The sequence below is a fragment of the Arachis ipaensis genome, chromosome B7 (genome assembly GCF_059453495.1).
Source record: "Arachis ipaensis isolate K30076 ecotype BB chromosome B7, ASM5945349v1, whole genome shotgun sequence".
Lineage (NCBI taxonomy): Eukaryota > Viridiplantae > Streptophyta > Magnoliopsida > Fabales > Fabaceae > Arachis > Arachis ipaensis.
In genome coordinates, this window is record NC_142442.1 from 121,501,014 (window position 1) to 121,571,890 (window position 70,877).

Sequence of the window (70,877 nt, forward strand, 5' to 3'; positions counted from 1 at the left end):
ATCTATTTGAATTTAATTTACTTTCTCTTCCCTTCTTTAGGATGGCCGCCAAGGAAGGAAAGGAGAAAGCTACTCCCAAACCGCCGGCAAGGAAAGGAACAAAAAGAGCCCAGCTAAGAAACCACAACCCCCATCCACTTGCACATCTTAGCATGCACCGAGGACGGTGCAATCTTTAAGTGTGGGGAGGTCGATACCGATCTCCATGGGTTAGTTATTTCTTGACTCAACACCAAATTTTTATTTTATTTGTTTGTTCATTGTTGCATTTGCATGTTTGATTGCATATTTGTTTAATTTTGTGCACATTTTACCACTTGGTTGAAGTAATATTTTCTTTTTCAAGAAACCTTTTAGAGCATTTCACTAATTTGAATAAAATTTAATATTACACTTGTTTGAAGAAATATTATACTGGAACATGGTTTAGAGCTTGCACACAGAAAACTTGTGAGATTTTGAGCCTATTTAAATTGGTTGCATTTTTCAACCAATATTTTATTTTTAGTGTATTTTTCTCTCTAAAATTGTGATCTTTGTCTTGTTTAATTCTATATTTTCATGGTTTGATGTATGCATGCACTTATATGATTGAGGCCTTTGTTTCACTGAGCTTACATACCCATATGGCCTTTACCCTTCATTATCCCTTGCAAACCAATTTGAGCCTATTATACCCCTTTGTTCTTTACTTTAGCACATCATTAACTCTAAGCGGAAAATAATAATGTCCTTAATTTGAATCCTTGGTTAGCTTAGACTAGTGAGAGTGCTCATGAATTAAGTGTGGGAAAAAGTGGGTTTGGAAACAATTGGTTTAAGAATTGGGTATTATATATCTTTTGAAAACAAATGTTTAGAACATGGTTCATGCATTCAATAAATTAATCATATGCATTGAAAAAAAAAAAATATATATATATATATATATATATATAAAAGAGAGAGAAAAAGAAAAGAAAAAGAGCAAATAAGTAAAAGGAGACAAAAATGTCCCAAAATATGTGGTGAAAGCAATGCATATGAGTTGTACTTGAAATTAGAATGCATGAATATGTGAAAAACATGGTTGATGGATAGTTGGATGTTGTATTATGATTACATGGACTGTTTAAGTTAGGTGGAAAGTTTAAGTTAATTAAGGATTCAGATTTTAGTCCACTTGGCCAAATACAATCCTACCTTGACCATAATCCCATTACAACCCTTAAAAGACCTCTTGATATGTGTATCTGTGCATTAAATTTATGTTGATTGTTAGATAAAGAGCAAGCCTTAGAAAGCAAGGTTAGTAGAGAATTGAGAGATCGAACCTTAAACACCTGAGTGATTAGAGTGTATACACTACCAGTAAAGGTTCGATGCTCAATTCCTTGTTCCCTGCTTTCATAAGCTATTTTCTTCTTGCAAGTCTATTTGTGCTTCATTTTTATGATTTGAATTAGTGAAATCCAGTTCATATTTGTTCTTGAAAGATTTGTTTATTTTTAACCAAGTAAGTAGAAACATCTTAGCATGTAGTTACATTCATAGGTTGCATTTCATACTCTTTATCATTCCTCTTCATCTTTATAGTTTCTCTTGAGCTTAGCATGAGGACATGCTATTGTTTAAGTGTGGGGAAGTTGATAAACCACTATTTTATGGTTTATCTTGTGCTCAATTGAGTGGTTTTTATCTACTCTTTACCCACTTATTCATACTATTTGCATAGTTTTATATTTCCTTCCTAATTATGTGTTTTGATTGAAAACATGCTTCTTTGATCTTATATTTGCTTATTATTAATCCTCTCTTATTACCATTAGATGCCTTGATATGTGTGTTAAGTGTTTTCAGATATTATAAGGCAGGAATGGCTTGGAGGATGAGAAGAAAGCATGCAAAAGTGGAAGGAATACAAGAAGTTGGAGAAATTGCTAAGCTGCCTGACCTCTTCGTACTCAAACGGCTATAACTTTAGCTACAGAGGTCCAAATGATGCGGTTCCAGTTGCGTTGGAAAGCTAACGTCCGGGGCTTCGATTTGATATATAATATGTTATTGTTCCCTTGACGCTAGGCGACGCGACCGCGTGATCCATGCGACTGCGTCGCAGTGACGGAAATCCAGCGTGGCAAAATTCGAAACCAGCGAATTCTGGACTGATTCTGACCCAGTTTGCGGCCCAGAAAACACAGATTAGAGGCTATAAAGTGGGGGACTGCATCCATTCATGAGGGCTCTCACATTCACAATTTTAGGAGTAGATGTAATTTTTAGAGAGAGAGGTTCTCTCCTCTCTCTTAGGATTAGGATTTAGGACTTCTCTTAGTTTTAGGAGTGACTCTCAATCCCAGGTTCAATGTTCTTTTACTTTATATTTATCTCTTACTTTCAGATACTTTAATGCTTATATTAGTTATGTTGCCTATTTGGCTTATGCTACATTCATGTTATGATTTTCTTAATTAATATTATTTGAGGTATTTCAGATTTATGATTGCTTTCTTTTATTTATATAAATAATTTAGATTTTCCCCTTTTGGTCTTGGTTAAGAAATCAGTAACTCAACATTATCAAACTCAGCATAATTGATAATCGCTATCTTGCTAATTAAACTGAACTTCAATAATCCCAACTTTTTCTTAGGAAATAAATAGGATTCGAAGGTCAAACTAATTAGTCTCTTGACTTTCCTTTGGTTTAAAGGTTAACTAAGAGGAATTAAGATTCAACTTTCATTATTGTTTAGAGAGATAACCAAGCTGGACTTCCAATTTCTCATACCTTGCCAAAAGTTTATTTTACAGTTATATATTTATTTTATTTGCAATTTAAATTACTTGCTCCCTATTCTCAAAACCCCAAATTTACAATCTCCATAATCAATAATAAGAACATACTTCCCTGCAATTCCTTGAGAAGACGACCCGAGGTTTAAATACTCGGTTATCAATTTTAAAGGAGTTTGTTACTTGTGACAACCAAAACTTTTGTAAGAAAGGTTGATTGCTTGGTTTAGTAACTATACTTACAACGAGAGTTTTTATAACCTCTAAACCATCAATCTTCTGCTCTTTCAAAACTCCCATTCCACGTTAGGAGTTACGTTAATTAGATTAACGTGGCTGCTATCATGGTTCTTCCTTGCTTCCATTGTCCTGAAATCAAGCAATAGAGTGCATCAAAGTTCTAGTCCAAGTCATGGGAAATACAACATCCAATTTGTCATTAAATTCATGCAAAATCCTCATGAAATCATGTAAAGTGCACAATGTATGCTTGAATCAAGATGTAAGTGAATATCTACCCAAAACTAGCTTATTTTCTAAGGAAATGCATGAAACTCCCCTAAAAACAGTAAAGAAAAGGTCAGTGAAACTGGCCAAAATGCCCTGACATCAAAATGGCAAGCAAAAACCAAGGTAAAAAAAATACAATGTAAGCACAAATTTATGTCTTAGAATAAGACATTTTTCCTTAATACATATATATCTTATTCTAATGACTCTAATTTTGCTTTGTTTACAGCAAACCAAGGACTTGAAGTGTGCAACCCACTTGTTGAGTGAAAAATTTGGAAATATGAGCGAGAAAAAGAAAGCAATAGTTCGGGATTTAGGTTTTGGTGGACTGATGCACATCCCGCCACTAAGGGTGCATCACCAATTATTAAAGGAGTTTGCTAACTCCTTTAAACTCGGGAAAAACACACTAAAAACCGACTACGGTTCATTTAGAGTTTTACCCAGTACAATAGGGGCTGCGCTTGGGCTAAACGCATCAAGTAAATCATGAAACAAACATAGGTGTATATCAGTGATGTTGGGGTGTATATAGGGGATATTGGGGTGCATATGACTGATGTTTGAGTGATTTTCATTGTATGTTGTTTTCTTTTTTGTAGGAGATCTTTTTCCTATGAAGTCAGTTATAAGGAACTTTCTGAAGAGAACAAACAGATTTTTAGAAGATTCCAAGGGAAGACTCTAAAAAGTCTGACGGATGAGATGATGAGTATTGGTGTTGGCAATGAACAGGATCACCTCATGTTCAAGAGGATTTTCATCCTCTATATACAGATGGCGTTCCCGTTGCCAACCACAATTAACAAAATCTCTCCTGTGCACCTAGCTCCTATTTTCAAGATGGACAAAATAAAGGAGGGCAACTAGGGAGCACATGTTCTGAATTTCATCATCAAGGGCATCACTAATTACAATCTAAAAAAGAAGAAATCAATTGACGGCTGCCTATTTGTCCTGATGATAGTCTATTTCCATCTGTCAACAAAAAAGATAAGAAAGGAAAAGAAATAGTTGCACAACCATGGATTGTCAACTAGAATATAGAGCAGTTGGTTGAGAGGATGAGAGCTGAAATGGATGAACATATGGTAAGTGAACAAAATATCTTGGGTGTATTTTATTTATGTGGTTGTTGTTAACTAACGTTTCTACTGTTTCAAGGAATTGTAAAAATGGTAGAAACAAAGGAGAAAATGAAACAAATGAAGAAAAAAGAAAAAAAAAACAAAAAACCAAAAAAACAAAAAAAAGGAAGGCAAGTTCATCATCATCTGAGAGTGAAACAACTGAAAGTGAAGTCTATTCTACCTCTGAGTCTGAGACTGAAAAAGACTCAGAAGAACCAACAAGAAAACAACCCACCCAAACAGCCAAAAAGTAAGTAACATACTTGGGTGTATTTTGTGTAATCAGTTGGGTGTATTTTGTGTAATCATTTGGGTGTATTTTGTGTATTCATTTGGGTGTATTTTGTGTATTCATTTGGGTGTATTTTGTCCCTTTTAGTATGTTTTTAAATATCAATTCTTTGCCTTCCAGAATGGAATCCAAAAAAAGGAAGAAGATTCAGGAGGATTATGATTCAGAATCTGAATCAAATGATGAGTAATGTTTTGAAATTATTATTGCTTTCCTTTGGGTTTATTATCAAAATTTCATGTATTAACAGAGCGTCTCTTATTAACTTTTAGAAGCGAAGAATCATCACCAGTAGAGAAGCAAAAAACAAAGAAAAAGACTTAGAGAACACCACAAAAGTAAGCACTTATTTGGATAGTATTTTCTGATCAATTTAATTTTGTATTTCTGATTCATACTTGTTTTTTCCCCCCAGGACACAATCTAAAAAGAAAAAGGTCATTGTTGAGGATTCATCTCCTGAGCAAGCTCAATCCTATCATGGGTACAGTACTTTGTAAGCTATATTACCGTTTATCATCAAAATTATATTTGTTAACATGTTCTTTTATGCATGTACTGTCAGATCTGAAATTGGAACTAAAGAATTAGAAAAATTCTTAAGGGAAAACAATGAAAAATTTGATGCACAGGGGTATGTCTTGTTGGGGTGTATATTTCAGATTTTAAGGTGTTTTCTTTGCTAATAAATGTTTCTTGTTTGCCAGGGAGAAGGAAGCTGACCTGCGATCGACAGAAGGTCACTATGTCTCATCTGAAACGTAAGAAGCTTTATTTGATAAAATCTTGTTATCCTGATTTAACAACATGGTATTTTTTATGAATAATATCTACTCTATGTTTAGAATACCGGAGGTAAACTTAGGAAGTGATGATCCTTCGTCTCAAGGACACACAGATCAAAGTAGCGTAAACAAACCGGCGGAGAGCATGTAATTTCTCTTTCTAATAACCGTTGCTTTTATTCTTTTATTACCTTTTACTTCTAATTCTATATATATTTTTTTTAGAAAAAAAGTCCTTTAATGTTTTATTCAAGAAAAAAAAGGCAGGAAAAAAAAAGCAAAAACTGGAAGTATGTAAGTTCTCAAAAAACAAAGCCTGTCTTTCTTTTGAATGTTTTGGGTGTATGAAAAAGCGAAACTTTCGCGCGATCTAGAATTTTTGCAAATAAATTCACGTTGTAAGTATAGCTTCTAGATCGACAAGAATTCCTTCTTTACAAACGTTTTGGTTGTCACAAGTAACAAACCCCTTTAAAATTGATAACCGAAGTATTTAAACCTCGGGTCATCTTCTCAAGGAATTCAGGGAAGTATGTTCTTATTATTGGTTATGAGTTTTGTAAATTGGGTTTTTTTAAAATAAGGGACAAGTAATTTAAATGACAACTAAAATAAATTAACAATAATAAAATCTCTTGGCAAGGTATAAGAACTGGAAGTCCTATCCTAGTTATCCTTATCAATTGTGATGAGAATTGGATTTTTCTCCCACTTTGTTAACCTCTAACTATGAAGATAAGTTAAGTGGATGAATTAATTCTGATTCCTCAAGTCCTAGTCTCTCCTTAGGAAAAGTTAGAGTTATTGGATCTCGAATTAATTCTTGAAGAATTCCAATTTTCAGTCAACACCTCGAGTTTGATAACTCAAGTGTCACCAATTATTTAACCAAAGCCAAAAGGGAAAATTCTAAATTAATTTAAAAGCATTCATGTAAATAAAGCAATCATAAATCTGAAACACATCAAATTACGTCTAAACATAAATTCAAGTCATAACATGGAAAGGTTCATAAGCCAATTGGGCAACATAAATCAAATACAAATAAATGTATTAGAGTAATAAAAGTAGAAAATAAATATTGAAGGAACATAGAACCTGGAATGAAGATGAATTGAACTAAACTAATAGAAATCCTAAAATCCTAAATCCTAAGAGAGAGGAGAGAACCTCTCTCTCTAAAAACTACATCTAAATCCTAAAATTGTGTATTATGAGCTTATGATCATGAATGAATGGATTCCTCCACTTTATAGCCTCTAATCTGTGTTTTTTGGGCCAAAAATTGGGTCAAAAATAGCCCAGAAATCGCTAGAGAAGAAATCTGTCACGCTGATTTTTGTCATTGCAATGCGTCTGCATGGAGCACGCGTTCGCATCATCTAGCGTTAGGGCAACTATGGCATATATATCAAATTAAAGTCCGGGACGTTATCTTTCCAACGCAACTGGAACCGTGTCGTTTGGACCTCTGTAGCTCAAGTTATGACTGTTTTAGTGCGAAGAAGTCAGGCTGGACAGCTTTGTAATTCCTTCAACTTCTTGTATTCCTTCCACTTTTGCATGCTTCCTTTCCATCATCTGAGCCATTCCTGCCCTGTAATCTCTGAAATCACTTAACACACATATCAAGGCATCTAATGGTAATAAGAGAGGATTAAACATAGGGAACTCAAGACCAAAGAAGCATGTTTTCAATCAAAGCACATAATTAGGAAGTTAAATGTAAAACCATGCAAATAGTATGAATAAGTGGGTAAAGAGTTGATAAAAACCACTCAATTGAGCACAAGATAAATCATAAAATAGTGGTTTATCAACCTCCCCACACTTAACATTAGCATGTCCTCATGCTAAGCTCAAGAGAAGCTATAAAGGAGTGAAGATGAATGGTAAAATATATGAAATGTAATCCTATCTATATGAATGCAACTAAATGCAAAATGTTTCTACCAACTTGGTGAAAAGTAAATAAACCTTTCAAGAACAAACATGAACTGAATTTCACTAATTCAAATCATGAAAATGAAGTACAAATAGACTTGCAGAAGAAAATAGCTTATGAAAGCCGGGAACAAAGAATCGAGCATCGAACCCTCACTAGAAGTGTATACACTCTAATCACTCAAGTGTTTTAGGTTCGATTCTCTCAATTCTCTACTAACCTTGCTTTCTAAGGCTTGCTCTTCATCTAACAATCAACATAAATTTAATGCACAGATACACATATCAAGAGGTCTTTTAAGGGTTGTAATGGGGTTAGGGTCAAGGTAGGATTGTATTTGGCCAAGTGGACTAAAATCTGAATCCTTAATTAACTTAAACTTTCCACCTAACTTTAGACAATCCATGTAATCATAATACCACATCTAACTATCCATTAACTATGTTTTCCATATATTCATGCATTCTAATTTCAAGTACAGTACATATGCATTGCTTTCACCATTTACTTTGGGGCATTTTGTCCCCTTTTTCTTATTTGCTATTTTTCTTTTCTCTTTTATATATATATTTTTTTTTTCTTTTATTTTCTTTTATTTTTCTCAATGCATATGATTAAATTATTGGATGCATGAATCATGTCCTAAACATTTTTTCACATTTCAGAAAATTCTAACATACTCAATTCTCAAACCAAATATTTCCAAATTCAACTTTTCCCATACTTAATTCATGAGCACTCTCACTAGTCTAAGCTAACCAAGAATTCAAATTAAGGGCATTATTATCTTTCGCTTAGAGTTAATGATGTGCTAAAGTAAAGAACAAAGGGGTATAATAGGCTCAACATTGGTTTGCAAAGAATAATGAAAGGGTAAGGCCATATGGGTATGTAAGCTCAGTGAAACAATGGCCTCAATCATGTAAGTGTATGCATACATCAAACCATAGAAATATATAATTAAGCAAGACAAAGATCACAATTTTAGAGAGAAAAATACACACCAAAAATAAAATATTGGTTGGTAAAATGCAACCAATTCAAATAGGCTCAAAAATCTCACAGGTTTTGTGTGTTCAAGCTCTAAACCATGTTCCAGTATAATATTTCTTCAAACAAATGTAACATTAAATTTTATTCAAATTAGTGAAATTCTCTTAAAAGGTATCTTGAAAAAAAATATTACTTCAACCAAGTGGTAAAATATGCATAAAATCAAATAATCATGCAATCAAATTTGTAAATGCAACAACTAACAAGGAAAATAAACCATTGGTGTTGTGATGGAAGAGTAACTAACCCATGGAGATCAATATCGACCTCCCCACACTTAAAGATTGCACCGTCCTCGGTGCATGCTGAGATGTGCAGGTGGACGGGTTGTTCCAACTGATGCTTTTCTTCAAGGATTGTGCAGATGGACTTGTTTGACTCCCCTTATAGAAGTTTCTCCCTTTTTCCGTCTTCGGTGGCCAGCCTGAAAGAAGAGAAAAAGAAGAACAGTAACCCAGAAATAAAGATAAAATAAATATGGTTGGATTAATGCCAGATAATAAGGGTCTCAATTACATGGTAGCTACAACATGCAAATGAGAAAACAGTAGAAGTACATGGCAAATTAAGAATGCAAAAATTTGCAAAAATAGGGAAGAGAGTGTGGGTAAGGAGAGATAATATAAATTCATGTCAATGTAAAAGTAATACAGGTATAAAAGATTGGCATTGATATAAATAATATTACCTATCCAAAAGAAAACAAGTCACTAAGCACCCAAAATAATTCAAGAGAAGATGCAACAGTTAAATAAGAAAATTAACACCAAAGGTAAAATAATGAATTTAGAAAAGAAAAGAAAAATATGCAAAAAATTAAGATGCAATGAATAAAATATGCAAATAAATTAAGTAAAATAGAATGAAGGTGAAAAGGAATGAGAAGTGAAAGAAATAAAGTAAGAAAGAAAGAAGAAAAGATAGAAGAAATTAGGATTAGAAAAGAAAAGAGAAGATAATTGGCACTGATTTGGATGAGTTGTGCGGCACAGGTGACGCAGACACGGGGTCATGCGATCGCGTGGCCTAATTTGTGCGATTGGCGCGACGGCAGCCTCGCGGTCGCGCAACTCTATGTGTAAAATTCTTTTTGCCAAATTATTGGGTGACGCGATTGCGTGGTTGACGTGATCGCGTGGATGGCCATATTTGCAAAACGACGCGGACGCGTAGGGCACGCGTTCGCGTGGTAAGGCTTGTGCTTCTAGCACCGTTCCAGCCCCATTCCATCCTAACTTGCTGTCAAACACTCGTTTACGTCGATTTTACAGGGCCACGCGTTCGCGTGGGAGGAATTTTTCCCACATGACGCGGATGCGTCAGCCACGCTCTCGCGTGACTCTCTGTTCACTTTTCTTTTCTCTTAATGCACTTGTGACGCGGACGTGTCAGCGACGCTGCCGCGTTGCGTGCGTGCTTTTTTTTTAATGCAAAATGCATAATGCAGTATGCAGATGTTATGAATAATTCCAGGTTCAATAAAATAGAATAAAACTTAAAAACAAACAAAACAAAATAAAATTAAAATTGAAAAAGGAACGATCATACCATGGTGGGTTGTCTCCCACCTAGCACTTTTAGTTAAAGTCCTTAAGTTGGACATTTGGGGAGTTCTTTGTTATGGTGGCTTGTGCTTGAACTCATCCAGGAATCTCCACCAATGTTTGTGATTCCAATGGCCTCCGGGATCCCAAACTAGGCATAGAAAGCCTTCAAGCAGGTTAAAGCAAGTGACAAGGCCCCAAGAGTGTTGATTTCTAGACTGAATTCCGGGGTCCCAGACCTTGCCTTTGCACCCGTCTTCTTATTGACCATCTTTGTTCCAACCGGGTGATAAGCAATCTGAATTCTCACTAAGACATCCAAACAACTTCCTAAACCCATTCAATTGAGAATTGTACCAACCCTTGCATTGACAACTCCAACTACTAACCATCTTCCTCTTACTCTTAAAACCACAAAGAGCTCTAAGTTGACTATTCGTCTCCAGTAGCCCATATTCAAGTGGAATTAGAAAGCTAAGGGATATGAATTTTACCCACTTGAATGTTGTGAAGGATGATGGCAACTTAGGGGGAAGTATTTCTAACGAATTTGCAGGCTCCACTCCCTTGTGCTCTTCTCTGATAACTTCCACCTCTTTGCAAGTTTCTTCAATATTAACCTCTTCTTCTTGGTAGCTTTCTTTCAATTTGATCTCTTCTTCATTGCTCACCAAGGGCATGGGAGGCTGTGCTTCTTCTTCTATAATCTCCATCTCTTGACCAACTGATGCGTGAGCATCTTGTCTATCTTTTCCTAGTGAATTTGCATCTAAATTGTTGAATTTAATTAAGAATTAATTATATTTTAGCCACTATGGATGCTATTTTGAGTTTTGTACAATACCGTTTATTTTAGGTAGCATTTGGCAGAATTTGATGGAGTTTCTGCAGAGAAAGAGAAGAAGCCAAGGAGATGACCAGCGAATACCGACGCGGACGCATGGCTCACGCGACTGCGCGGAATGGAGGAAATCACAATGACGCGATCGCGTGCCTGACGCGAACGCGTGGACGACGCGGACGCGTCACATGCGCCACGTGCAGAAAATGCAGAAAAATGCTGGGGCGATTTATGGGCTATTTTAACTCAATTTTCAGCCCAGAAAACACAGATTAGAAGCTGCAGAATGGACAGAACAAGTGGTCCCCACCCATCAACTAAAGATCTGTTAATTAATTCAAATTTAAATTCAAATCTTAAATTAGAAAAAGTTATTATTTTAAGTTTAATTTTAAATATTAGATTTTAAATTTATTAGGATTAGTTATAAAAAGGAATCTGATGCCATTAGATGGTAACGCTGTACATTTTTACCTGAATCCTTATTTTCTCTTTTCCATGAGTAACTAAACCTCCACTGTTAAGGTTAGGAGATCTGTCTATTTCTATGGATTAATTTTATTGCTTTTACTATTTTAATTTATGTATGGACTTATAATTTAAGAATTGTTTTCGCTCTTTATTTTATGAATTTAGGTGGAATGGAAGTATGACCCTCTTTCTATTTGAGTTCTTATAAAACTTGGAAAAGCTCTTTACCTGAACAACAGCTTGAAAACTATTTCTCCTAAATTTTAATTATCTGAATTTAATAGGATACGTGACATATAATCCTTTTACCTCTTAGATAATTAGAGTTTTTGTGGCATATAAACTAGGAATTGATTATCACCCTCTAATTGGAATTAATTGACCAAGGAATTGGCAGTTAATGAATTTTAGAGGAGACTAGGAAGGTCTAAGGAATTAGGGTCTAGTCATATACAGTTTGCCATAAATTAAATCCTGCATAATTAAAATAGTTAGTGAGAAAAATTAATCCAGAAAAATAGATAACTCTGAAACTTTAACTATCTTCTCCATATTTTTTTTCCAAAGCATTTACTTGCCCTTCTTCAATATTTTTGATATTGTTTAATGTCTTTTATATTGCATCTCAACACCAATTTTTATTTGTCTAACTAAGCCTATCAAACACTATTGTTGCTTAGTCCATCAATCCTCGTGGGATCGACCCTTACTCACGTAAGGTATTACTTGGTACGACCCGGTGCACTTGTCGGTTAGTAAGTGTGGTTGTAAAATACCGCACCACCAACCTCTTCCAAGTCTTCAACTATGATATACCTTGGAGGTTGTACACCCTCCTCAACATCAAATGCAACCGTCTTGGAAGGAGGTTCTATGTCTTGACTTTCCCATGGAGGTTCAGCATCTCCCAAGTCTTCAACCACTTCTTCTTCTTCAATAATTCCGGCTTCCTCCACTTGTTCTAGTACAAATTCATACTCCTTACTGTCCACCGGAGTTTCTAATGTCTCCTTCATGCTACGTTCTTCATTAGATTGTCCACATGAAGCCATGGGATTTCTTGAGTGTCCGAACGTCGGGAAGCTAATTGATGTATCGCTTGCTCCAATTGATGAAGGGTTGCATGAAATTGATCCACTGTTTCCTTGAGACGATCCGTTGATTCTTGTTCCGATTGGGTATCATAAGTAGGACCATAAGGCTCTTGGATTGATGGATATGGATATGGTGCATATGGAGGTGGTGGTTCTTGGGAGTAATTGGTTTGGAATTAGGGTGGTTCTATATATGGTTCACATGGTTCATAAGGTGGTTGGTATGGTGGATGAGGGTTAGGATCATATGAGGGTGTTTGGTGGTAAGGAGCTTGTGAGTATGGTGGTCCAAAATGATGTTGAGGAGGTGGGTCATAGGTATATAATGGGGGTTCACCATATCTATCGTCTTGGTATGCACCTCAGAATGGCTCTTGACTATAGCAGTTAGGTGGGTATTGGTTGTCACGGAAGGGTCCACCATAACTGTTGTTTTGACATGCATTGTGGAATGGTCGTGGTCTATGGTATCTTGGAGGGTGTTGTTGCCTAAAGGGTTGATCAGATCCTCGTGGCTCCTTCCATCTCTGATTGTTTTGACCTTGATGCATGTTCCTGTTATAATTTCTATTCCTTGCAACAGCATTGGAACCAAACTCAAAGCGAGAGGGGTGAGAACTCATAATAGTAAATAAAAATTAAAAATGAAAATAAAAACAAATTTTAAATTAAAAGGTTATTGAAATTTAAATTTTGAATTTGAAAATTAAATTTTAAAATTTGAAAATTAAATTTTGAAATTTGAAATTTTAAATTTTTGAAATTTGAATTTTGAAAAAGTCAATAATATAAGATAAAGTTTTGAAAAAGATTTAAATTTTGAAAAGGTTTGTTTTTTAAAATTTTAATTTGAATTTTGAAAATTGAAATTTGAAATTTGAAATTTTGAGTTTTAAATTTTGAATTTTTGAATTTAGTAAGGAAAGAGAAAAACAATAAAATGACACCAAACTTAAAATTTTTAGATCAAAATGAAGAAAACAACTCAGAACAACTTAAAGATCAAGATAAACACGAAGAATAAATTTTTGAAAAATTTTTAATAACTAAATAAAAACCAATAACCTCTTAATTAAAAAAAGCAAAAAATAAAAACAAAAATAAAAACAAATAAACAAGCAAAAAGCAAATATTTACAATAACCAATAATAAGGCACACGTTTGCAATTCTTCGGCAACGGCGCCATTTTGAAAAAGTGAAACTCTCGCGCGATCTAGAATTTTTGCAAATAAATTTGCGTTGTAAGTATAGCTTCTAGACCGACAAGAATTCCTTCTTTACAAACGTTTTGGTTGTCATAAGTAACAAACCCCTTTAAAATTGATAACCGAAGTATTTAAACCTCGAGTCGTCTTCTCAAGAAATTGCAGGGAAGTATGTTCTTATTATTGGTTATGAGTTTTGTAAATTGGGGGTTTTTTAAAATAAGGGACAGGTAATTTAAATGACAACTAAAATAAATTAACAATAATAAAATCTCTTGGCAAGGTATAAGAACTAGAAGTCCTATCCTAGTTATCTTTATCAATTGTGATGAGAATTGGATTTTTCTCCCACTTTGTTAACCTCTAACTATGAAGGTAAGTTAAGTGGATGAATTAATTCTGATTCCTCAAGTCCTAGTCTCTCCTTAGGAAAAGTTAGAGTTATTGGATCTTGAATTAATTCTTGAAGTATTCCAATTTTCAGTCAACACCTCGAGTTTGATAACTCAAGCGTCACCAATTATTTAACCAAAGCCCAAAGGGAAAATTCTAAATTAATTTAAAAGCATTCATGTAAATAAAGCAATCATAAATCTGAAACACATCAAATTACGTCTAAACATAAATTCAAGTCATAACATGAAAAGGTTCGTAAGCTAATTGGGCAACATAAATCAAATACAAATAAACGTATTAGAGTAAATAAAAGTAGAAAATAAATATTGAAGGAACATAGAACCTGGAATGAAGATGAATTGAACTAAACTAATAGAAATCCTAAAATCCTAAATCCTAAGAGAGAGGAGAGAACCTCTCTCTCTAAAAACTACATCTAAATCCTAAAATTGTGTATTATGAGCTTATGATCATGAATTAATGGATTTCCCCACTTTATAGCCTCTAATCTGTGTTTTCTGGGCCGAAAATTGGGTCAAAAACAGCCCAGTAATCGCTGGAGAAGAAATCTGTCACGCTGATTTTCGTCACTGCAATGCGTCCGCGTGGAGCACGCGTTCACGTCGCCTAACGTCAGAAAAACTATGGCATATTATATATCAAATTGAAGCCCGGGACGTTAGCTTTCCAACGCAATTGGAACCGTGTCGTTTGGATCTCTGTAGCTCAAGTTATGACTGTTTTAGTGCGAAGAAGTCAGGCTGGACAGCTTTGCAGTTCCTTCAACTTCTTGTATTCCTTCCACTTTTGCATGCTTCCTTTCCATCCTCTGAGCCATTCCTGTCCTGTAATCTCTGAAATCACTTAATACACATATCAAGGCATATAATGGTAATAAGAGAGGATTAAACATAGGGAACTCAAGGCCAAGGAAGCATGTTTTCAATCAAAGCACATAATTAGGAAGGCAAATGTAAAACCATGTAAATAGTATGAATAAGTGGGTAAAAAGTTGATAAAAACCACTCAATTGAGCACAAGATAAACCATAAAATAGTGGTTTAGCAGTGTATTTTTTGACTTTCTTATGGTGTATTTCTGGTTGAGTCTCGTAGAAGAATCACCCAATGACCAAGCTGAGGAGAACATGATGGTTCTGCGGGAAGAGACACAGTCACAAACAGAAACGCTTTCTATGTGAGTTTTTCGAGTAAATTTTAACCTTATAACCATTTTATTTTCACGGGCTTTCTTAACCTTTTATTTTTGTTTTGTTTAGACTTCCAATTCAAGTTTGTCTACCTCTGTCCCAGACAATCCCAGTGCCACAAATTGAACAAACCCCTGTGACAGAAAATGAACCAACCCCTGTGCCAGAAATTGAACCAACCCATGCAAAATCTCCAAGTGAAAAAAATAATGAAGGAACTACAAAAAGGTAAGGAATAATCTTGGGGTGTATTTGGTTACAGTTTGGGTCTATATTGTCCCTGTTGGGATGTATATGATCCTTGTTGGGGTGTATATTTTCACGACTGATCTCTGACTAGTTTTTTTATAACATGATTAATTTTATGTAACCCTGCAGCACTCCAGAACCACCCCAAAAACCTGAAGAAAGCACACCCACACTTCCACCAGCTCCATCTAAAATGTAAGTTCATCAGAGTAAAATCAATGTTTCATTATCATTCATGTATTCCTATTCTTATAATACGTTATACATGATCACGCAGTAATCCAGCCCCAGTAGACGCTACTGCACTCATGATGATGGCACGGACAGCATCGTACATTCCTAAAAAAGGTCTGATGCCATCATTCAGCCTCGACTTAACTGATTCAAGCCAAGAAGAAGCAGCAACGCAGGAGGGGGCGGCAACGCAAGAGGGAGAACGGGCAAAAACTCTTGAAATGCCCAAACTACTAGAACAATTAGGGGATCTGGTGGAAAAAATTGCAAGTAGTGGGGCGAAAGCAGAAGGAAAAAGTCCACAGATTCAAAAGGAGAGTGGCGGAGAAAGTTTCGAGAAGTTTGAAACTCCTGCGAGGACGAATGAGAATACGGCTGAAATGAAAGAGAAATGCTACATCTGGGCCACACGAGTGAAGACATACGGAAATGGACTAACTAATGAGTATGACCCCATGTGCACACTCAATGCCCAAGATAGATATATTTTGTCAAAAGTCCACCTCGCATCACTCTTAGCTGATACACATATAGAAGTTGAGGTAATATTAGAATAACATTAATGTTTTTATCACCAAAATTAACTGCAATGTTGATTGATGTAAATTGATTTCGGCATCTTTTTTTAGATTGTCTCTGCCATGTGCCTCATCCTTAACCAGCAAAAGATTAAAAGGTTTCAAGAAGAAGTATACTGTCTCCCCCCTGATATTGTGGTAAGGGTTTCTTCAACAAATTTTGGGTGTATTTTCTGTATTTCTTCGGGTGTATTTTCGGTCTTAAATTGGGTGTATTTTCTGTGTTCAATTGGGTGTATTTTTTGTGTTCAATTGGGTGTAAGTTGTGTATTCATTTGGGTGTATTTTCTGTATTCATTTGAGTATATTTTCAGTATTTCATTTGTTGTTTCACAATTGTTGCAGAACATGGCCATTGGAAATCATCCAAATGGGGAATTCTTACAACCTAAAACCAATAAGCCATTCAGGGTGGAAGACTACCCAATGTTTATTCCCTTTTTGGAGCTAAAAAAATTAGCATCACATCCATATGTAAGTTTTCATTTGTAAATCTTCTTAGTACCATTCTTTACTTATATGCCAAATAAAATAAAACACTGTTCAATGTGGGCATGCTTTAGATTTTTGCACCTGTTTGCCATTTACAACATTGGTGGTTATGGGTGGCTGATACAAGAAAGCAAAAATTTTATATACTCGACCCATATCACAAGACATGTCCATCCGATGAGAGAATGGACCTAAATAAATTCATTGTAAGTTCGTTTTGTGTTCTGTATTTTAATAGTTGGGTGTATTTCTGTTCAATATAAGGTGTAAGTTTGTGCTCCTTTGGGTGTATTCCTTTATTTAATTTATTCATATATTACTGATTTGTTTTGTGTTTTAAGGGATATGTAATTTCAAGAATTAGAGTATATGCTGGGGGGAACCTCTGAAGAGAAAGGACAAGGACAAGAAAATTGAACCACCATACATTAACATCTCAGGCCAAAAGACAAGGTATAAATCTTTCACTCTGAAAATTAAACTTTTCTATATGTAATTTGTAATTTATTTTCTTGGTTTTCAGCTATGATTGTGCTATTTACATAATGAAGTGGCTTGAGATAATTCAGCCCGAAAATATTAAAAGGTTGAAGTATGAGTCGGACAATTGGACCCAGGTAAATGTGTTTAAAACTATATAACTCTGTATTACTTTACTCAATTAACATAGTTGATTAAACAGAATATTATTTTTAACTGTAGGATGAGGTGGACCACTATAGAGTAGAATATGCTTCCCAGATTCTATTCAATGAAATGAATCAAGACAAAGCTGAAGCCATTAGGGGGAGTAATGCAATAAGACCGTCCAAGCCATCCTCATTATTATTGAGTCCATATTGTCAGATATATTCTAATAATATTGACACTGAGTAATGTAACTGTTAGGTAGTCTTGTAACAAATTGAACACATGCTGCAAAAATTTGCCAATTATAAACCAGTTCTATTCAATAAAATTTTTTTCCATAGTTAGACTGTTTGTGCTGTATTCAAAAGCTCTGTATTACAGGTGGTAAAATATGAAGGAAAACATCAAACCAGATATAAAACAAAAAAAAACATTTTACACCCAAAGAAAGTTGAATATACACCCAAAGAAAGTTGAATATTACCTAAACTTTTATCCCCTGATGCTTTACCCTAAATCCTAAACCCTAAACCCCTAAACCCTAGACCCTAAACCCTAAACCCCTAAAACCCTAAACCCTAAAAACCTTAAACCATAACAAATAAAAAAATAACAATAATTTATAACATAAACAGCAGCAGCCGAATATATATATATAATGTGAAACACAAGAAAATTCAGAAATACACCCAAAAAATAGTGCTTTACACTCATATTCTGTAATTATACACCCAAAAAGTTATCCTCTGCTGCTGGTTGCCTAAACTGATAATTCATAACACGTCCTTGATATTGGCTGGAATTTGGACGCACCACTGATGCAGCATCAAAGACGTTTAACTAGAAATAATAAACTCACATATTAGCAAAACTATTAACGAGAAAATTAAACTCAATCACCACATATTTAAAGAACATCACTTTTACCTCGTTTAAAGCTTTCGTTTTCTTCTTCTTTGAGGCATTTGTAATCTGTTTGTCCAACTTTGAACCTAGCCTATTTTTTGGACGTTCTCTTGTTCGAATCCTTGGAGGGCTTTGAAGCTTGTTAATGGATTCCAAGTTGGCATCTTCGTGAGATAACGAAGATGTCCCCTTCCTTTTGGCTTTCAATGCTTCCATCTCAACCATGACGTTATCGTACGCACGGTGCAGAATGGCAGTCAGCTCCTCCGATTCTAATGTAAATTCGCAAATATTTTGTGAACGAAAAACCAATTCGTCAAACCTCTTGCTTCTTGGCTCCAACAATGGCTCATCGTGGCTGCTCTTGATGTGTGTGTGTCGCCTCTTTACCTTCTTGCTCAATCGTTCCAATATATATCTCGATGACACTTGGCTTACTCGTTCAAAGCTTAACACACTTAGTGCGTGACGGCACAATATCTCTCTTGACTTGAATAATAAGCATTGACATTTTACCTCGGCTGCAACTGAGTCGTAAGTAACTACAAACTTGTTGAATATTGAGCTGGAAACTTGTTCTCCAACTTCGTATACTGAATAGCCTAGAACAGAATTCATTAATCTAGTGATGCAATTTGTCTTTCCTCTAAATTGTGCTTGGACTTTCCTAAATTTTTTATGAGTGTACACATCTTGAAACTGAGCTTCAATGGAGGATTTGGTTGCACACGGAATGACCGTATGAAAATCTGCAGCATCTGATTCTCTCTCTGCTTGCTCCCTACTTCCGAGGCAATTATCGTATTGTTTGACAAATTGAATAAGCGAGCTGTTCCGGGTAATAAACTTGTTAAAAAATGAATGCATGCTCTCGCTCCTTTGTGTGCTTTTCATCCTTGCCCAGAAGTGATGATCCAGATAGATTGGAACCCATATATGACGGTCTTCATAAAAATCTACAGAATACACCCAAAGACATACTATAAATACACCCAAAAACATGCAATTTACACCTCTGCTATAGATTTTAAACAACATTACCTGAAAGCCACTTGTTGTCCACAAGACCAAAATTCAGCAGAAAATCATTCCAATTCCTATCAAATGAGTCTTTGCTATGAGAGTTCCAAACAACTTGGCTCATTTCTTGTTCAATTTCTGCGTGTCCCTTGTACCCATTTAATTTGCTTGGAATCTTCTTCGTGATGTGCCAAATACACCAACGGTGAATTATTGTTGGCATACAAGCCTCTATAGCCCTTTTCATTGACGCGCATTGATCGGTGAGAAACCCTTTCGGAGCATTTTCCCCCATGCAACGAAGCCAACATTGAAATAACTATTTGAATGACTCAATTTCTTCATTTTTCATCAAAGCGCATCCAAGAAGTATTGACTGACCGTGGTGATTCACCCCGACAAAAGAACCACAAACCAAATTATACCTAAACCAAATTACGACATTGCAGAATGAAAGTCATTACGTACACCCATATAATGAATTTATACACCCAAAGAACATCCAATATACACCTCTGCAGTAGATTCATAGAACAAAATTAATTTAGCAGCATAAACAAGAACAGCATATACCTGTTTGTATTGTAGGTGGTGTCAAATGAAATAACATCTCCGAAATACTCAAAGGCAGCTCTGCTCCTTGCATCGGCCCAAAAAGCAAGCTTAATCGATTGATCATCCTCGAGTTCGAGCTCAAAAAAGAAATTATGATTCTTCTCTTTCATTATCAATAAATATTTCCCGAATTCCTTTGCATCTTCTTATTCCGAAACATTTCGCACTTCTCCTGTGATGTAATTCCTCACATCCTTTTCAATAAAATTTAACTTGCGATGACCCCAGCTGCCGCAACGAATGATTGAAATGTTTTGCTTGGTCTGATACCGGTCTCCTCGTTATTCTCTATTATACGACGAACGGACATGCTTAGTTCCCTGTGCTGTTTGAGCATCTCTGCTTGAGTTGGACAGCAATGGTGTGAATGGTGCAGCACGACCTTCGAAATGATCCAAGCACCAACATCCTTCAATGTATGTATATAAATTCTTGCAGGACAATTTAAACCAACTGTAGGATTTGTCTTCTCGGTCGAAGATATTTTAGATTTCCATTTTTCCTCTTTGCTACATGTAATCAATTGATTCTTAATTTCGTTTCCCTTTTTATTTGTGCTCCGAACTCTTGTAGAAAAACCTGCAGCCTTGGCATAGTCCTTGTAAAATTTTGTAGCATCTTCAAGGGTTTTAAAAGTCATTCCAACATTGGGAACAAGGTGATCATCAACAACAAAGAGGGGCTGCAAAATACAACATGTTAAAAACAAGAAAATACTATAGAATTTCTACACCTCATAAAAAAATAACAATTGAATTAAAATACACCCAATGACTCCTGATATACACCTGAACGACAACAAGTCAACTAAAATAATAGGAAAATCCATAAACCGTAAATACACCCAAAACATCCCTAAAATACACCCAAAAAGTTCTGATCTACACCCGAGCGTCTGCTATAAATTGCAGATTATTAATCGAAACTAATACATTATATTCAATCCACAGATTATGTTCACACATTAATTTCACAGTCAATGTTCACGAATTATTCAGCTAGACAATCATAGACGAATAACTGCATCAAATTCAGAGCAATCGTAATTAGCTGAATCTAAATCAAACCTCAGGAACTTCGTTCGATTCAAATTCAAAATTCACTTCGCCATGATTCAACTGACAATTTGAGGTTGAATCATCCATTATCTTCAAAACAAGTTCAAACTTTGATTTCAGAAACCAGAAAATCCGAAAAAACGAAGCTAGAGTTACAGTGAGAGAAACTCAGCTTAATGACGAAGAACAAACCAGTGATAAAAACGCAGGTAAAAGAACGATCGAAAAGATAAGGGAAGAACGCAAGAAGGAGAACGAAGAAACTTGGCAAGAGATTCAAAAAAGGTAACGAAATCTTTTGAAAATTGGAAGTTATATATTCGCGCGTTAATTGATTTTGATTGAATTAATATTCTGTTATATAACGCGTGAAACGTACGTAACATTAGGAGCGCGTTTATGGTGTTAGTAAGTTTTAGGACTTGTAACACTTGTAAGTGTTAATCGCTTGTATGCTAAGATTAATCCTTTTCTTTAATAGATAAAGACCTAACTAAAATTTAAAAATAATTAAAATGTGCTCTATTTCACGAAAAAAATAGGATCGAACAATTTTTTTACCCTAACTTATAATAAGCAACTAAGCATACTTGGTTTCTTTTTCCTTTTCTCAAAAATTAAATAATAAATGGTTAAAATTGTATAAAATTGGATTGGGTGATTGTTTGTCTGGGACATCGAACGGTGGAAGAAAAAACTTGAATTTGGGGAAGTTGCTGGACTGAGAGTGGATCCTTCATTCATTTCTCATTTTCGTGATTGGTTTACAAAGGTCAGGTCAGAGTTAAGAAGCAGGCTTATAATATGCCTATGGTCCTTTTGCCCCTATTTTTTCGTGAAACCATGGCTTCGCACATCTTCTCCCTTCTTCTTATGTTCTTCTTCGTCACTCTCGTCTCTGCTTCTTCCTCCGACACTTCCCAACTATTCCGGAGCTGGTGTGACCACCACGGCAAGATATACTCCTCCGACGAAGAGAGAAGCTACCGCCTCAAAGTCTTCCAGGACAACTATGACTATGTCCAGCGTCACAACCAGATGGCTAATTCCCCTTATACCCTCTCCCTCAACGCCTTCGCCGATCTTACCCACCAAGAATTCAAGGCCTCTCATCTTGGCGCTCTTTCCTCTTCCTTCCTCAGATTCAAGAATCATCAAGATCACCAGTCCCGCTATCACAATGACAATGACAATGACAATAATATCCTCCGTCAGGTTCCTTCTTCAATTGATTGGAGAAATGAAGGGGCGGTTACTCCCGTCAAAAACCAAGGAAGCTGCGGTACACTACCTCATTTCTCTTCCAATTCATGCTTTTCTGTGGATTCACTATCTTTTGAATCTTACTTCAGTATCACCATCAAACAAAGACTTGTCCTTTTAGTTTTGCTTTATTCTAAAGGAATAAAATTTACAGCTTTTGGGGGAAAGGAAAAGCTTTTCCCCCGCTCTCTTTTAGTACTATGCAGACTTATATATATGTTTGAGAGATTCAGTGATGAGTATATATTACTATTATGTAGGGGCTTGTTGGGCGTTCTCTGCAACAGGAGCTATTGAAGGTATAAATAAGATTGTGACAGGGACCCTTGAAAGCCTTTCTGAACAAGAACTGGTTGATTGTGATAAAAAATACAACAGCGGCTGTGAAGGTGGTCTCATGGACTATGCTTATCAATTTGTGATTGATAACCACGGAATCGACACTGAGAGCGATTATCCATTCCTTGCTCATGATGCCGCTTGCAACAAGAACAAGGTATTTACTCGCTTAAATGTTGATTGTGCTTGTTAGCCTCTCAAAGTTGTGATTGTGAATTACATAGCAACTATTTTTTTTCTTTCAATTGATATTGATGAATAGATGAAGAGGCGTGTTGTTACAATTGATGGTTATACTGATGTGCTCCCAAGTAATGAGAAGAAGCTCCTAGAGGCTGTTGCAACTCAGCCTGTAAGTGTAGGCATATGTGGCAGTGCTAGGGCTTTTCAGTTATACTCTCAGGTTGGTCTTGTTGCTCAACAATGTATAATTTTGTTTAGTTAAAAATTGTGTAATTAAATGTTGATCATTTTTTTGTTTTCTGCAATAGGGTATCTTCACCGGACCATGTTCAACTGCTTTGGATCATGCAGTGTTGATTGTAGGGTATGGTTCAGAGAACGGAGTAGATTATTGGATTGTTAAGAACTCGTGGGGAACATCATGGGGAATGAATGGTTACATACACATGGTGCGAAACAACGGTTCTCAAGGGATATGCGGCATCAACATGCTAGCTTCGTATCCAACCAAGACGACGCCTAATCCTCCTCCTCCGCCACCACCAGGTCCTACAAAATGTAATCTGTTTACTTACTGTCCAGCAGCGGAAACCTGTTGCTGCTCGTGGCGTGTTCTTGGGTTGTGCTTATCATACAAATGCTGTGGGTTAGACTCTGCTGTGTGCTGTAAGGACAATAGCCATTGTTGCCCTCAGGATTATCCTATTTGTGATATAAGAAACGCTCAATGTCTTAAGGTTTGTATGAACTGCTCTTATTTGTTACCTACTATACTACCACACTTGTGCAAACTCTCATGCTCTAATCATATCTAAGTTATGCTATTAACAAGTTTTAAGATCAGTCATGTTAGTTGATTATTATGTTTTCTTGGCTGCAAATTTTGATTTATGCTTACTAACTGTCTGTATGCTTCCAGAGAGTTTCGAATGGGACAACAACGATGGCATATGAGAACAAAGACTCTATCCGTAGGTCAAGAGGTTGGAGCTCTGGTTAAGGGTTAATGTTCTATGTCATCCATTTGTATCATTAAGTCATTTTAGTTCCTATCTTGTTTGTATCTAAGGAGTCATTATTGTTATACTATGTAGCAGATTTTTAGGGCTTGGAAGGAAACACAATTATTTTACAAATGGATGATATGGATATAGCTATTGCTTTCCCAATCTGAATGTAATACTGGATAAAGTAGTAAGTACATCATCGTATGTTTGGAGCCTTCAGTTTTATTAGCCTATTATATTCTTTTATGTCAATTACGAGAATGAAAACATATCTGAATAACTTGCTTCCCAAGTTGCTGGGGCTATCTTCTCCTGGTTAGCCATTCGGCCCCTTTTCATTAAGCTGAGTTCTAGTTGGGAAGATTATCGCGGGCTTCCCTACGCCAAAAACGCCATTCACTCTAGGGGAAGTGGAATACCTAGCTTCCACTGCTTCCTTCCATAGTTTAACACCTTTAGACTATGTGAATTGGATTTTAGGCATAATTACTTGTGATCCGTTACACAAGCCATAACTCAGCTTAATCCGTTATACATGATGAGAATGACTTGGTTCTATTTGCTTTAATTTTGAGTTTGTAAGTAACAAGTTTAATGACTATCATGACTAAATTATCAAATGGTCATAACATCAATGTCATTATAATTTAATCTCTATATAAATTATCTTTTATCTCTTAATTTTACTATTCTGATATACTTCTCATACTAACTTGAGCGTCGAATTATCTTTTGCAGGTACCTATCCTTTGTGTTCTTTTTCTTGCCGAAGTATACGAGACAAACTCGATTCCCTCTAAGACGAGACCTCGGAGCTCTTACCATATAAGAACAACTTGGATAAATTAAAGCAATTGTTCTTCGTCTTGGTGAAAATACATGCAGGGAGGTAATTCTTGTGAGTATAAGACATTATACTTGCCCTTACAATCCCTTTTAATTGGTAATATGTCATAACTCATACAGTAAACTAAATGCAAGTTGCCAAAATTCTGTATGTTCTAGACTTCTGTTGATTGCCAAAATTTACTCTCGCTGGACGGCAAAGCGGTTAATAACCTTTTCTTCCAAACAAATCATGCTAATATCGTTAATAGTTCGTTGTTAACTTAATGATTTGTTTCCTAACAGAAAAACATTCTTTATGTAATTGACCTTTCATCTTACTCCCTTTGTCCCTATTTGTTTTGGCCTTTGCCAAATGTGCTGTGACTAAAATCCCTGAAGCAAATATATTAAAATAAATAAATAAGTAATCCATTGAGCATATGGGTGAAGAGATTGCAAAGCGAAGAGCATTATTACTAATACAGCTCAATCACAGAAATTAACATGAACGATTTAAGAATTATCATTTCATTTATTTAAGGTCAACTATAACAGAGGGTATTCAACTATAACGCAAACAATAACCCTAAAACCATCTTTAGACTTTTAGCAACCTTACAACAACACTCAGTAGCCAATAATGTGTGCAAGAAGTCATACAAGGCTAACCAGGAAGAACATTTATGTCGACATACATACGGGGCTTATGTGTTTGATAAACAACTAAAATCAATGATGAATCCATGAAGCTGCATAATGTGACCAAAAAGATTATGAAAATTGCCAATAGCAGTTATTTCCTTCGCATGTTTCAACAATCAACATTGTTATCGAGACTTGTTACAAGCTAACATGACAGATTGCTACTACCAGAGTCACCTATAATATAGTAACTGATGCGGCAGTTGCTAACAAGCAGTAGTCCTATTTGGCTATATACATCAGCAGCAAACTACTCTAAAAGATAATCTAATGCTGTCAGTGTCAGATAGCAATATTAACGCCAGATAGCTGATTCAAAATTAACTGGATGGTAAAGATAATCCCATATGCCTGTAGCTGTACAGTTGCTAAATTGATTTAATAACTCTTGCCTGTGATGAAATCCCATTATGGTTTCAAGTATTAGTTTCTTGTTATTTAACACTATAAGCAAGTCTTAATTGCAAACAAGAAGAACTAGTGTAGTTTTATATCATACGTCTGATTGATTTTCCTCCTCCTTTGGTTCATACAAATTACAATAATTGTATTTATTATTCTGTTTAACATGTATCACAAAATCAAAACAACTTTAAGGCAGGATGGTTAAGGATATAAAGGAAAGGAAAAATATAACCAAAAAAAATTTACAGATTTTTCCAATAGGTTCATGGTGGTGTTGGTTTCAGAGCAAAACAGAACATATGCAATAATAGCTTGGCGTTTTGCCCTTTGCAGCCAATATATGTAAGGAGAGAAAGAGAATATTCTAACTACAATTAATCACACTCCTTGTTTAACTAAAGAACTAACTTGTTTAAGACTATGCGATCTCAAGAGGAAGAGGAAGAAGAAGGGAAGACATCTTTGACCGCAGAAGCAGCAGTGAGGTAGTTGAGTGTGTTCCTCAGTGTCTCCTTCTCCCTCTTCAACCTCGCCGCCGTGTCCTCCAATTCCAGCAAAGCCTGCTGCTCTCTGGGTGCGCCCTCGAAGGTGCTCCCAACGAAGAACGAAAACGGCGTCGGAAACAGGTTCCTTCTCAAATCCCCAACCTCCTTCTCAGGCTTCCCGCCCAACCGATTCGACAATCGAATTACGTCCTTCATGTAAGTCTCCACCTCGCCGGCAAGCCCCTCCAGGTCAAGGTCCTCCGACGCCGACGAAGGCCTGTCCTCCAGCCACGTCACCTCCGCTACCAAATAGGGCTTGGTCCTCACAACCTTGGTGACGCGGAACCGCTCTTGGCCCTTGCAGATGAGGAAGAACCTGTCGTCGACGAGGCGCTCGTGCTTTATGACCTCGCCGACGCAGCCGACTTCGGCGGTGCCGGAGACGGCGTCCGTGTAGATAACTCCGAAGCGGAGATCGGTGTGGAGGAGAGTGTGCATCATGATGCGGTAGCGGAACTCGAAGATCTGAAGAGGGAGGATGGCACCGGGGAATAGGACGAGTGGGAGAGGGAAGAGTGGGAGCTCGACGACGTCGTCGGACTTGGGGGAGTTGGTGTGGTGCTTCTCGGAGAAGGAGGAGGCAGAGCAGCGGAGAAGAGAGAGGAGTTTGCGGCGGCGGCGGTTGGCGACATGGAGGTGGTGCGGTTTCGGTGGGAAGTTAGGGTTGTTGCAGTAACGGAATGAAGAGAGTGGTGCGTTGGGGTTTAAGGAGGGGTTGTTTGACGAAGAAGAAGGTGAAGGGATGAAGTGTAGGAATGCCATGTTCGGCTCTTCCTTGTTTTTCCAAATTGGACTTTTGGAATAAAAGAATAAATGAAGGATAATTGATTGGCGTTAGTTAATCGAATGGCCTATGTGGTTAGCATTGCTTGTTCTTGTTGCCACATAACCATTTCCATTCCAATCCAGTCCACCGCACCCTCTCTGGCTTAGTGATTGATTAGTGGGATAAGTGTCTGTAATTACTAATTACTAGTTAGAGCGACACTGTTGCGCACTTCACTTCGTTCTTGTCCTTCTCATCTCTGGAAATAAAAAATAAAAAAAATATCCAGTTGACTGTTGAGATTAGAGTAGATAGATTTCCCAAAATCTGGTGGTTTAAGCGGAAGCCTCACTTTGTGTGGATGGGATAATCGCCTCCGTGTGGTTCTGCATATTCCACGTGGGAATCCCACTCGTTACTGTCAGAATTATTTATATTTGGGCTACCTTGGAGGCTAGAAGGCCCAAAACAAACCAAGAGAAAATTGCAACACGACAGTACACTAATCATGGGCTATGAACTGAATGGTTACTCATGGACATATACCTCTTGAAATTTTGTTGCAAAAAACCTGAAATGTATTATTTATGGACACGGATGTTACGACGTTTTTAGATCCCATCTGAAATTGATGATATTGATAGTAAATTATTTTTTGTTGGAACGAAATAGATTAGCTCAAATGATTGAATAAACTAAAGCCGACCAAAAAAATAAAGCCGACCAACCACTAAATTTAATGAAAAGAAAAGAAGCAGATGAGATAATAATGTTTAATGTGAATGTGTCGTATTCACATTGGCTTCCTCTGCGTTCACCCATGACGCAGCGTGTCCAAAACAGAGAGCGCGTGTGGAACGTGTTGAATTTTCGAAGAGATATATATATATATATAGAAGGCACACAGCTTGTGCCGGAATCATCTTATCGACAGAAAAGAAAAGAAAAGAAAAGAGAATCCAATTGTTGTGAGAAGAAGAGGAAAAATGGCGGAGGAAGGAGTAGTGATTGGTTGCCACAGCGTGGATGAGTGGAAGGATCAGCTCAAGAAGGCAGAAGACTCCAACAAACTGGTTCGTAATTATTGTTCCCTTGTTCATGTATCCATATATAATTGGTTATTTATTTCTAATAATGTTATGGTACATTTTGGGCAGGTTGTAGTGGATTTCACAGCTTCTTGGTGTGGGCCGTGCCGCTTCATTGCCCCAATTGTGGCGGAGTTTGCTAAGAAGTTCACAAATGTGGCGTTCCTGAAGGTGGATGTGGATGAATTGAAGACTGTGGCTGAGGAGTGGGGAATTGAGGCGATGCCAACCTTCCTCTTCATCAAACAAGGTAAATTAGTAGACAAGGTCGTTGGTGCTAAGAAGGATGAACTTCAATCCACTATCACCAAGCATGTTGCTGCTGCTGCTTGAACCATCTTTCCATACATGACTTCGTCATCGCCATCTTATCCGTAATAATAAGTGATGAATAATTCTAGTACTAGTTTTAGATGCTCAATTTCTACCCACATTGCACTTTAATTACCTGTATTTTAAGTCAGTTCGGGACTTAGTAGTAGTACATGCACCGTTGCATTATCCTACTTGTGATTAAGTTGTAATTGTTGAAATTAAATGAGCATAATATCATTTATCAAAACAGTTGACCCCCTTCTATTCTGAATTTATCCCATCTACTACCTACTAATTTTATTCTTAGAGGACTTGAGCCTACCTATCCCCTGTAGATCTATGTACAAAAGGTGGTTGTTTCTGTAAAAATTTATTATTGTCGAGTAACAAGTATAAAGGGGGCGAAAGAAAATAGTGCCAAAGGCTGCTTTTGGTTTTGAGATTTGAGAACAATACACTGAAAACAAGAAACAAAAAATAAAAATATAAAAATTAATGTTTTTATATTTTATTTAATAATAAATTAAAATAAATTATGAAAATTTAATTTATTTTTATTTGTTTTATTAAAAAAATTAAAAAAAAATACATTAATAAAATATATAATTATAAAAAATTAATAAAAATAATAAAAAAATAAAAAATAAATTATATCCTTCGTTAGTATTTTAATATTTTTTATCAAAATAAACATAAAATATACTAATTTAATATCTCTAAATATAATATCTTTATCTATATTTTACTAATTAAATATAATTTTATGTCTCTGTATTTTTGTCTTAGTATCCTACTTTTGTAAACAAATCCAGTCAAATAAACAAGATACGAAGAAATAAAAGGTAAATAATATAAAAGACTTACAAATTTAATATTTTAAAATTGTGTTAAACGTAGTACTTTTTTTTTTCATTATGTGTATTTCTACTTAATCCATGTTGGGTAATTATGTCTTTTCGGTGCTGGAAACCTCCCAGGGTGGCTTAACAACTATAACAACAATTGGAATATAATATTTTTTTTTAAGTTGCGCTGATCAATCTTACCTCTATTCCTATGGAATAAACCACGTGATTGTAAGATTATGTGTCTAGGACAAATATGACTCATTATCTAATAACACATGGAAATTGCGTATAACTTCAATCTTATGAAACAAGCACAAATATGGATACAAGATGGCGGTACGGTACCAACAAGTGGAAGCTTCAAGAGCATTCATTCAATCATGATTGGTGAAATATCTTATATCTCTCTATAGTTCACAACACATGGGGGTAACAACGAGGATCGCGTGTAATGTGGTCGCTTTCTCACGTCACGAGTCACTTTGGATATTACTTGAAAGTGATTGAATGAATGGCTACTACATTTAAAATGAATGAATTATCATCTTCACACGAAAATACAAGTTATATGACAAATATTGAAATATATAAATTTGGCCACATAACATATTTTGCATCAACAACAGGGAGAGATGGCTAGCTAGACACATCTCACCACTTACCAAGTGAAGTTGACTTAGTAAAGGAAAAGTATAATTTATTCATCAAATAAACCCTTGGAGACAGTTTCTTTTCAGTTATTTGAATTGGGGTCTTCACTAGCTGCAGCATGATGAGTATGTACAGTTCTCTTTGCCAGCGATATCTTCCATGGATTTCCACCTAATTCTTCAAACACCACTATCAAGTTCTTTGTTGCCTTTAGCCAGGACCTAGGCACGTGGTACCTGCCAAATTCCAAACATAATTAATTGGTCAAACTCAAACATGTGATCTTATTTGTACTTAAATATAGCAACATTGGATCTCACACATTGCAACTAAAGTAATACACAAACTTCCACACCCCTTAAGCCAGAATACTTTATCAATGGCTCTGAAAGTGGCATTTTCTTGAAAGTTGTGTAAAGAAGAAAAGTGGTACCATCGTTGGGTGGGTTGTCCGCAGCCAAGTTGGCACTTGACAGCGGGGCGGAATGGCCCAGGATAGCTGCAAGAATTGCATCCACCATTTGCATAAGTCATCCAATATCTGCCTATGCTTTCTCCATTAATCCATACTTGACCCTTTCCCATGCTTCCCATGTCCAAAGCCAATGGTTCATTTCCATCCGGTGCATCGAAATAAGCCTGAAGTGTTCATTTATCATGTTAAAGTACAAACTCCCAAGTCATTAAAAGAAACTCTTGTTTACCTTGTGCCATTTCAATTGAGATTGTTTTTGGTTAGCTAGAGACTCTTGGAACCAATCAATAGATGAGACCCCATCAGGAGAGACCAAATTCACAGCTTCTCCTTTTAGTCCAATCTAGTGAAAACAAACAAACAGTAATTAGCATTTGAAGTGTGTGAGTATATATAAAAACAAAAAGCCAAACATGCACAACATTTTTTATGACCTGGTATGACCATCCATTCCATGACAGATCTTGCTGTCCATGATCAAGACCATGGAGCAAAACTGGACCAGTGATCCCTGTCTCCCATGTCTCATAATGCCGGCCAACGTTCTTACAACAAAAGGAAACCAATCAAATTGAAAACTAACAACGGAGTTGGTGAAGTTCATCAAGATGGATTCAGAAGCAAAGAAGGACTAACCGGTAATCCAACAGTTACACTGAGAAGTGCTATTTTGTTTGTTCCAGCACGTAGGTTGATGGGGCCATTAAATGTGCAACTTCTCTGTTCCCTAGTCCCAAAAGCCGACCCTGCAAACACAATTTAGTTCATATTGTTGAAGCTTGATTCAGCAAAGCTCAAACATGAGAACTACCAAGTGGCAAGATTAATGGCATGCCTGAAAATTGTCCATTTACAAACACATGGACAGCATGTCCTGCAGATTGCACACTAATGCTTGGTTTATTTCCTCCTCTAAGAAATGATTCTGTTGAACTTATGTCCATGCTGCATCATGCAAACCAAACAGATTTTGTAGCATTTATTTCAACCAACCCTCCTCCAAATAAATGTAAAAACATTTAATTTCAAGCTACTTACTTGGTTATGTACCATAGGTAATCACTGGTGTCTCTAGTAACATTAAGCTGTTCCAAGAGTCCGGGAGAAGCCATCCTTGAACTTTCAGCCAGAGAAGATAGATCTTCATCATAGGTCTCCCATGATAATGACTTGTGAATGATAGGCAGCATTATTACCTTTGAATCATGAACTCTCACCTTCATGAAAGGCAAAATGATACAATCAATTTCTTGGTACAACTAAAAAAATACTTAAATACCATTTCCAATTTTCGATCACTTAATCTTACTTTGGCAGTGTTGAACACATCGGTTATGCAATCAGGGAGGATGCTTATGGACCAAGGAGGTAAGTCATAGTTCTTGTTATTGAACATCACCTTTGCAGAAGATTGTGCATGATAATTGGCTAGAAAAGCAGCACATACTCCATTCCCTGAAGAGAACACATGAGCCTGGAAATTCACAGATACATGGTGGTGGGTTTTGCTGATAGTTTGTCTAATATAAACACATAGAAAAGTGAATTTGCTCAATATCAGAAAAACTGACCTGCTGATATGCTCCTAATGAAGTAACAGTGGGATCCGAAGAAACTAAAGCATGCTCACATCGTTTGATAGCTTTGTGAAGATCCTTCAAATGATTATATTTTGGTTGTCTAGTCAAACCTAAACATAATGAATGTTATAACATGTATCATTAAACTATCTTTGGTGTTACAAGTTACAACAGACTAAAGGAAAGTAATAGTACAGCAGTCAATTTTACTCTTAAGAACATTTACATCTATAATTTAATTTTAGAATTATGATGCATTAAATCAAGGAATATCTTATGATAATATTTGTGACATTCTTACCAAATTCATCAATTGGAGCATCATAGTCATAGCTTGTAGTAATAAATGGGCCTCCAGCTGAACGTCCAAAGTTAGTTCCTCCATGGTACTGTCATTTATCATTCAGGTTTTTAGGGGAGGAAGTGGTGTGTATCAAATTGGGAGTAAACAAAATCTCAAAAGAGGTGACCAACCATGTAATAATTAACATATGAGCCACCCTTTTGTATGAAACGTGCAACCGCAAATGCTAGATCCTCAACCGGTCGCTGATGTATTGGACCACCAAATTCAGTAAACCTTTTATGATCACAAGGAAAAGAAATAAGAAAAAAGGAACAAAATTATCAGAAGTTTCTACACTAGCTTCAAAGTTTTTAGATAGAATAGCCTACCAGCCACTCCAAGACTCAGTCCAGAGGGTAGGCTTGTATGGTTTATTTGGAGAGAAATCATCACAGTAGAAGCCATTACATGAATTTATCTGCAGTGAAGAATTGGATGGATAATTCCTCCATGAAAAGCTGAAGAACAAATGAATCAAGCAATCTCACCACAGGATCAGGGGCATCAGTTTCCTTGCACATGACCCAAGGGACACCAGTTCCCAATCCAACAGCCATCTTTGCAGCCCAGTTTATGTATGCATGGCCAGCAGCTCCCATTGCCCTCCTCTCCGGACCGTACTCGTTCTCAATCTCCAATAAACAACATAAGTGGAGAAGACAATAAAAGTTTTAGATCTTCACTTTAAGTATTATTGATTTACTCAAGGTATTACTTTCAGTTATATAATATACTACATTGTAAGGAACTGCATATTCATACCTGAGAAAGAATGATTGGACCACCCTGAGATTGAAACAAATTTTCACTCTTCATCATCTGGACAATTTTTTGGGTGAAACTTTGCATTGCTGCCTGAAGTAAAATCGGAAATGTCAATTCAGTTATCTATCTGGTAGTTAGCTAACTTAGATTTTGATGAATTGAAGTTCAAGTTCAACCTTGAACGGCCCATTATCCGTTCTGAAGCTAATTCCAGGAACATACTTCAACCAAACAGGTAATCCTCTACTCCATTAAAGAAACTAAACAAGTTAATTTACTGATATAAAACAAACAAAGACAATATAAACAACATCATTGAAAATATTTCCCAAGAGATATGGAAGGTGGAAGTACCCAAAGTTCCACTCAGCGCATACATAAGGACCAATGCGAAGATTGACATAAAGCCCCACTTTCTGCACTGTCTTAATGAAGTTTACTAGATCATATCTTCCTTCAAAATTGTACTGCAACCCAATATCATAAAAGAATAAATTTAAGTGAAAAGGAAGATAAGGAGTAGTGTTAGTACTTAAGTAGTAGTACCTTGCCAGGGGAAGGTTCATGGACATTCCAGAAGACATAAGTGTCTATAACATCAAGGCCTCCGTGCTTGGCCTTTCGGATTAGATCCTCCCACATCTAAGCATACACATATAATGTGACATTTGAAAGAAGCAAGTAGCATGAAGAAAATGGGGCATTAGAATGGACATACTTGGGGGGTACTTCTTGGGTAGTGAATGGAGCCAGATATGAGGATTCTCCTTCGGCCATTGATGAGAAGGGACTTCCTATCATAGGTCACATTGCAATGGATCACCTCAAAACCCAAATAGAAGACAGTTACCAACATCATTAGCATCTTTGAAACTGAAGTACTGGTTCCCATTGCTTGCTGATGGTGTGGAGGGAGGGAAAGTAGTTTGAAAAAATCAAAGTTGGGTGGTGGTTAATGGTTCGTGGTTGGTGGGTGGTGGTTTCTGTCTTGGGTGTATGATCTGAAACACAGTGCTTCAGCCTAAACCATTATGCTACTCCTTCCTCTCACTCTCACTCTCACTCTCACTCTCATGAACCCCCTCTTTGATGTCGTTGGAAAGTGTAACTTATTATCTTTATATCTGAAAGAGAAATGGTAGGACTATAAGAAATTCAATTTTTTTTTTCTAGTTTTTTAGTGATAAAAAATAATAAATTGTAATGGACCTCTAGCATTCTTCTATTTGAAATACAAATACTGTCTTGTTTTGCTCTTATATTTATTAGTTCTTAGTTACATTGCATTGCCATTTGGCATTGTTGGCTGCTCGGTCTTAGTTACATACATGATACATACAAGTAGTCAAGAAGATCATCGTTATTTAGCTTTCCAGGTTAAATTGCAATAAAGTGAGACTTTTCATAATTAAAAAGAAAAAGTCATTCATTTGTTCCTTTCTGTGAAAGTGACTTCTTTTTTTGGTATGTCCTGTACCCCACTGTGAAGTCCCATGTGTTCTCCGCCCTTAAATCTACGCCAAATAGGGACCCTCCTTTGTTTATTAAGATAATCGAAACGCAAGCACAAGCCATACTTTGCTCAACTTACTAACACTAGTTTGTGTAATGCGGTTTCATACCAAAGCATTCCATTTTATTTATTTGCATTTTGTGGTACATCTTAATTTTCTTTTATAGTCTTAGCTCCAAACTAAATCTATCAAATGTCAAAAATGAGTGAAAAAACTTGTCCAAATGTTGCTTTCTTTTACAGCATGGCACATTAAGAATAGAAATAAAAGGGATAAAATTTTAAATCATTGTCTTTTTAGTCACTACTTGCCGATTTTCAAAATAGACAGATAAGCACAAATATGGCATCAATGGGATAAACTTCAATCAAATATATACATTTATATGATTTTTTGACATTCTAAATTATGTTGCTTTTCTAAAAAAAAGTACTTATATATATTATTTCCATTTCTCGTGAGATCTTATGTCTCCAAAACAAAGAGATAGTATATATGAATTTTTGCACTAAGCTATACTTTGCTTCAATTACCAACATGTTTGCAGTAAGCTAGAACGAATTCAACTACAACTTGCAATTACATTACCATTTTAGTAAGCTTATTATTTTATTGATGGTTCATCGATATTTGTTGTCTCCCTGAGCTAGCTCCAAAGATACGAGGTTGGTGCACTTAAAGCTTTCTTGCTTTTCCGTTCACGTCGGTGCGAAACTTTATTTTCCTAAACATCAAATGAAGATCATGATTCATGTGTTAAAATGATCTCATAAAGTGACTGCAGCAGCACCACTATATCATCCCCCATACTGTGCAACTGCCAGCTTCTTTTTTTTAATTTTTGGTCAACGGATACTTTTGTTTACAGATAGTGGGCCCATCTCCAACGGAACCAGCCCAATAATTATGATGACTCATTATGTCCTCTGAAAAAATTAAATTAAATAGCCGTTCCGAAATTCGATAATCATGAAGCAGGTAATGAATAAGGCAAGACATCGCAACGGCCATATAAGCTCATGGTGATGGCCTTATGGATTGTATGTATCTGCCACCTCGCTGTACATAGCTGCAGTGACATAAAGATGCATCAGATGTGTGCACGTGGGGATGTAGCTCAGATGGTAGAGCGCTCGCTTAGCATGCGAGAGGTACGGGGATCGATACCCCGCATCTCCATTTATTTTTTCTGGAAGCCGACCCATTTTTATTTTTCTGGACCTGAAGGCGACCCATTTAGAAGATGAACCCACTCTGGCCCAATAAAAACTTGTAGAATACTAACGCAAGTTGGCACAAAGCTCTGTCTCTGCAGTACCCAGGAATTAGTTATTCGGTTTCGGATCAGATGGATACTCTGGTGTAAACAAAAAAAAATTTTATAAGACATAAGGATATGTATATGTATAAAAAAAAATTTTATAAGACATAAGGATATGTATATGTATAAAATATAAAGTATTTTTTAAATAAATCGTAATAATATTTGATATTTTATTGATATTAAAATTTAAATTAATATTTTTATTATTTTTAAAATTTTATTTTAATTATATAAAATATTTAAAATATTTTTTATTTTAATAAATAATAATATATACTATTTTTAAATTTATTTTAAAATTACATGTTAAGAATAACACTGGACACGCTGATAAGTGATGGTATTTAAGTGTGTTCAAGTGTATTCGATAAAGTTTTTATTTTTTATTAAAACACGGTTGGACACAGCAAATACGCGTATCGGACGATCCAACATGCATCCAACACGTGGACACGATAACTCAGCAAAGTATCAGTACTTCATAGCTAGACTGCACAAGGCCCATTAAAACAGCATCTATGTATGAATGACTAATTGACTTGCTAGAAGGTGACCAAAGTTTGTTCTCGAAAGAGAAAGGATTGTTGATGAAATTGATTTCTCCATTGAATTCTACATCGCTAGTATGAGCGAGGGCGAAGATTAGAATCCTAAATCTTCTGTACTTGTCAGATCCGGAGAAAGAACTGTGCACTGTTTTCGGCACATGAAAATAAAAATGGTAAACCATGAAAATGTTTAGGATTTATTTATTTTGTACTCTAAGATGACATATTAAATTTATAAATTAAGAAAGTTTTTATTAAAAATATTTAAATTTAAGTTTCGAATACATTTATTTTACATTTATTAAATGAAAATATTTAAAATTTTTTACTAATAATAAATTTATTATGTACAATGTATTCTTAGAACACATATTAACTAAATTCGAATATTTATAATAAGAATTTAACTATCTTATATTCTAAAAATATATTTTAAAAATATAATAATAATTTTTTTAAAAAAACATAAAAAAATTATTTTAATAATTTTTATAATATATTCTTTTATGCTATACTTTAACCTATGTCATTAGGACAATTAATAAAATCTTTATAATAATAATAATAATAAAAAATAGTGCTTATATGAAATCTCATAGGGGTGTGTCATGTGTCTGACCGTGTGAGTTTGTAAATTGGCCAAAAAATATAAAAGTGAGAACTTTTTGAATTTTTAAGGAAGAATGTTATATGTATTATCTTTTAATATTAAAAGTGCTGGTGAGAATTGGGGGAAAAATTATTTTTATACTCTATAAAAGAAGTGTAAAAAAAGTATAAACACTATTTTTCATTTTTATTTTTTTAAAGGTTTTGATTTTGATTTTTAATAATATTAACGTATAGGAGTTTTCATAACAAATAGCTACTTATGCACTTCTAAAGTGATTGATATATGAAAAAAATATAATATTATACCATAAATATATTAGAGAAAAATTATTTTGATAGAAAAAAATATCATTTTTTTTTATTAAAGAACCTTATCAATAATGAATTTGTTAGCATAAAATTTTGATATTATAAAAGTTCAACTATGATCATTGATTAGGTGATTGCACTGACTTTGTTAAAAGTTAAATTGAAATATTGTGAGTCAGAAAAAGGTAACATGGGATTGTCACATGATATAAAGGTCGAAAGATTATAGCAGGTGATTCCTATGAATGTTAACACAAAGGCTCGACTTATTATAAAAAAACGGAAAGCCAAAGAGGAGGTCGAAGCCATGACCCACAAGAGTCAAAACAAGATAATCACGTGTGGCTTTTTCAAAAAAGCACTATCCGGAACATGGAGACGTAATGACCTAGAAATTGAAGGAGAGGACGTGAGATGTCAAACTTGGAGGATAAGAGTCTTTATGGTCAAGACAGTATCGTGACCTGAAAAATAGGAGAAAGTTAGATCGTGTGTAGCGAAAAATATTCTGCAAGCATATCCTCATGGTTTATAAATTGGAGAAGTCCAGAAAAAAAGGGAGACTTGAATCAAAAACACAATATCACACACCAAATTTTGTAAATTCTCAATCTTAGCGATGCAATAGAAGATGATGAAGTGTAAGTGCATGTGAGTGTCTGGAGACGACATTTTTATTTTACTTCCTTTACTTTTTCCTTTATTGCCAATTTTTTTTCCTTTATTTTCCTTTTTAAGTATGTTGAATTCCTTTCCATTTATATTAAATTTCAATTTATTTACTGTTTATTTATATTTACCCATTTATTTTCAGTTATTTTTTTATTTCATTTTATTCAGTTTTATCTTTATTCTCTCTTTTCTATTCAAGTACTTTATTTTCGATTATTTTCATTCGCGTTCAACTTCAAATCGACATGTTAATTTATTTGCATTTCGTACTTTCATTCTTGACATAAGCACTAAGTAATTTTCGGGTTGAGCTCACTCTTCTAGAAGAGTTGTATCTGCTTCTCAAACTGAGATCTTGATACAAGCCTGATTCGACACCCTGTCAAAATTACTAAAATCAAGCGAAACAATTTGGCACGTCTGGAGGTACTTTAGTAAGATTGGTTGCTTAAAATGGTTGTTGTGTATGCGTTTGTGAATTGATAAATTTATAACCTATAGCAGTCCAAACGCATCTATTTCTATGTCATCTCAATCATCCTCTTTAACAGAAGGGTCAGACCACGATTTTGAAGAAATAGTACTATATCCACAATCACAAGTCACTAAATCGACATGAGTGCCTATGACTTTTGCTAGAAGGTCGACTAGGCATATGAAAAACACAAATGTGACTTCAGTAGCTTCTCCTAGTGTAGTCGAAGTAAATCCGACTACTTGGACTATGTATGGGTTACCTCAATATTTACCATTTTTGGCTAATCTACCTATTCCTGGGGTATATAAAAATGTTCTGTCGAACCCAATTGTTGGAATAAATCCACAAGCTTTTGTACAAGGATACAATCCGTACTTATATCAATACATGATGGCAAATCCTTCCTATTTGGGACCAATGGTATCGGGACCCATGATATCACAACTACCTCAACAAGGTATTTTGTCAATGTCGACACAACTATATGTAGGGACAATATCAACTCAAATTGATTTGCTGATTCAAACATTGACACAAATGGAGGTGCCTTGTGTGCCTCTGCTATGCCTTCAAAATCTACTGAAATACATAAAGACCCATTGTTCTCAAGAAGGTCGAGGGAATTACCAATGTCAGGGGCAGTTCTACCTAACAATGTAGATTTCTTAGCAGGTTTTAGACAGCAAATAGCAGAAAGTCATCATAGTTTAGTTAAACATTGACTCAATAGATGACAACCGTCTTAAATCCTTTGATAGAAAATAATAATGCTAAGTTTGAATAAATAACAAAGCAGATGAATGAATTGACTGGAGCAGTTCAGGGTAATTATAAGGCACCAAATCTACTAGGAAGTCATCAACCTCACTTGGAAGGTCGTCAATCACCCATAATAATTAATAAGGGTCAAAATCCTGATGATGTAATGAATGGTGCTCGAGAAAATTAGTTTGCCTAATGTGACATTGCACAAGCTGATAAGTAGAATATTTCACAAGCTGTCGAGCATATACTAAATAGGGTAGGTTTCAACGTAAAGTTGACTCACCAACCATATTCTATATCTTTATTTTTTGATCATGTATTGCAAGCAAAACTTCCTAGAAGAGTCAAAGCCCCAAATCACTCATTAAATTTTTAGGAGAAAGTGGTAAGTCAATTGTCGAGCATGTGACTCGCTACACAGTCAAAATCGAAGTTCTAGCTATCAATGAGCAACTAAAAATGAGATACTTTCTTTCTTCTTTGACTATGAATGCTTTCACTTTATTTTCAAATTTACAGCCTAAGTCGATCTATTCATGGAAACAATTAGAGAAGAGTTTTCATGATCAATATTTTAGAGGAAAACTAAAAGTTACACTCTGTGATCAATATTTTAGAGGAGAACTAAAAGTCATTATAGTTTAGTTAACACATTGACTCAATAGATGACAATTGTCTTAAACCCTTTGATAGAAAATAATAATGCTAAGTTTGAACAAGTAACGAGGTAGATGAATGAATTGACTGGAGCAGTTCAGGGTAACTATAAGGAACCAAATCCACTAGGAAGTCATCAACCTCACTTGGAAAGTCGTCAATCACCCGTAATAATTAATAAGGGTCAAAATCCTGATGATGTAATGAATGGTGCTCGAGAAAATCAGTTTGCCCAATGGGACATTGCACAAGCTGATAAGCAGAATATTTCACAAGCTGTCGAGCATATGCTAAATAGGGTAGGTTTCAACGTAAAGTTGACTCACCAACCATATTCTATATCTTCATTTTCTGATTATGTATTGCAAGCAGAACTTCCTAGAAGAGTCAAAGCCCCAAAATCACTCACTAAATTTTTAGGAGAAAGTGGTAAGTCGACTGTCGAGCATGTGACTCGCTACACAGTCAAAACCAAAGTTCTAGCTAGCAATGAGCAACTAAAAATGAGATACTTTCTTTCTTCTTTGACTGCGAATGCTTTTGCTTGATTTTCAAATTTACAGTCTAAGTCAATCTATTCATGGAAACAATTAGAGAAGAGTTTTCATGATCAATATTTTATAGGAGAACTAAAAGTTACACTCTGTGATTTGTTCTCAATTAAAAAATTCAAGGCAGAGATGGTGGAAGATTATCTTATTCGATTCAAAATTATGAGAAATAAGTGCTATAATTTGATTCTAAAACCTGAAATTGTCAAGATATTAATTAATGGACTTGACATCAAAATTAGAAAAAAAACTAGTTAATCAACAATTTATTGACCTTGCTCAATTGGTAGACAATGTTTGACAGATCGAAAAGTTACAAAAAGAAAAAGAGCAAGAAGATAAGAACTTTTTTGAAGAAGAAATAGTAGCTTTTATTAGTTGTGTAATATATTTTGAGTTGAAAGTCGAAACGGATGTGTTTGCAGTCGAAGCAAAAGACAAGTCTCATTTTATGTGTCAATCTCTTAACTTAGTTGAAGAAAAGGCATTTCCTATTAAAAGCAAGTTAAGATTTCCTTACAAAATACTAAATACAAAGGTTGGTAAAAATATTTGCAAGTTGACCTCGAACTCTGCTGAATTTGAGGAGTTTGTTGTCAATGCGATGGTGAATCAAGAAATTCAGTTTGACACCAACATGCTCAAAGTAAGATTTATATATCTTAAGGCTGGTGAAAATTTGTTAGACTTTCTCACCCATCAAAATGAATATGACTATGAGTTTTAGGCGTATTGCAAAAGTGAAAAGGAGAAGTAGTCGACAAACAGTAAAAGATAAAAAATACACTTGTGAAAATTGATATAGAAGACGGAGATCAATTTTACTACTTTGTATTGAGTTCAGAGGTGGTTTTGAAGTTTTTAATACTTCTTCATGAAAACCGAAGCCTTCCAAAACTTTGAGGAAAATTTTGTTGTGCCAAAAATTTGGCACAAATCGTTGACATCGAAAAGAATTCGACAATTAAAGTTGAAGATCATATATGCATGAAGTACATCATGGTTGAAGAAACTAAGAATGAATTAGACTTGATGGTCAAGTTACCTTATACTTGGTATCCAAATTTATTTGAGGTTCAAGACTACTTGGGGTCCAAGTTTGCTTGAGTTCCAAGACTACTTGAGGTTTAAGACTATTTGAAGTCCAAGTTTACTTGAAGTGCAAGACTACTTGAAGTGCAAGTTTACTTGAAGTCCAAAATTATATCAATTAGCTTAGGATTTTTTTTTCTATAAATAAAATCAGTTTCAATAAGCTAGGAGAGCTTCCATTTATTTACACACTCACTCACTCTAAAAATTCTTAGTCACGCTGACGCACGAAAACATGAGTTACAAGTCCATGTAAGTATTCGGAGACTCTATTTTTTCTTTCGGTCATTTCAATTATGTTATTTTCTTTTTATTATTTAAATTTTCTTATTTTCATTCAAACTTTCGTCAATTTTTATATATTTTAATACAAATTTTGTAATTTTTTATTTTTTAATTTTTGTATTTGTTCTTTCTTACTTCTTACTTTCTATAATTATTATTTTCTTTTATACTTTTATTGGGTATAATTTTTAAATTCTAAGAACAACCCACAAAAAAAGTCATATCTATTTTCGAATTGAAATCTTGATATAAATTTGATCAATATTTTTTGTCAAAATAAAAAAAAAAAAACAAAATTCAAGCGAAACAGAATTATTACCAAAACTTAAATTAAGGTCATCGATAATAACATTTATTTCCCTGGTCCATAAACATTTTTTAGGTTAAAGTTGTTAGATATCCTTTGCATATAAAATACATATATAATATATACATCTTATTTAAGATGGTTGAACTTGATGGAAAATATGTCAACTTAAACAATGGGATCAATACAATATAGTGTGAACTTCTCTATCTTTAGATTCTGAATGGATCGGAATACTTACAGGACAACAAAAATGAAATCTATACAACAAGATTGGTGGTTACATTTATTTCTTTCGGCCTTACACTTTTGTCATGTTCATACATGAGGCAAACACGAATATATATCGGAATGAATTAAATTTTATATATATAAGATCAGTTGATTGACGTGAAAATCAAGTTTTTTTTGTCAAGTGGTTAATTATACTTATATGGATATATTGCTTGCCAGAAGAAGTCATTTTATAACATTGAAATAATTAAAAGGCTTGAAAGATTCAAAAAGTTCCATAACCAAGTGATTATTCAATTAAGTCTAATCAAATTATATAATTGTTTTTCAATTTTATGCGCACTTTTTTTTTTAATCTTTCATATATTGTTGCTTCTTTTTTTATTTTTTTTATCTTTCTCTTTTGTTATTATCGTCGTTGTCGTCACCACCGCCACAACTACCACCACCGCCGTCGCTGCCGCCACTTTTTCCTTCCTTTTTCTCCTCTATTATCATCATCGTTATCGTTAGAGAGTGAAACAAAAAGAATTATAAAAAAATAAAATAAAAAGAAAAAAATAAATAAATAAGATAAAAAAAGCAGCAGCAGCATCAAAAAATAAGGAGGAGAAAGAGAAAGAGAAATAATTTTGAATTAAGCAAAATTTATCAGAAAATAAACACTGAAATTTTTTAACAATAATATATAGATATCTTAGTTTTGACACCGAAATTTTGGTGTCACTTTAAACAAATTTCGGTGTTATTATTTTTGTTTCTTACAAGAATTCAATCCAATAAATGTGAATCTACATTCATTCAATTAAATAAGATTGCAATACACATTTGTTCAAGTCTAATATGAGAAGTAATACTCCTAAAAGAAGATGTAAGAGTATAAGAAAAGAAAGAAAGAAAGAAAGAATAATAAGAAGCAGAAAATGTAGCATTAAAAAAGAGATTTTTGTGTTTTGTAACAAAATTTCGATGTTAAAAATATGAAATTTTGGTACTATTTTTATTTATGGTAAGAATTCAATCCAATAAGTGTAACTCGAAAAATTTCTATGCCACGGTAAAAAAATTTCGGTGTTACTTTTTCATAAATTTTACATAACTCAAAACTCCTCCTCCCCTTCTTTTTCATTATCGTCATCATTTTCTTCTTCTTTTTGTTTTAACTTCTCATAATTCTTTTGTTTTAGCCTCATAACAAGAATAAAAAAAATAAAAAGAGAAGAAAAAATCAAACAAAGAAAAAGAAGACATACATAATGTTGCAAAAATGCTAAGAAGAGGAGAAAAAAGAAAAAAAATGCAGCAATAGCAAAGCAATAAAAGAATGACGATGACAAGAAAATATGTAAAGAAGAAGAAGGAACACGAAGGAGAAGAAGAAGAACACAAAGAAGAAGCGCGAGATATGAAAAGATAGCCCGTTCACACGCGCTAATAATAAAGTTGGTTTTTGTTGGTTTTGAACCAACTTAGTTGAACTTGGTTACCAAAAAAATTTGAATGTGTAGCATCATTTTAAAAGATAATCCTATTTGAGTAGTGTAAGAAAGACAAATTATTCCTTATCAATTTGATTTATTTAAAGAAATCTAAAACTCAATGACCTTCCACTATAACAAAAACGTTGAGTACTGTTAGATTTACCAGCGGATTTATTAAATAAATTCGCCGGTAATTAATTTACTATTGAAATGAATTTGACGGTATAAACAATACTGAAAAATATTTACCGGCGAATTATTCCGTCCGACGCTAATTACCGACAAATTTTGCGTCGGATTTTGCAATTAATACGATGAAAATAAGCGGTTGATTACTGTCGAATTTTTCCGACGGTAACTTTGGCACCATATTATGTTTTGTGGCGCCCATTTACCATTGGACTATTCCGCCGGTATGGAAAATTTTTTTTTGCACAATTAGTGTAAAATCCGGTTAATTTATGACTAATTAATCTACAAATTAAAATTTATTCTAGGAAATTAGAAATGCGAATTTTATGGTTTAATATGATAGAGAAAATTAAAACGAGAATTTCGACACTAATTTTAAAGAATTTGGCCCAAAATTGGACCGAACAGACAAAACGATCAAACCGGATCTAAACCTGGCACGTAGGCGCAACCCATTCACATTAAATGAATGAGCTCAGCTCATTCTCTCTCCAATTGCATGCTGGAAACGCTGAAGCACTTTGGAGAAGGAAGAACACTCTTCCTTTGGCACAAACTCTTACTTGTGATTCAAAGTGACATAACTTTTGATCCGGAGCTCCGATCGCCGCACTGTTTGCAGTCACGCGACCACGGCGTCGAGCTCTACAAAAGTCCATAACTTCATTTGAGAGGTAAGCTATGATTTCACTTCAGTTTCCTCAGCCCTTGAATTCAAAATTTAGTGGGTAAAAGTGTTGAGATTTTTTAGTTTTGATGTTATAGGATCCAATTAGCTTGAAGGAAAAGCTTAGTCTTGCCTCCTTGATCCTTATCTATGGTAAGAATCTCAACTCTAAGTCAAATACCTGGGTTGTTGTGATTAGATATTGAGTTTGTATGGATGGACGCATATTATGTGTGTTAGGCAAGGTATATATGTAAATGGATTGGAGTTTGATGGAGATTTTGAGAGCTTGAAGTGATTTACAAGCTGAAAATATGATCTTGGAGGTGTTGGAGCCTTGAAAATTGAGGAAGAGTTGAATTGGAGGTGTTACGGGTTGAGCGGGGAATCGGCTAAGGTATAGTTTCGATTTCTTGTATCTAAAATGTAATGTAATGTGAAAGTTTAGGCTAGTAATCCTAGGATAGAATTTTAAAATGTTATTGTAGTTGTTAGATGATATGGATTAAGTTGAATATATGAATAATGGTTGATTGGTTGTGAGTGGTGCTAAATGTTAATAAAGTATGTAAGGTTATAAGTAATATGGATGATATGCCTAATTGTTGGTAAGGTTGAGGCTCTTATTGATGAGTATGAAAATTGTATGTGATGTTTATATGTATATATTTTGATTGATGAAATTGAACATTTATTGGGAGATTGAGATGTGAAATGTTGATTATGAATTGAATTTATTGAATTGAAATTTGGTTAAAAGTGGAAGAATTGGTGGGTTGGGGATTGAATGGGAAGTTGAGTGGCTGAGTTTTGGTTGTTTAAAAAGGGTTTGGAAGTTATGTGTTTTTGAAATTTGGAGGTTTTGCAAATTTTGTGAAAATAGTGGTTTTTGGCCCAACTTTGAAGGAGCATAACTTAGTCTCCAAACCCCCAATTTGTGTCAAATTTGTTTAGAAATGAAATTGGGGCCGAGATGTTTATGCCGTTCGAAGAATGATAGAAAATGTTTTAAAATGAGGAAGATATGCTCGATCAAAATTTGGTGTGCAAAACTAAGCATTCAGGACTTAGCAGCTTTTCAGGTTTCTGCTAAGTCCGCATACGCGAGATGCCTGCGTGACGCGACCAATGGCTACTGCCTTAAGGTTTTGTGTACGCATGGTGTGGGTCGCGTACGCGAGAATGGAATTTTTGAGGTTGCGTACACGACCACTTGGCGCGCGACGCGAGCAAACGATTTGGGTTGATAAGTTCGCGTACGTGAACCAGTGATGCGTACGCGAGAAGTCCAGCTTGGCCAGGGTGCATACGCGAGAAGGAACACGCGACGCGAGCATATGCTACTCCCTATACTCCTCACGTATGCGAGCAAGAGGCCGCATACGCGAGCCCCTCTTTCTCAGCAACTATGCTTTCTGATTTTATGCGTTCCTCCAGCGTTCAAAATCTTGTTTTCTCTTGTTTATAGCCTAATAGGTGGTTAGAGGGTTATGAAGCCTAGTGAGGGCTATGACGGAGGAAAAATATCGGTAAAGATTTTCACAAAAATTATCGCATTGCAAATTATCCTCGGTCAATGTTTAGATTGTTTGTCACAAATACAAACCCAATAAAATAACCAAAGTATTCAAACATCGGGTCGTCTCTCAAGGAATTTCAGGGAAGTATGTTTATTATTGGTTATGAGATTGTATCTTTTTAGGGTTTGAGTTTAATAAGCAAGGAATGTAAATAACAAGAAAATAAACTAATAACTAAGAAAGCTCTTAGCAAGGATTGAGAATTAGAAGTCCTATCCTTATTATCATCATCAATTGTGATGGTAAAAGTGAATTGCCTTCACTTAGTTAACCTCTAACCAATGGAGGAAGGTCAAGTGCATACAATTAACTTGAGTTTACAAGTCCTAGTCAACTCACAGTGAGAGACTAACTTTGGTGAAGTTCAACTAACCGGCAATCTCCAATTACCATTTAACAAAAGACTTTTGATAACTCAAGAGTCTCTAAATAACCAAACCAAGTTAAGAACATAAAAATCTAATTTGAAACCCAGCCAAGCATTTTATCAAACACTTGGAAGGCATAAAATAAAAACATAGAAAATTAACAAGGAATATTAAATCTAAATAACCAATTGCAAGTATTAATGACTAACAATTAAAGAGAATAACAATAAACATGGAAAACATAAATTGCATAGAAATCAAATGTAACAAGAGCTCATAAATGTAAAAATGGTGAAAAAGGGAAATTAACAAGAGAAGAAGATGAACTAAATTGCTTAAACAAATAAAAGTAAGACAAAAACTAAATTAAAGGAAGATTGAACCTGAACCTAAAGAGAAATTGAAAGAAGAAACCCTAAACCTAGAGAGAGGAGAAAGCCTCTCTCTCTAGAAACTTACATCTAAACCTAAAAGTGTGTGAATGAGAAAGTGTGAATGATTGATTCCCCTTTCTAGCTCCACTTTGCAGCCTCTAATCTTCACTTTCGGGCTTAAAACTGGGCCAAAAGCAGCTCAGAAATCGCCTCCAGCGTCTTCTGTTTAATGCAGCACGTGACGCTCTGTCACGCGTACACGTCAGCCACGCGTACGCGTCGATGGACTTTTCACTGGCCACGCGTAGGCGTCAACCACGTGTGCGCGTCGTCTGTCGAATGCACAAATCACGCGTACGCGTCGTCCATGCGTGCGCGTCGCTACCAGATTCTGAAATACTTCACTTCTTGTGTTTCTTCCACTTTCGCATGCTTCCTTTCCATCCTCTAAGCCATTTGTGCCCTATAAAACCTGAAAATACTTAACAAACATATCACGGCATCGATGGTAATAAAAGAGGATTAAAAATTAGCAATTTTAATGCCAAAGAAGCATGCTTTCAATCATAGTATAAAATTAGGAAGAAAAATGTAAAACATGCGAATTATATGCATAAGTGTGAGAATAATGGATAAAATTCACTCAATTCAATACAAAATAAACCGTAAAATAGCAGTTTATCAGGCTGTGAGAAAGGTAACTTGTGAAAGATGTAAAAGGAAAATCTATGATGAATCATGAGTGATTATAGCATGAGTTGCTGAGGAGGATGGTGAGAGTGCTATGTATGATATGAGCCAAATGGCTGCATGTGATGATGGATTATGGATGGTTATGAATTATGATTATAAGCCGGATGGCTGAGATAAATTCTGATTTATGGCTGAGTATGAATGCATATATGCTGATTAATTGATATTGTGATTATTGCACTTCCACCTATCTGAGATACGAGTTTCCCTGGGTGAAAGCAGTGGCTAGCCACCATGTGCTCCAGGTTGAGACTCGATACTCTACTGACCCTATGTCGTAAATGTGGCTGGACACTGTGAAAGTTCCGGATGAGCTCGTCCCCGTGAATAAACAGCAGTGTGGGTGTTGTGTATATGTATGTTGATAATTATGATTGAGTATAACTCGAGTTGGGGATACGCGACAGAGGGACAGTCCAATGGTTATCTACCAGGACTTGTCGGATTGGCTTTATAACCGACAGATGAGACTCATCAGCCACTAGGACAGGCATACATCATATGCATTATATGTGATTTGTTTGAAAAGCCTAATTGACCGCATAATTACTTGCTATTTGTTTAACTGTTGTATCTACTTCCTATTTATGAAATTCCTTGCTTGATATAATTGTGTTTACGATATTAAATTACCGGTGGCGGTTGGGAGGTTCGAAAGATTTGGAAAGGGGAGATTTAGTTAGACTGAAGATCCTTAGTTAGTTGCCTATTTTCATTTCTTTTGGCTTAGTTATGTTTATACACTTTAATTATGAATTGGGAGTTCTAGGATTGTCTTCGGATTTTCCAGGACATTATATGTTAGATATTTGGGCACTGTTATCATGCTGAGAACCTCCAGTTCTCACCCATGCAGATTTTGTGGTTTTCAGATGCAGGACGTGAGGCTTCTCGCTGAGGCACCCTAGAGACTTCTGATTTAGCGAAGATCCTTAGCTCTCAGAACTTTATTTTGGTTATTTGTACTTACTTAGATACTTATTATCTCCATTGTTATATATATATATATATACTGTATTAACTCCTCTTAGAAGTTATTTTGGAGAACCAGTTTCTGTAACTTTGTCTCTTGGGTTTATTTTGGGTTCCTATTTATGTATGTATGTATACTTCTATGTTCGAACCGGTTATCTTCGCGAACCGAGTCTCGAGCTTCGTTATCTGTATTTTGGCACTCTATTATTTATATATCCACGTTAGCTTACTCTAGCTTCTTTGCTTGTTCTATCGCTTCGTGAGTCTTGCGCTTTTTAGTTTAGCAATTTTGATTTACCCCTTTTCTTCAAAGGCTACTAGTTATAAACATTTTTCATACTACTGTATATACTAAATTTTACTTTTAGAGGTTGTAATACCTCGCCACCTCTGTTTTATGACTTAAGCATAAGACTCTATGTGGTAGGGTGTTACATTATGGTGTCAGAGCAGTTCGTTTTAGCAGAGCCTGAGGGACGGACTGACTATGCTTCTGTGCATTCTCTGTGTGTGTATTTATGTGCTATTAGGATATCTGACTGATATAACTGGAATAAACGTTCATGAGCATGCATTTGGGACTTTGAAGCACTAGACTTCTGATATTGAGACTGATCAACTTGATATTGATTGTTTGGTGTGTATAGGAACCAGATGGCGCCTTGTGGACGTGGGAGAGGGCGTACTAGTACTCAGGGACCGGAAACCAACACAAATAACCCGGTGGATTTCATGGCTGTGTTAGAGAATATGGTTGCTGCTATGTAAGCCACTGCTGAGGCACTGGGGCAGAAGATGAACAACAACAGTAATGGGGGAAACGGCGGAAATGGGCCGATGACGCTGTCAGCATTCCTGAAGGTTAACCCGCTGGTGTTTAAAGAAACCACCAATCCGACTAAAGTCGATACTTAGTTTCAGGCAATGGAACGAGCACTGCAAGCACAGCAGGTGCCTGAGGAGCAGCGCGTCGGGTTCGCTACCTATCAGCTCACTAGAGAAGCGCTACATTAGTGGCAAGCTACACGACGTCTTCTGCAGCAGGGTGATGACCCTATTTCCTAGGATGCTTTTCAGGTTGAATTTTATAAGAAGTACTTCCCAAACTCTGTTAGGATGGTGAAGGAACTTGAGTTACTGCAGCTGAAGCAGGGTTCCATGTCCATTTCTAAATACACCAACAAATTCGAGGAACTGTGCAGATTTTCTCGTATTTGCCAGGGAGCTCCTGAAGACTTCGAGGAATGGAAGTGTATTAAGTACGAAGGTGATCTCCAGAGCAACATCTTCAGTTCAGTAGGGCCAATGGAGATCAGGACTTTTTCCGAATTGGTGAATAAGAGCAGAGTGGCTGAAGACTGTGTGAAGAGGGCGGCTACAGAGAAAGGAAGTCATAGAGGAGCCCTTTCAGCAGAATCGAAGAAGGAGCTTTGCTCCTAGAGGTCAGCCTTTTAAGCGTGGAGGCTTTGCACCATAGTAGACTCAGGGTCAGGCTAGTCTCAGAAGGCCTAACAACAACAATTACTCTGGGAGAAGATTTGGAAGCAGCCCCTGCATGAGAAAGCTTGTGCTAGATGTGGGAGTCATCATCCGGGTGCTCCGTGTAAAGCCAGTTGGGGCTTGTGCTATTCTTGTGGGAAAGTGGCACATAAAGCCTCAAACTTTCTAAAGAAGCAGAGGCAATGAAATGGGAGGACACAACAGCCTGATCGGGTGTTCACTACCTCAGCTGTAGGTGCCGAAGGGTCCGATACACTTATCCGAGGTAAATGTGAAATGGCCAGTCAAACTTTGAATGCTTTATTTGATTCGGGAGCAACTCATTCATTCATTGCATTTGAAAAGGCTAGCGAGTTAGGATTGAAAATTGTGGTTTCGGGCTTGATATGAAGGTGTATAATGCCACTCATGAAGCCATGGTGACTAGGCTAGGATGTCCGCAAGTTTCATTTTGGGTTAAGCAACGTGATTTTGTCCATGATTTAATTTGCTTGCCGATGACCAGTCTTGATCTTATCTTGGGGTTGGACTGGTTGTCTAAAAACCATGTTTTGCTGGACTGTTTTGAGAAATCATTGTATTTCATGCCAGAAGGATCAGAAGGGCCGGTTGTGGTGAATGGCTGTTATTTAAACTACGAGGTAGTAAATTGTTCGGGACAGGGGTGTCAGGGCGTTATGTTGTTGGCTGCGAGTGTGTCGGGTGAGGAACAAAGTTTAGAGAAAGTTCCGATTGCTTGTGAATTTCTTGAAGTGTTTCCGAACGACATTGAAGAATTTCCTCCTGCCCGGGAGGTTGAATTTGCAATTGAGTTGGTACCTGGAACAGGGCCAATCTCGATTGTCCCTTACAGAATGTCGCCTTTAGAAATGGCCGAGCTTAAGGCTCAGTTAGAAGATTTAATGGGGAAACGCTTTATTCGACCAAGTGTTTCTCCGTGGGGAGCGCCGGTGTTACTGGTGAAAAAGAAAGATGGGAGTATGCGTCTCTGTGTAGATTACAGGCAATTGAATAAGGTCACAATAAAGAATAAGTATCCACTGCCAAGGATTGACGATCTCATGGATCAGTTACAAAGAGTCGGAGTTTTCTTTAAGATTGATTTGCGATCCGGTTATCACCAAATAAGGGTGAGAGATGAGGACATTCCTAAGACCGCTTTCAAAACTCGTTATGGTCATTACGAGTATACTGTAATGTCTTTTTTGGGTTAACGAATGCTCCTGTAGTATTTATGGACTATATGAACCGAGTTTTTTGCCCATTTTTGGATAAGTTCATTGTCGTCTTTATTGATGATATACTAATTTATTCTAAAACCGAGGAGGAGCATGCAGAGCACTTAAGAACTGTATTGCAGATTCTAAAGGAAAGGAAACTCTATGCGAAGCTATCTAAGTGTGAATTCTGGAAGAGTGAGGTGAAGTTCCTTGGCCATGTAGTGAGTAAACAGGGGATAGTCGTATATCCTTCTAAGGTGGAAGCAGTGATGGAATGGGGGCGACCGACCTCAGTAACTGAGATAAGGAGTTTTATGGGCTTAGCTGGCTATTTTTGGAGATTCATCAAAGGCTTTTCTCATATGGTTTTGCCATTGACAAAGTTAACTCGCAAGAATATACCGTTTGTTTGGACTTCTGAATGCGAAGAGAGTTTTCAAGAGTTAAAGCAAAAGTTGACCACTGCACCGGTGTTGGTGTTACCTGAGCCAAATGAACCATTTGAGGTGTATTGTGATGCCTCACTAAAGGGTCTGGGGTGCATGCTGATGCAGCATCGGAATATGGTGGCGTATGCCTCGCGAAAGTTGAGACCTCGTGAAGTTAATTACCCGACGCACGACTTGGAACTTACTGCGGTTGTGTTTGCGCTAAAGGTGTGGAGGCATTACCTTTATGGGATTAAGTTCCGAGTTTTCTCTGATCACAAGAGCTTGAAGTATCTCTTTGATCAAAAAGAGCTTAATATGCGGCAGAAGATTTGGATGATTTGGATGGAGTTGCTGAAAGACTATGACTTTGAACTGAGCTACCATCCGGGAAAGGCGAATGTTGTGGCGGACGCCCTGAGTCAGAAATCATTGTATGCTACTGGGATGATGCTTTGAGAAGAGAAACTGTTTAAAGCATTTGCAAACCTGAAGTTAGATTTTCAAAAAGTGCCCGGAACTTTGTGCTTAAGTCAGTTACAAATCTCGAGTGATTTTAAGTCGGAACTCTTAAAGGGTCATCGAGATGATAATGTGTTACCAAAGGTATTACCGGCGATTGAGCAAGGAAAGCGGTGGAGAGTATCATGGGACAAGGATGAGTTATGGAGATTCAAAGGTAGGATTATTGTGCTGGATGTTGGGACTTTGCGGCAGGATATCTTAAAGGAAGCGCACAAAAGTGGATTCTCTATTCACCCGGGGAGTGCTAAGATGTACCACGATCTGAAAGCTATGTTTTGGTGGCCTGGTATGAAAAATGACATGGCGGAACATGTTTCAAAGTGCCTAACCTGTCAGAAGGTGAAAATTGAACATCAGAGACCTTCTGGGACTTTGCAACGTTTAGAAGTTTCGCAATGGAAATGGGAGAGCATCGTGATGGACTTTATGTCAGGATTGCCGAGAACTAGAGCTAGTTTTGATGCTGTCTGGGTGATTGTGGACCGACTGACGAAGTCGGTTCACTTTTTATCTGTTCGGATGAATTATAACCTTGAGGAGTTAGCACCCTTATACATAAAGGAGATTGTGAGACTTCATGGTGTGCCTACTACTATAATTTCTAACAGAGATCCCCGTTTCACTTCAAGGTTCTGGGGTGCATTTCAGAGAGCTTTCGGAACCTGATTAAGCTTAAGTAAAACTTACCATCCTTAAACAGATGGTCAATCTGAGAGGACGATCCAAACCCTAGAGGATATGTTGAGGGCTTGTGTTTTGGACCAGCCGGCGAGCTAGGATCGGTATATGCCGCTAGTGGAGTTTGCATACAATAACAGCTACCATGCGAGCATCGGATTGTCTCCATATGAGGCTCTGTATGGGAGAAAGTGTCAATCTCCGATATGCTGGTATGAAGATGGGGAGACAAGTTTATTGGGCCTTGAGATGATAGCTGAAACTACTGAATAAGTCAAGAAAATTAGAGATAGGATGCTCACTGCTCAGAGCCGTCAGAAGAGTTGCGCCGATCATAGGCGAAAGCCCTTAGAGTTTAAGGAAGGAGACCATATTTTCCTTAAGGTTACTCCAACAAAAGGAGTAGGTAGAGCGATTAAGACGAAGAAGCTGAATCCTTGATACATCGGGCCGTTTTAGATTCTCGAGAGAGTTGGACCGGTGGTATATCGGGTGGCTCTACCGCCTCACCTTTCGAACCTGCACGACGTATTTCACGTGTCGCAACTTTGGAAGTATACTCCTGATGCTAGCCATGTGCTAGAACCTAAATTTGTTCAGTTAAAGGAAGATCTAACACTCCCGGTGACTCCAGTCAGAATTGACGACATTAGTGTTAAGAAGTTGTGTGGGAAAGAGGTTTCATTAGTCAAACTAGCGTGGAATCGAGTCGGTATTGAGGAATACACTTGGGAACTTGAGTCAGAGATGCAAACAGACTACCCGCACCTATTCTCAGGTAACTGAATTCGAATTTTATGGGCAAAATTCCTATTTAGGTGGGTAGAATGTAAAACCCGATTAATTAATGACTAATTAATCCACAAATTAAAATTTATTCTAGAAAATTAGAAATGAAAATTTTATGGTTTAATATGATAAATAAAATGAAAACGAGAATTTCGACACTAATTTTAAAGAATTTGGCCCAAGATTGGGTCGAACGGGCCAATCCGGTCGAACAGGGCCCGTGTGCCCAACCCATTCACATTAAATGAATGAGCTCAGCTCATTCTCTCTCCAATTGCATGCTGGAAATGCTGAAGAACTTTGGAGAAGGAAGAACGCTCTTCCTTTGGCACAAACCCTCACTTGTGATTCAAAGTGACATAACTTTTGATCCGGAGCTCCGATCACCGCACCGTTTCCGACCACGCGACCGTGGCGTTGAACTCTACAAAGCCCACAACTTCATTTGAGAGGTAAGCCATGATTTCACTTCAGTTTCCTTAGCCCTTGAATTCGAAATTTAGTGGGTAAAAGTGTTGAGATTTTTGAGTTTTGATGTTATAGGATCCAATTAGCTTGAAGGAAAAGCTTAGTCTTGCCTCATTGATCCTTATGTATGGTAAGAATCTCAACCCTAAGTCAAATACTTGAGTTGTTGGGATTAGATATTGAGTTTGTATGGATGGATGCATATTATGTGTGTTAGGCAAGGTATATATGTAAATGGATTGGAGTTTGATGGAGATTTTGAGAGTTTGAAGTGATTTACAAGCTGAAAATCTGATCTTGGAGGTGTTGGAGCCTTGAAAATTGAGGAAGAGTTGAATTGGAGGTGTTACGGGTTGAGCGGTGAATCGACCAAGGTATGGTTTCGGTTTTCTGTACCTAAAATGTAATGTCAGGTAAAAACTTAGGCTAGTGACCCTAGGATAGGATTTTGAAATGTTAATATAGTTGTTGGATGATATAGATTAAGTTGAATATATGAATAATGGTTGATTGGTTGTGAGTGGTGCTAAATGTTGATTAAGCATGTAAGGTTATAAGTAATATGGATGATATGCCTAATTGTTGGTAAGGTTGAGGCTCTTGTTGATGAGTATGAAAATTGTATGTGATATTGATATGTATATATATTGATTGGTGAAATTGAACATTTATTGGGAGATTGAGATGTGAAATGTTGATTATGAATTGAATTTATTGAATTGAGATTTGGTTAAAAGTGGAAGAATTGGTGGGTTGGGGATTGAATGGAAAGTTGGAACATGCTTGATGTTGAGTGGCTGGGTTTTGGTTGTTTTAAAAAGGGTTTGAAGTTATGTGTTTTTGAAATTTGGAGGTTTTGCAAATTTTGTGAAAATAGTGGTTTTTGGCCCAACTTTGAAAGAGCATAACTTGGTCTCCAGACCCCCAATTTGTGTCAAATTTGTTTAGAAATGAAATTGAATGCGAGATGTTTATGTCTTTTAAAGAACGGTAGAAAAATGTTTTAAAATGAGGAATACATGCTCGATCAAAATTTGGTGTGCAAAACTAAGCAATCAGGACTTAGCAGCTTTTCAGGTTTCTGCTAAGTCTGCGTACGTGAGATGCCTGTGCAACACGACCAATGGATACTACCTTAAGGTTTTGTGTACGCATGGTGTGGGTCGCGTACGCGAGAATGGCATTTTTGAGGTTGCGTACACGACCACTTGGCGCGCGACTCGAGCAGATGATTTGGGTTGATAAGTTCGCGTACGCAAACCAGTGATGTGTATGCGAGAAGTCCAGCTTGGCCAGGGTGCGTACGCGAGAAGGAACACGCGATGCGAGGATATGCTATTGCCTATGCTCCTCACGTACACGAGCAAGAGGCCGCGGATGTGAGCCCCTGTTTCTCAGCAACTATGCTTTCTAATTTTATGCATTCCTCCAACGTTCAAAACCCTGTTTTCTCTTGTTTAAAGCCTAATAAGTGGTTAGAGGGTTATGAAGCCTAGTGAGAGCTGTGAGAAAGGTAACTTGTGAAAGAAGTAAAAGGAAAATCTATGATGAATCATGATTGATTATAGCATGAGTTGCTGAGGAGGATGGTGGGAGTGCTGTGTATGATATGAGTCGAATGGTTGTATGTGATGATGGATTATGGCTAGTTATGAATTATGATTATAAGCCGGATGGCTGAGATAAATGTTGATTTATGGCTGATTATGAATGCATATATGCTTATTAATTGATATTGTGATTGTTGCACTTCCACCTATCTGAGATACGAGTTTCCCTGGGTGAAAGCAGTGGCTTGCCACCATGTGCTCTAGGTTGAGACTCGATACTCTACTGACCTATGTCTTAAGTGTGGCCGGACACTGTGAAAGTTCTGGATGAGCTCGCCCTCGTGAATAAACAGCAGTGTGGGTGTTGTGTATATGTATGTTGATAATTATGATTGAGTATAACTCGAGTTGGGGATACGCGACCGAGGGACAGTCCAATGGTTAGCTACCAGGACTTGTCGGGTTGGCTTTATATCTAACAGATGAGACTCATCAGCCACTAGGACAGGCATACATCATATGCATTATATGTAATTTGTTTGGAATGCCTAATTGACTGCATAATTACTTGATATTTGTTTAACCGCTGTATCTGCTTCCTATTTGTGAATTTCCTTGCTTGATATAATTGTGTTTGTGAAATCAAATTACCGGTGGAGGTAGGGAGGTTCAAAGGATTTGGAAAAGAGAGATTTAGTTAGACTAAAGATCCTTAGTTAGTTGCCTGATAAGCGGATATTTTATACGCTTTTTGGCATCATTTTCATATAGTTTTTAGCATGTTTTGTTTAAGTTTTATTATGTTTTCATAGGTTTTAGTGTAAAATTCACATTTTTGGATTCTACTATGAGTTGTTGTGTTTTATGGTGATTTCAGGTATTTTCTGGTTGAAATCTGAGAGTTTTGACAAAGTCTGATTCAGAGGCAAGGAAAGCGTAGCAGATGCTGTTAGGATCTGACCTCCGTGCACTCAAACAAGCATTTCTAGAGCTACAGATATCCAAATGAAGCGTTCTCAATGGCATTGGAAAGCTAACATCTAGGGTTTCCAGAAATATATAATAGTCCATACTTGTCTTTGGAGATAAAGGCCCAAAACTGGCATTCAACGCTAGTCATCTACCCCAGTCCTTGCGTCCAATGCCCACAGAGAGGTGGCCAGCGTCCAACGCCCAAAAGGGGGCCCCTAGCCAGCGTTCAATGCCCCTAGGGAGTCCTAGCACGTGGAGACATTGTTAGCTCAGCCCAAACACTCACCAAGTGGGTCCCGAAAGTGGATTTTCGCACTATAAGCCTAAGCCTATCATATTTATTTAATCCTTAGTTATTAGAGTAGTATTTATAGGAGAAGATCAACCATGTTTAGGATAACACTTGGAGACTCCCCAGCATATCATATTTTTGAACAGCATTATGTACAATATGAGCCACTAAACCTCCTAAGTTAAGGTTAGGAGCTCTGCTGAGTTTTATGGATTAATAAAAGCACTACTGTTCTATTTCAATTCATGTTTGATTCTCTCCTAAGATGTATCTTCGTTGTTCAACCTTATGAATGAGTTGAACCGTCAAAAGTTATCTCTATTCTACATGGGTTCAGCAAGCGTCTTTCATCGTATATCAATGAACCACTAGCTTGATTATACATCTCTTAGACAGCTAATCCACGACTTCGTTGGGGACTTCTCGAGATATCAGTTCAGCCGAGGTATGGGAAGATTAGGGTCTTTGTGGTAAAGGCTAGAATCAAGGCGCATCATTCTCTGATCCGAAAGATTCGTCCTTGTCTATGGCGTTTTGAGTAGGATCACTAAGGGGATGAACTGCAGAAGCTTCACTCTAATTCAGACTGGATGTGCACTAAACCATATTTGATTAGGACTTGTGAACTCAAGTTGATTCACTCACTTGACTTTTTTTCAACTGTTAGAGGTTAACTAAGTGAGTGCAATTTGCAATTACCATCACAATTGACATTGATAATGAGGATAGGAATTCCTATTCTCAACCATTGCTAGGACTTTTCTTAGTTGTTAGTTTATTTCCTTGTTATTTATATTCCTTGCTTATTAAACTCAAAACCCAAAAATATACTATCTCATAACCAATAGTAACATACTTCCCTGCAATTCCTTAAGAGACGACCCAAGGTTTAATACTTCAGTTTATTTTTATTGGGTTTGTATTGTGACAAACAAATTAAATTTTGATTGAGGATTGTTGTTGGTTTAGAACTGTACTTGCAACGAGATTTCATTGAGAAATTCTTTACCGACATTTTTCCTCTATCAAATTTTTGGCACCGTTGCTGGGGAATTGTAAACGTGTGCCTTATTATTGGTTATTGTACATATTTGCTTTTTGCTTATTTGTTAGTTTTGTTAATTTTAGGACCTTATTGCTTATTCTTATTAGCTTTTGTTTTTACTTGTTACTATGAATTCTCACCCCTTTGGCTCTGAGTGTGGTTACAATTATGTTGTAGGAAGTGGAGATTACAATGAAGGCTTGCATCAAGGATGGGACAATCAAAGGTAGGAGGAGCCTCAAGCTTATAGACAACCCTTTTGGCAACAACCTCCACCAACTTACTAAGAGCAAGAGCCATTCCAAGGTGCATATCAAGACAATGGATATGGAGGACCCCCTTATAGTTACCAACAAGCCCCACCATATGCCTATGAACCCCCTCCTCAACATAGCTTTGAACCACCATACTCATCCTACCAAACACTTCCATATGACCCTAACACATATCTATCATACCAACCACCTTATGAACTAAATGAACCATACATAGGGCCACCCCAATTCTAACCCATTTACTCCCAAGAACCACCACCTCAATATACACCACCTCCGATGTATAAAAATTTTTAACCACAAGATGAATTTTCTTTTCCACCACAACCCTCCATAGGGGAATGTCCATATCCATCATTCCAAGAGCCATATGATCCTAATTATGTTAGTCAAGCGGAACAATAGTCAAAAGATCGTCTCAAGGAAGCAATAGATCGACTTCAAGCAACCATCCGTCAAAAGTTCGACCCATGTGAGAACCAAGAACTGAAGTGTGTTGTACAACAAGTGGAAGAGATGGAGAGTGATGAACCACCTTCCTATCATGAACCTTTCCTCCCAATCAATGAACCCTCATATCCACTCCAATCTCCAATGGATGACACTCTTGGTGTTATTCTTCAAGAGCAAAGAGAAATGCAAAGGACGACACTAGAGCTCATAGCTACTTTGACCGAGGTAGTAGATAATTTAGCTTCACTACACGTCAACACTCAAGGCACTCCCATGGCTACATGTGAGGAATCTAATGGAGAATGTAGCATGAAGGAGACACTAGAAATTCCGGTGGAAAATGAGGATTGTGACTTTGTTTTGGAGCAATTGGAGGAAGCCATACTTGTTAAAGAGGATGAAGTGGTTGAAGACTTAGGTGATGCTGAGTCTCCATGGGAACCAAGAGTTGTAGAGTACTCTGCCAAGAAGCTTGAATTTGATGTTGAGGAGGCTAGTGCACAACCTCCAAGGCATGTTCCCTATGAAAACTTGGACGGAATAGATCAAAAGGCGAGTTCCCTTGGTGATGATGATCATGAATCAAGCCATCCTAGTAATAAATTTGCATCCACGAGTGAGTTTGAAGAACCTTCTCCCGATGAAATTGAAAGCAACGTTGAGGTAGATCTCTCTCAACCTCATATTTATGATTTGAGTGACGGAGAAGAGTTGGATGAATCCGGTGAGGAAGAGCTTGAAGTCGAAGAATCTCTTTAAAAGATGGAAGTCCTTTGAAAAGAATGGAAGGGAGTTGAATATGCTTTGTCAAGAACGTTGGAGACTTCTCTACCTAGGTTGCCATCTACTCCTTCATTTGAGTGGGTAAAACTTATCTCTATTCGCTTTACTGTCCCACTTGGGTATGATATTCTTGAAACAGATGGTCAACTTAGGAGGCTTTGTGGCATTAAGTGTAAGAGAAGGATGTTTAGTGGTTGGAGTTGCAAATCAAGGCTCATTAAGGTTGAGATTTCAAGAGCTAGATGCAAGGGTTAGACTAGTGATCAATTGGTGGGATCTAAGAAAAGAGTTTGGTACTTCATTAAGAATTCGGACTGCTTGCCACCCGGTTGGAACAATGATGATCCACTTAAAGACGGGTGTAGAAACAAGATTTGGGATCCCGGCATACAAGAGGATCAACTTTGGGAGCTCGAAGCTTGTGAAAAACTTCATCAAGGCTTGGTGAATTTATTTGGAAAAGTTGAAGCTTATTGGAAGTCCAAGCGTTGGTGGAAGTTTCAAGATAAGTTCAAGCACAAGCCACCATGACAAAGAGCTCACCAAATGTCCAACTTAAAGACTCTAACCAAAAGTGCTAGGTGGGAGACAACCCACCATGGTAAATTCTCTCTAATTCTCCTTTTTGTTTATATTAGTAATGAGTTAATTTTTATTTTTAGTTATGTTTATTTCGTTTAATTTATGGTTTAGTTGTTTAATAATTTTTGGTTAAAAAAAAAGGCAACCCACGCGTGCGCGTGGACGACGCATAGGCGTCGATGCCAATTTTGCTCCCTGGTACAGACAAACAGAGAGTTGTGCTAGAACGATACGGGTGGGGTGCTGGGCGCACAACCCAACCCACGCGTGCGCGTCAATGACGCGTACGCATCATTTGAGTTTTTTTGCATCCACGCGTAGGCGTAAACGACGCGTGCGCGTCGGTTTCGAAATTTTGACCATCCAGTTTTTAACATAGAGTTGGGCTGCCACTGCGTTGGAATCGCGCAAGTAGTCACGCGTACGCGTGACCGACGCTCACGCGTCAGTGTTCATTTTTGGCCATCTACGCGTCGCATGCCTGTTTCTGTTTTCACGCGTACGCATGATGCATGCGCGCGCGTCGCGTCTGCTTCCTGTTTTTATTCTTCTTCTTTCTTCTTTCCTTTCTTCTTCCTTTTCTTCTTCCTTTCTTACTTTCTTCTTCTTCATTTCTTTAAATTATCATCCTTATTCTCTTTCAATTTCTTTTACTTATTGCATTTGCATACTTTCATTCATTGCATTTTAATTTTGTGCATGTTTTTATCTCCTTTCCTAAGTTTGCTATTTTTCCATTGGTGTTAAATTTTCTTACTCAACTGTTGCATATTTCTTGTATTATTTTGAGTGCCTCTTGACTTGTTTGGTATTTATTCCCCATGTCTTTTACCTATATTGTTTTTTCACTTGCATGTTGTAGCTACCATGTAGTTGAGAACTTTATTATCATTTAGCATTAACCCACTCATATTTTATCTGTTTACTTTGTGGGTTATTCTTCTTCCTTTTTCTCTTCTTTCAGGATGGCCACCAAGAAGGGAAAAGGAAAAGTTTCTAACTGGGGCACAACAAGTCTCTCCGCACCATTTTTGAGAAAAAGCATCAGTTGTAGCAACCCGTCCACTTGCACATCTTTGCATGCACTGAGGACGGTGCAATCTTTAAGTGTGGGGAGGTCGATACCGACTTCCATGGGTTAGTTACCTTCTTCTCAACACCAATGTTTAATTTTCTTTGTTAGTTCATTGTTGCATTTGCATGATTAATTGCATGTTTGTCAGATTTTGTGCATATTCTACCACTACTTGATTGAAGTAATATTTTCTTTTTCAAGAAATTTTTTATAGAATTTCACTAATTTGAATTAAAATTTTTGTTGAACTAGTTTGAAAAAATTTATTGTGGAACATGGTTTAGAGCTCGAACACACAAAACCCAATAAGATTTTGAGCCTATTCGATTGGTTACGTCTTATCAACTAATGTTTTATTTTGGTGTGTGTTGTTCTCTCTAGAATTGTGATCTTTGTCTTGCTTAATTCTATATTTTCATTATGTGATGTATGCATGCACCTATATGATTGAGGCCTTATTTCACTATAGCTTACATACCCATATGGCCTTACCCTTTTCATTATCCTTTGCAAACCAATTTTGAGCCTCTTTAACCCCATTTGTTCTTTACTTTAGCTCATCACTAACTCTAAGTGGAAAATAATAATGTCCTTAATTTGAATCCTTAGTTAACTTAGACTAGTGAGAGTGCTCATGAATTAAGTGTGGAAAAATTGGGTGAAAATATTTGGTTTGGGAATTGAGTATGTTAGAATTTCTTGTGAAAAGAATGTTGAGGACATGTTCATACATTCAATACCTTAATCATATGCTTTGAGAAAAATAAAAGAAAAAAGAAAAAAAAAAGAGCAATTAATAAAAGGGGACAAAATGCCCCAAAATAAATGGTGATTGTAAGACCCAGAACTTTTGAAAAGTCTTATTATGATCAAGTCTCAAATCATATAGTTATTTATAGCCTTAATTTCAGAGATTATTTTATTAAGGATAATTGAGGCAAGTTTTGATTTATTGAACTTGAGATAAGTTATGATTATTATTCAATTTTATAATTATTGGAATATTTTCTATATTCAAATTATAAAGTTGGTAGTTGTGAAATAATAAGGATTTTATATGATTTGGATTAGATAAGTAATATTTTAAATATTAATACTGCTATTTTGGAAAAATGAAGAAATTAAGTATATTATTTCTAATTATTTGATTTAAACATTTTATTGAAAATAATTTGTAAAATTGATGAGTAAATAGTGTTTTTATACATTATTATTGTTGGGTTGGAATTTATTTCTAATTACTATATTATCCTTATTTTAAGTAAAATTACTAAAATGCCCCTAACCCTAATTTTTGAAAAAAGAAAACCCTAGCCTCCCAAACCCATGCAGCCGCAGCTGCTGCCCCTCTCTTTTACCCTCATCACCACTCACCCACAAGCAAACCTAACACAGACACAAGTGAAACCCATAGCAGCGCCAAATCAAAGATGGGGAAATAGGGAAAATAGGGCTGCAGGAGAAGGGAGGAGGAGAGGAAGGAGATTCGCACCGGCGTGCTGGGCTCCACCGCCGCCGTTGCGTCGTCGCTGTCACTGAAGCTCCGCGCTGCTGTCCAATCGCCGCGCCTCGCCGTCGTGTTGCCGTCGAAGGAGAGGAAGCCGTGGACCATAGTCACGGGCGGAAGAGAAAGCGCGAGCCAGGGCACGCGAGACGGACCCGCCACTGCTGGGTCGCCGTCCAGCCTTGCCCCACCTTTCAGCCTTCATCACCACCGCGTCTACGCCGTGCCGCCGCCTCTGTTCGTCACACCGTCACTCCTAGCCGCGCCGTCGCCAGTCACGCGAGAGAGAGACGCGCCGTGAGGGCGTAGCCACCGCGCCCAGCAGCCATCACTTCCTGCCACCATCGGAGCTCGCGTCATTGTCACCCATGGCCGTCGCTCTTGCTGTGCTCCATTCGGGTTCTGGGTTGAGCCGCGCCGAAACCAGAACTGCGAACGTGAGGGATGCGACGCAGGAGCCCGACGCGAGAAAGAGGGGGCGCGCGTGCGCGCGCAGGGGAAGGGCGACGCTGCTGAGCTGCCGTCGCCACTGCCGTCGGAAGCTACCGTTAGAACCGCTACTGATTTGGTGAGCCTTGCCCTATTTCTGGTTCCTCCTAGTCCTGCCAATTCAATTTTACTTTGAAGATGTCATTGAAACTATTGTATTTAATGAAGTGGCTGTCATAAGTTACGTTGCTGCTGCCGGAGAAGCTGTTGTGGTCACCAGAACCATCACCGGAGCTTTTGCAGTTTGATTCAGTTTTTAATTCTTTCTCATGGTAATCATTTTCATTCCGGAGCTCTTGAAAATCAATATGATGTTATGTTTGGCCAGAGATTCTGAGGTTTTGTAACATAGGGTCAAGCTCCGGTTATTGCGGGTCACGGTTAAAGCTGCCGCCGAACCGGTTCGGAGACCGCCGCTGTTCGGTTCATCTGTTCCTTCTTAGTTTCAGTAAGTATTCCTGTTTTGAGAGCCTCGCGTTAGTATTTTGTTTTGTATGGTTAATGAATATGAGTTCTGATAACGTGGGATCGAGTCCTGATTATTGTATGTCGCGATTAGTGTCGCTATGGTTATTGCGGATGTGGCTTGAAGCTGAGGTTGCGGTTGTTGATGATTTCGGGTTGAGGCGGAAAGGACTTGATAAGGCGTTTGGGTTATGGATTTGCGTTTTGAGGTAGGGGCGCTTTCTGAAAACTATAGTTTATTATTGGAATTATTACATATTGATACTGATGTGAGATATGGTGTATTTAGTGATTGTATCTGTCTTATGTATTATTTGATTGACTCGAATGATAATGGATGTTTGTTTGGCTGAATTATTGGGCAGCTTTGTGAAATGTAATGTTTTGGAGTTGATTCTTTAAAGGTTTGAAATATGAGTTTAATCCGTTGAGGATTGGTTTGAATCGAGTCAATTACTTTGATGATGTGAAAGATAGAATACTCTTGAAATTCAGCCTGGGTTGCTTTAATTGATTTGGTTTTGATAAATGACTTATCGCTGAACTGATTCTTTAAAGCTTTGGAAATGAGTTAATTCGGTTGATATTGGTGTGATTTTGAAACGGTTTCTTTGAGATATGCCAATGAGGCGACTGTTGGATTTAGTTTGATTTTGAATTGATTTTAGATTTTGGGCTGTTGGAAAAGGATTGTGGAATGGTTTTGTTGGGACCCGAACCAGATGGCAAAGGTCCAAGTTTTAGGGGAGGTACTGCCGAAATTTCTACAAAACTCTAGTCTTGTTTGAAAAGTTATTTTAAAAGGGTTGGATTTGAGAAATTGTATTACTTGATTTGTTAAGACAATATTTATGTTTTCAAGCTTAATTTATTTAATGAACTTTATGCGTTGAGTTCGGCTTATTTAGAAATGAACTATTTTTCACCGTTTGAACCACTGAAGGAAAGGAATGATGCTCTAATATTGATTTCGATGTAAAAAGGAGCTTTTAGTGATTTTAAAGGAAACTAGACTTTTGATTGAGTAATTAAGTTTGAGGCATTTTGGAAGAGTTAGCAAAATGTGTTCCAAAAGAAACCTGAAAGTGGTCTGATTCAAATGAACCGGTTCTATTTCAAATGAGTTGATTTTTGGACCGGGTTGGAACTTGTGATTTTTGTATGGTCGGTTTCATAATAAATTCCGTTTTATTTACTTGAACCGAGAATCTATGACTTTAAGAGTTTCAATGAATTTTAAGGAATTGATATAGGTTGACCTTCCCTAAAGACTTAGGACTCTGCCGAGAAGTTTTGAATATAAAATCCCATTGTTGGGTGGGTGATTTTGAATACTTTGAAATAAATCTTTAACTTTCCATGGTTTTGGAAGTTTTGGAAAGAGAATGCCGAGAGTGGCTTTGTTTTGAAAAGGGAACTCACTTTGAGTAAATTTGGCTTATGAGCCTGAGATGATTTGAGAAACGAGATTTCTAAAGCCAAGGCTGAAAAGAGTTGAAACTTGATTTCAAAGTGAAATGAATTCAGAAAATGATTTATGGCTTAAATGCCGATTTCATGAATTTGATTATTTTGAATGTGGAAGTGCTGTTTTGTTGTGAGCCGGAATGGCTGCGTATGATTATGAATATTGGCTGGTTCTGGATTGAGCCGAGAGCCAGATGGCTGAGATGGATGTTGATCCATGGCCGAGAATGAAAGCATATATGCTGAGATATTCATAATTGTGATTTGCACTTTCACTATCGGAGATTTGAGTTTCCCTATGTCGTCAGGGTGGTCGGGCACTGTGAAATTCCCGGACGAGCTCACCCCCATAAATATTCACCAGTGATGGTGATGGATAAATATTCACTAGTGATGGTGATGGATAAATATTCACCAGTGAGGGTGATGGATATGGATCATGATTATGATCAAGCTTATATTGAGTATAACTCGAGTTGGGGAGACACGACAGAGGGACAGTCCAATGGCTAGCTACCAGGACTTGTCAGGTTGGCTCTATAACCGACAGATGATATCATCAGCCACTAGGGATAGGCATGCATCATATACATCTATGTGACATTGCTTGGGTGTGCATATTATACTTGGTTTGCCTATGTGATTAATTGCTAATTGTTCTACTTGCAATAACTGTTTGTTTGTGCTTGCATCTTCCTATTTGTGTTTGCTACTGTGACTCTGTTGGACTGTGTGATTGGTTGATGGTTGGATTGTTTGGGCCTAGGGCCGTGGTTAGAATGAGATGAACCGATGTTGATTTCGGTTTTGTGTTTCTGGTTTGGAATAAAACACGAAAGGCTATTTTGTTTCAGCATAGATAAACCGTTTTGAAAGGCTTTTGAGTTTTTGAGAATTGAATGGTTCCTCTTTCAGAAAAGATTTCCAACTTTACTTTTATTGTAAACCGTTATTTTTTGAAAAGGAGGCATAAGACGGTTATTAATCACTAGTACGGTTTATCTTCATGTATCCTATTACAGTAATTCCCAAAAACCCTCTACTGAGAACCCTTTCGAGGATGATGTTCTCACCCCCTACATTTTTTCCCTTTCAGGATATGGGCACAGAAGTTATGAAGAGCTTATTTAATTGTTGTTGTGATGCTCTGTATTGTTTTAGTTATGGTTTACTGCACCCTCGCCTTTATCTTGATATAATCTGTAAGAGGGATAGGAATTGTATTGGATTATGTTTGTAATATTATTTATATATATTTATGTATATATATGGATGTACTCTTTATGAGTTGTTGTAAGATGAATGGTATTTATGGATGTACGTTATCGAACGAAAGTATCTTTGGGAGCGGTATTGCGGTTTAAAGTTTTAAACAGGCTCATATTTTAGTATTAAATAATATAAGTGTTGTCGTAATGTCCGAGCTATCAGAGTCGCGCAGCCGGAAGCGTGAGCTTTGATAGTTAGGGTGTTACATTATGGTATCAGAGCAGTTCTTCCTGTAGAGCCTGAGGAATGGACTGACTATGCTTCAGTTGCATGCTCTGAGCGTTTGTCATGGAATAGGTCTTGTCAAATGACGAGAATTAGAGCTTTATGCACATGACGATCTATTGATTAACGCTATTAGTCTTTCATTGCATAATTCTTGGTACTAAGTTTGGCCGGCTTAATACTAGTGAATTATGTATATGAAAGCACTGATGGGTTATCATAGATAAAATACGAGTTTTGAGTAAAGCGAATCGTGGGCTTTGGGAACGTTAGAAACTATTTCTCGAGGCTATTCAGTTGTGTGTCTTGAATTCTGTTCGAGTCGACCTGTTCTTTCATGTCCTAACCTGAAGTTCTTGTTTGCTAATCCTTTTGAGAAGCAGTTTGATTTCTCAACTCTATTCTTCTAATCATATGCATTCTTGTTTGACCTTAAGTGCATATGCTTGTTTAAAATCCTTGTTGCATCTATCTTCCTCTGTTTGAATTTTTCTTGATTCATGTATTCTTTGATATGGTTTCGAACTTGTCCTAATTCGTTGTTCATTTTAACTTCGGATTCCAAGTCCATTCTTAGAGAACTTGTTGGTTCAGTTTTCCTCTTCTTTGACAGTGATTACTGCTAATTTTGAGATTTTTATGAAAATCGATGTTGGATAAATATATACTTATCTATATATATATGAACTTTGAAGATTTCTTATGCAGTTTAACAACTATTTATTTCTAATACCTCGCCTGTGCTTTTATTGGTTTATGGAACTGCATTTACCTTAAATTACAATTTGGCTTTCTAGTAATTTTACTATAGTTTCAATGCACATCTTCATTTGATTATGTATTTGGATATTTTTCAAAATTTTGAAAAGAAATGATTTGTCACTGTAGTCCCGGTTGAGTTTCGTTTGATAAGCTTTACTTAACTTATTTTGAATGGGGTTTGATTTAGCATGCTATATGGTTTATGCCATTGTTGTTCTTTTGAAAATGTTGGACTCATGGCTTTCTTCTTATGAGCGGACTCGTTCCTTCTTAAGCTTTTCACCTCTATGAATGTCATACGTGATTCTGTTTTTAACTAATCTTTTACATCTTGTGGAATCACCATTGATCTTGGTTTGTCCTCTCTTGTGAATCTCATCCGCATGTGATTCAGTTTGATTCATTTTGAATTAGTGCATCGTTATCCTCTCATTGTCTTTACAAGAGTTTTTTTTTTTTTCGTCAAAGATTTATCCTTGGGAAATTACTAATGATTGGGTTGTCTTTTCCTATGACTTTTGTATTCTTTTGAATCAATTGAAAGTTTGTTTGATGTCTCATGCTTAGTGGATCTTGTTTTAACTATCTTGGTTTAAGATCCTTTCTTGCAAGGCTTGACTCCTTTTTAATACATCTTAAACTTCTTGAATGTTCTTCTGAGATGGTGATTTCAAGAACACTTTTGGAGTCTTGTTTTGAACCTTTTAAAGGAATTTTAAATTCTCTTTGAAGAAATATTAAACGGAATTTATTTTCTGTTGCTTGATTGAGATTGAAACCATTGTCCAATTTTGACGAAATTAATTTAAAGTTGGCATGCTGACAAACCCCAATTTGAGGGTTTATCTTGTGATGATTTCAGGGGTTTTATCAATGATTCCACACACTTTCTATATGAAAATACAAGATTTTGCATTCCTTTCCTAGTTTCGCCTCATGAATGAAAACATGCTTATTTCGCACTAAAATAGATACATTTCTAATCTTCCCTTGATGCCATTCGATGCCGTGACTTGTGTGTTAAGTGGTTTCAGGATATAGAGTAGGAATGGACCGAAAGAGAGGAGGAAGACGGGTACAAAGGAAGGAAGCATGAAGAATAAGCTTTGGAAATTCCCGCATGGGCGCGTGCGCGCACCTCGCGCGCCCGCGCGGATAAGGCAACATGGAGCCAAAGCCAAGAGCCGGCTTGAGAAGCGGCTAAGCCAGGATCTTCATGGGCGCGCACGCGTACATCACGCCTCCGCGCACATTACGAGACGCCTCAACGGCGCGTGCGCGTACCTTGCGCGTGCGCGCCGATTTGCGAATATGATTTTTTAAGAAGTCACGTGACTTAGGCGTGGAGGCAGTTAAGGATCCCACTCTTGGAGAAACACCTTGGCGGGAAAAGCTTAAGAAGACCAAAGGAACAAGGGTTAAGGACACTTAGTTAGTTCATTTTCTAGATCTAGATATTTTGGGGGGAGAGAGGAGAGTTAGTTACACTTTTTGGGAGAAGAAGAGGGAGATTCCAAGCTTCACTAGGGTTCATCCTCATCTAATTTCTGAATTTTCAATGACTTTTTGGTGAGATCCACTACAATTCTCACTCCACTTTGTTCATGTCATAGATTTTCTTCTCCAATTTCAAGTAGTAGATGCAATTGATCAATTCTCATAGATCTAGAATTCAACTTTGTAATTTTGGATTTTGTCTCTATTTTGGACTTTCATTGCTACTCTTTGAGATTTGTTGTTAGATCTTTGTGTTGCAATACTTTCAATTTGACTTTCCTTCTCATTTTACTATGACTTTCCTTATTGCTCATCACATGTTTGATAAAATGACAACACTAGCTATGGAGTAGAATTTTCACACTTGGCATAGGGTTTGGTCCTTGGAAGAAGTTGAATAGTTGTATCAATAGTTGATTTGGAATTAGGGATTGCTAGTTGGCTTGGAGTGCACTAAAGCTAGATTCCCATAAGGTGAAGCTAGGACTTGTGACTCAAGTTGATTGCTTTCATTTGACCTCCCTCTATACCTAGGGGATAACTAAATGAAGCAAGGCTTAATTGTTGTCAACATTGAATGGACTATAAGGATAGAATTTCTAATGCCAACCCTAAGCCAAGTCTTTTGATAATTGATTGTTTGTTTCTCATTGCTTTGCTAAAACCTTCAAAGAATTACAACAAGGCTTACTAAATCAATAAGATGCATACTTTGGCAATTCCAAGGGAGAACGACTCGGGAGACAAGTACTCTCGGATATAGATTGTAGATTTGTTTGATGAAGGATTTTGCGTCGGTTTAGACTATACTACGATTGATCATTTGATAATTTCTATACCGGCAAAAACTCATTTGTCAAAATGGCGCCGTTGCCGGGGAATTTTGCTTAGTGTGCCATGTTATTGTTTTGGATTAAGCATGTATATATGTACATAGTTGCACTTCATTGTAAATTGTTCAATTGACTAACTCCTCATCGTTACAATGAATTCCATTTCTCCTTCATTGCATGACGCGTTCACAACCGAATCCGAGCTTAGCCCCTTTTGATCCGGAAATAGAACGAACTTTGTTTCATATTAGACAAGCTCGGAGGCGGCTAAGATTTGGAAAAGGTGAAGAGGTTTTCACCACCTCAACCACCTTACTACAAGTGAACATTGAACCGTCACTCAAAGAAGGCATTAATCATACTCCCATCAATCTCACTAACAATTCTTCTTTTGTTTTAGGTACTAATACCATGGACGCTCCAAGGAGAGTTACCATCAAGGAAGCGGGTGCACCGGATTATGTCCTTCAACCCCTTCATGTAACTCACCCCAATTTGATTGCGAATTTTGAATTGAAGACCGCTTTGATCAATCTCCTACCCAAGTTTCACGGGCTTCCCGCACAAGACCCTATTCGACATCTCAAGGACTTCCATCGCATATGCTCAACTACTAGACGGGAAGGGTCCGATGAAGTTGCTATATGGTTGTTTGCTTTCCCTTTCTCTCTTGAGGACAAGGCCAAAGAATGGTTCTACACTCTCTCTAGTGAAGTTACCTCCGATTGGGACCTACTTAGAAGGGGGTTCTTGGATAAATTCTTGCCCCCGGAAAAGATGGATAGGCTAAGGAAGGAAATGTCTTGTATTGTGCAAGGTGAGACGGAACCACTCTATGAGTATTGGGAAC

The 70,877-nt window shown here is 36.8% G+C and overlaps 6 protein-coding genes and 1 non-coding gene across 12 annotated transcripts; 4 read left to right on the forward strand and 3 right to left on the reverse strand.

Annotated features, from left to right (window-relative positions):
- The first annotated feature begins 15,812 nt into the window (after positions 1-15,812).
- Positions 15,813-17,684, forward strand: LOC148553935 (uncharacterized). The gene is made up of 6 exons (XM_088494922.1): positions 15,813-16,280; positions 16,368-16,454; positions 16,662-16,790; positions 17,200-17,261; positions 17,332-17,425; positions 17,511-17,684. Exons 1-6 carry the CDS (start codon positions 15,813-15,815, stop codon positions 17,682-17,684), a joined length of 1,014 nt encoding a protein of 337 aa, XP_088351048.1.
- Positions 17,685-18,161: 477 nt separating this feature from the next.
- Positions 18,162-19,659, reverse strand: LOC148553936 (protein FAR-RED ELONGATED HYPOCOTYL 3-like). The gene is made up of 3 exons (XM_088494923.1): positions 19,386-19,659; positions 18,366-19,300; positions 18,162-18,278 (listed from the first exon to the last, which is right to left on the reverse strand). The coding sequence occupies exons 1-3, from the start codon at positions 19,657-19,659 to the stop codon at positions 18,162-18,164; spliced, it is 1,326 nt and encodes a 441-aa protein (XP_088351049.1).
- A 2,046-nt stretch (positions 19,660-21,705) lies between these two features.
- Positions 21,706-24,826, forward strand: XBCP3 (xylem bark cysteine peptidase 3). 4 transcript variants are annotated; one of them, XR_001613381.3, is made up of 7 exons: positions 21,706-22,319; positions 22,561-22,796; positions 22,902-23,042; positions 23,131-23,559; positions 23,742-23,805; positions 23,920-24,016; positions 24,568-24,826. XR_001613381.3 is itself a non-coding variant. In XM_016312107.3 (6 exons), exons 1-6 carry the CDS (start codon positions 21,842-21,844, stop codon positions 24,627-24,629), a joined length of 1,410 nt encoding a protein of 469 aa, XP_016167593.1. In that variant the 5' UTR covers positions 21,706-21,841; the 3' UTR covers positions 24,630-24,826. The 4 variants fall into 4 exon arrangements, 2 of the variants coding, with proteins under 2 accessions (XP_016167593.1, XP_020961791.1); XR_002350246.2 differs by having other exon boundaries at positions 21,714-22,319; positions 23,917-24,016; XM_016312107.3 differs by lacking the exon at positions 23,920-24,016.
- A 1,166-nt stretch (positions 24,827-25,992) lies between these two features.
- LOC107607564 (uncharacterized) lies at positions 25,993-27,071 on the reverse strand. Its single transcript, XM_021106134.2, has one exon. The coding sequence runs from the start codon at positions 27,069-27,071 to the stop codon at positions 26,193-26,195; it is 879 nt and encodes a 292-aa protein (XP_020961793.2). The 3' UTR covers positions 25,993-26,192.
- Positions 27,072-27,600: 529 nt separating this feature from the next.
- LOC107610041 (thioredoxin H-type) lies at positions 27,601-28,725 on the forward strand. Its single transcript, XM_016312110.3, has 2 exons — positions 27,601-28,148; positions 28,233-28,725. The coding sequence occupies exons 1-2, from the start codon at positions 28,062-28,064 to the stop codon at positions 28,494-28,496; spliced, it is 351 nt and encodes a 116-aa protein (XP_016167596.1). The 5' UTR covers positions 27,601-28,061; the 3' UTR covers positions 28,497-28,725.
- Positions 28,726-29,608: 883 nt separating this feature from the next.
- LOC107610039 (beta-galactosidase 5) lies at positions 29,609-34,451 on the reverse strand. 3 transcript variants are annotated; one of them, XR_015892241.1, is made up of 19 exons: positions 33,862-34,375; positions 33,690-33,785; positions 33,498-33,610; positions 33,320-33,386; positions 33,141-33,233; positions 32,867-33,010; positions 32,708-32,796; positions 32,507-32,612; positions 32,334-32,421; positions 32,024-32,142; positions 31,762-31,926; positions 31,491-31,669; positions 31,288-31,397; positions 31,089-31,198; positions 30,887-30,997; positions 30,682-30,795; positions 30,411-30,616; positions 29,989-30,213; positions 29,609-29,841 (listed from the first exon to the last, which is right to left on the reverse strand). XR_015892241.1 is itself a non-coding variant. In XM_016312106.3 (18 exons), the coding sequence occupies exons 1-18, from the start codon at positions 34,033-34,035 to the stop codon at positions 30,060-30,062; spliced, it is 2,238 nt and encodes a 745-aa protein (XP_016167592.1). In that variant the 5' UTR covers positions 34,036-34,451; the 3' UTR covers positions 29,830-30,059. The 3 variants fall into 3 exon arrangements, 2 of the variants coding, with proteins under 2 accessions (XP_016167592.1, XP_088349805.1); XM_016312106.3 differs by having other exon boundaries at positions 29,830-30,213; positions 33,862-34,451; XM_088493679.1 differs by having other exon boundaries at positions 29,830-30,213; positions 31,491-31,662; positions 31,752-31,926; positions 33,862-34,263.
- Positions 34,452-35,763: 1,312 nt separating this feature from the next.
- TRNAA-AGC (transfer RNA alanine (anticodon AGC)) lies at positions 35,764-35,836 on the forward strand. The gene has a single exon. It is a non-coding gene; the product is annotated as a tRNA-Ala (tRNA).
- Positions 35,837-70,877: the final 35,041 nt, after the last annotated feature.

Coding starts and splice junctions, on each gene's coding strand:
- LOC148553936 (XM_088494923.1), bottom strand. CDS start 19,659: ATGGGGGAAAATGCTCCGAAAGGGTTTCTCACCGATCAATGCGCGTCA. Junction 19,301..19,385: donor GGACAACAAGTGGCTTTCAG/GTAATGTTGTTT, acceptor TGTATTCTGTAG/ATTTTTATGAAGACCGTCAT. Junction 18,279..18,365: donor AAACGAAAGCTTTAAACGAG/GTAAAAGTGATG, acceptor TATTATTTCTAG/TTAAACGTCTTTGATGCTGC.
- LOC107610039 (XM_088493679.1), bottom strand. CDS start 34,035: ATGGGAACCAGTACTTCAGTTTCAAAGATGCTAATGATGTTGGTAACT. Junction 33,011..33,140: donor GTCCAATCATTCTTTCTCAG/GTATGAATATGC, acceptor TGTTTATTGGAG/ATTGAGAACGAGTACGGTCC. Junction 30,998..31,088: donor GTGTAACTGTTGGATTACCG/GTTAGTCCTTCT, acceptor TTTTGTTGTAAG/AACGTTGGCCGGCATTATGA.
- LOC107607564 (XM_021106134.2), bottom strand. CDS start 27,071: ATGGCATTCCTACACTTCATCCCTTCACCTTCTTCTTCGTCAAACAAC.
- XBCP3 (XM_016312107.3), top strand. CDS start 21,842: ATGCCTATGGTCCTTTTGCCCCTATTTTTTCGTGAAACCATGGCTTCG. Junction 22,320..22,560: donor CAAAAACCAAGGAAGCTGCG/GTACACTACCTC, acceptor ACTATTATGTAG/GGGCTTGTTGGGCGTTCTCT. Junction 23,043..23,130: donor CTTTTCAGTTATACTCTCAG/GTTGGTCTTGTT, acceptor TTTCTGCAATAG/GGTATCTTCACCGGACCATG.
- LOC107610041 (XM_016312110.3), top strand. CDS start 28,062: ATGGCGGAGGAAGGAGTAGTGATTGGTTGCCACAGCGTGGATGAGTGG. Junction 28,149..28,232: donor CAGAAGACTCCAACAAACTG/GTTCGTAATTAT, acceptor CATTTTGGGCAG/GTTGTAGTGGATTTCACAGC.
- LOC148553935 (XM_088494922.1), top strand. CDS start 15,813: ATGATGATGGCACGGACAGCATCGTACATTCCTAAAAAAGGTCTGATG. Junction 16,791..17,199: donor AATTAGCATCACATCCATAT/GTAAGTTTTCAT, acceptor GAACCTCTGAAG/AGAAAGGACAAGGACAAGAA. Junction 17,262..17,331: donor ATCTCAGGCCAAAAGACAAG/GTATAAATCTTT, acceptor CTTGGTTTTCAG/CTATGATTGTGCTATTTACA.